The 62,710-nt window shown below is 40.2% G+C and overlaps 5 protein-coding genes across 8 annotated transcripts in view; 2 read left to right on the top strand and 3 right to left on the bottom strand.

Annotated features, from left to right (window-relative positions):
• Positions 1–4,222, bottom strand: part of tmem276a (transmembrane protein 276a) — an 11,550-nt gene extending 7,328 nt beyond the window's left edge. The window contains exons 1-4 of the mRNA XM_057835711.1: positions 3,436–4,222; positions 1,883–2,480; positions 1,516–1,629; positions 1,286–1,423 (exon numbers count right to left, since the gene is read on the bottom strand). Of these exons, the coding sequence (XP_057691694.1) occupies positions 1,286–1,423; positions 1,516–1,629; positions 1,883–2,276 (646 nt within the window). The 5' untranslated portion in view covers positions 2,277–2,480; positions 3,436–4,222. The remainder of the gene's footprint in view (positions 1–1,285; positions 1,424–1,515; positions 1,630–1,882; positions 2,481–3,435) is intronic.
• A 7,632-nt stretch (positions 4,223–11,854) lies between these two features.
• On the top strand, positions 11,855–18,617 carry spi1a (Spi-1 proto-oncogene a). The gene is made up of 5 exons (XM_057835712.1): positions 11,855–11,945; positions 12,093–12,186; positions 12,246–12,415; positions 17,716–17,881; positions 17,953–18,617. The coding sequence occupies exons 1-5, from the start codon at positions 11,922–11,924 to the stop codon at positions 18,261–18,263; spliced, it is 765 nt and encodes a 254-aa protein (XP_057691695.1). The 5' UTR covers positions 11,855–11,921; the 3' UTR covers positions 18,264–18,617.
• A 1,904-nt stretch (positions 18,618–20,521) lies between these two features.
• Positions 20,522–33,155, top strand: LOC130916702 (protein regulator of cytokinesis 1-like). Of its 2 annotated transcripts, none has more exons than XM_057837604.1 (14): positions 20,522–20,692; positions 20,918–21,050; positions 21,121–21,243; positions 25,905–26,138; positions 27,282–27,452; positions 27,522–27,671; positions 27,748–27,895; positions 28,948–29,084; positions 29,178–29,273; positions 29,819–29,965; positions 30,034–30,144; positions 30,544–30,627; positions 32,393–32,493; positions 32,860–33,155. In XM_057837604.1, the coding sequence occupies exons 1-14, from the start codon at positions 20,682–20,684 to the stop codon at positions 32,894–32,896; spliced, it is 1,683 nt and encodes a 560-aa protein (XP_057693587.1). In that variant the 5' UTR covers positions 20,522–20,681; the 3' UTR covers positions 32,897–33,155. The 2 variants fall into 2 exon arrangements, with proteins under 2 accessions (XP_057693587.1, XP_057693586.1); XM_057837603.1 differs by having other exon boundaries at positions 32,393–32,554.
• On the bottom strand, positions 31,695–45,141 carry LOC130916703 (ubiquitin-associated protein 1-like). 2 transcript variants are annotated; one of them, XM_057837606.1, is made up of 6 exons: positions 44,845–45,141; positions 44,613–44,740; positions 40,683–41,282; positions 35,029–35,187; positions 34,846–34,936; positions 31,695–34,756 (listed from the first exon to the last, which is right to left on the bottom strand). In XM_057837606.1, the coding sequence occupies exons 2-6, from the start codon at positions 44,736–44,738 to the stop codon at positions 34,671–34,673; spliced, it is 1,062 nt and encodes a 353-aa protein (XP_057693589.1). In that variant the 5' UTR covers positions 44,739–44,740; positions 44,845–45,141; the 3' UTR covers positions 31,695–34,670. The 2 variants fall into 2 exon arrangements, with proteins under 2 accessions (XP_057693589.1, XP_057693588.1); XM_057837605.1 differs by having other exon boundaries at positions 31,697–34,756; positions 34,835–34,936.
• Positions 45,142–47,782: 2,641 nt separating this feature from the next.
• clpxb (caseinolytic mitochondrial matrix peptidase chaperone subunit Xb) overlaps positions 47,783–62,710 on the bottom strand; it is a 20,353-nt gene continuing 5,425 nt past the window's right edge. The window contains exons 3-15 of one of the 2 annotated variants that reach the window (XM_057837245.1): positions 62,534–62,691; positions 62,339–62,453; positions 61,843–61,997; positions 61,609–61,768; positions 59,724–59,765; positions 57,067–57,243; positions 55,057–55,221; positions 54,902–54,990; positions 53,928–54,092; positions 53,535–53,834; positions 53,365–53,457; positions 51,932–52,038; positions 47,783–48,870 (exon numbers count right to left, since the gene is read on the bottom strand). In XM_057837245.1, the coding sequence (XP_057693228.1) occupies positions 48,780–48,870; positions 51,932–52,038; positions 53,365–53,457; positions 53,535–53,834; positions 53,928–54,092; positions 54,902–54,990; positions 55,057–55,221; positions 57,067–57,243; positions 59,724–59,765; positions 61,609–61,768; positions 61,843–61,997; positions 62,339–62,453; positions 62,534–62,691 (1,817 nt within the window). In that variant the 3' untranslated portion in view covers positions 47,783–48,779. The remainder of the gene's footprint in view (positions 48,871–51,931; positions 52,039–53,364; positions 53,458–53,534; positions 53,835–53,927; positions 54,093–54,901; positions 54,991–55,056; positions 55,222–57,066; positions 57,244–59,723; positions 59,766–61,608; positions 61,769–61,842; positions 61,998–62,338; positions 62,454–62,533; positions 62,692–62,710) is intronic. The other variant, XM_057837246.1, reaches the window with a different exon arrangement.

The raw sequence follows: 62,710 nt of genomic DNA, 5'->3' as shown, positions 1-62,710 counted from the left end.
AATTGTACAACAGAGCCACCACTGGTGTCTTGCCAATGTACTGTATGTTACCGTATTGGCCCAAATAGACGGCCCTGATTATACGACGACCCCCTCTTTTTCAAGACTCAAGTTTGAAAAAAGACTTTTTGAACACCAAATACATTTTTATACAGAAAATAATTACAGTACATCCGAAACAAATGATTATACCAATATATCTGAGAGAAAAAGCATGTTATTTTGCCTCATTCAAATCTTAATATCTGAACATTTAAATATGTAAACTAAAGTGCAATCACATTCGTAAATGAATGGCTTCTGGTTTTCGAAATGTAAATAAACCAATCGATTGTGATAAAACAACAAAATTGCAATAACTGCATTAACCATCAAGGTGAAGTTGAACTGTAACTGTAGACTTGAAACAAATCTGAATAAGGAAAAACATTGCAATACAATAATGCAAACTGGTTCAACTATAAAGAGTAGCTGAGATCTGTCATGACAGAACATCGCTTCAATGATATCTGGCGCCATCTAGCGTCGTGAATGGGTATAATGTCTAGACCGCGAATATAAGATTACCCCTTGTTTTTCAGTGTTATTTCAATGCAAAAAAACATTGTCTTATATTCGGGCCAATACGGTATATTATACGACAGAAAAAAAAAAGATGTTTTTTTTTGATGGATGGGCCATGTTTTAAAACCTTGTCGATAACTACATCACCAAAACACGGAATTCAAGCAAATCAGTGCAGCTCGGTGGCTCCGCCTAGAGGATGCAATTTTTGACGGGGGTAACTACATTGGCACGACACCGGCGAGCATACCATATTCAATGGATGATGATCTTGGCAAAAAGTATAACTGTCCTAAGCAGCCTGATTTAGAATTCCCCTAAAGAATAATGGGGGTGGGGGGATGGTCATTTTCAACTTATTATTATAAATATTCTTGCAAGTTAAGTTTATTGCTGACAGTGCGTTTCAGGGTTATCAACATGTTGTGCCCCCCCTGCCCCAAAAGTCACACTCCGCCTATGGTCAATTGTAGCCAATAAGTTAAAGAATTAGAAGAGGTGACACTGCTCAGATTTTCCTTTAGGGTCTCATAAAGGTTTGGGGATACCATATAAACTTTTTCTGACATTTTGTTTACTGGTGGGCAGTCAAGTTTTTCTATTGTAAAAATACCCTATGTGCTTTGGGGTATAGAAAATAGATGGATGTGACTGTTTGCTGAGTAACCCTTTGAGAATGCTCATACTCCCCCCATGTGGTGATTCGGAGCACTGCGCTTACCTCCCATGAGGAAGAGCAGTCCAGCAACATACTGCATGAGGTCATGTGCCTTCAAACAGCCCAGCACGCCGATGGTCCAGCCAAACAGGATGATGGAGATGGCCATACCAATAAAACTCACCGTCATCCTCTGGAGATCTGCAAAAAGAACAAATGAGTTTGTTGTTGCTGTCTGTTGGTTTCCCCCAATTAAAAAAAACTATATTCCCGCGCCAAAACAAAAGCCTCACGTAGTGCGTGCCACTCATCCTGCCGGATCGTCTTGGTCAGGTTGATGGGCACATTCCTGGGTAGTGCCGATGAAGAGTAGTAGTATTTTATTGGGGTGCAACGTGCAACCAATCCTGTGGAAGCAGACGGGACAAAGAGTGCTGTCACATGAAGCCTGATACCAAAAAAAAAAAAAAAAAAACAAGAGGATCCCCCCCAACCCACCAAAACATTTCATCACCCACCCAGTGCATCCACACGAAGATGGAAAGCGTATTGTTATTTATTGTAATGTGGACTTGAATTTTTTTTTTTTCTGTAAAATGGCGCAATATGTTTATTCGACACACGCACGCATGCACGCTCACCCAGAGGATGATGGCAAACCTTTAAAGATTAAATCCTCGGTCTCCAAATCAAATCCTATCCGATGACACCTCCTCCACAGTCCGGTGACGGTGGAGTTGAAATGCCGATTACATAGCGACTCCATGGCAGATGCTTGTGGCGCCAGGTGCCGCCGAGACCGCAGCCCGGCCAGCCTCGCCTCCGAATCCGAACCCGCGGCCCCCTTGGGCAGCATGCGCAGCGGGAGGTTGTTGTTAGAAGTGTAAATGTAGCCCGGGTCGGTCCTCTTGTTCGAGTAGTTCTTGCAGCGCTCTCGGTGCCGCCTGGCGTCCGTCTCGTACCAGTTGTCTGTGCCGATGGCCACCGCGATCAGGCCGAGGGCGCACAAGGCTAGGACGAGACCCGCCGCGGTTAAAGTCCTCATCGCGGCCATGCTCCTTCCATGCGTGTGCGGTAGCGATCAAGCCCCTCCGCGAGACAGACAAGGGGACACCCCCCGCCCCTCTCAGGAAGTCATCGCTGGTTGTGGAGCGAGCATCGACGGATGCGGAGAGGCCTGGATTGCAGGATGGATGCGATGTTTTGGTTGTCTCCTTCTGCCAGTCAGCTCTATCTTGCCCGGATGCTGAATCGGTCCCTATGAAAACACATTCGGCCGCTAGATGGCGACAAACCAAGAAGCTCTTCTGATCCAGCAACAAACATGACACAAGCGTCAGCGTTTCCTTTTTGAGGTTACACATTTTTTTTTGCAAGTTGATCGTTTATATTGACTCATTGCCAGGGGCGGTACTGGGAAAACCCATTGGCAGTGTATCAAATACTTGTTCTCCCAACTGTATGTATATTATATATATATAAAACGACGTCAAACGATTAAAATCTTTAATCGAGTTAATTACAGCTTAAAAATTAAACATTTATTAATCGTAATTAATCGCAAGTCAAACCATCTGTAAAATATGCCATATTTTTCTGTAAATTATTGTTGGAATGGAAAGATAAGACACAAGATGGATATATACATTCAACATACGGTACATAAGGACTATTTGTTTATTATAACAATAAATCAACAAGATGGCATTAACATTATTAACATTCTGTTAAAGCGATCCATGGATAGAAAGACTTGTAGTTCTTAAAAGAAAAATTTTAATTTTATCTTAAAACCCCTCTTAATGTTTTCGTTTCAATACAATTTGTAAAATTTTCAATCAAAAAATAAACTAGTAGCCCGCCATTGTTGATGTCAATAATTACTTACACAATGCTCATGGATGCTGAAGCCTATAAAATCAGTCGCACCCAAGCGCCAGCAGAGGGCGGCAAAACTCCATAAAACACAACAAGTGAGCGTTTCACTGTGTACTGTCATTTAAATCTCTCTGAGCGGGGCATCAGCGTTAATTGCGTCATATATTTTAACGTGATTAATTTTAAAAAATTAATTAACGCCCGTTAACGCGATAATTTTGACAGCCCTAATATATATATATATATATATATATATATATATGCTGTATATATACAGTATAACTTCAACATTAACACAAACGTGCGGCTCTCGGCAGGCCGTGTCTCTAACTCACTCTGTCAGGAATGAACGGGCAGGCAGGCAGGTTGTTATGGACCCAAATGCAGGGAAAACGAAAAAGGCAGCGAGGCAGGTGGCAGAGAACTCAAAAGGGCTTTAATGATAACTAACAAAAGGCACAAAGTACAAAACAAAGGCTGTGGTGATCAAAAAACTATCAACAAATAACTTAGGTCACTAACAAAGGCTGAATATCAAAAACTTACTGAGACGAACACGAGGGCTAGGACTGGACTTCAACTTTGACGCAGGCACAGACATTGACATAGACATAGACATAGACATAGACAATGACGCAGCAAGGAGTGAACAGAAAATGGGAGCATATATACACAAGCAGACAAGGGATAACGAGACAAGGAACAGCTGGGTAACACAGGTGGATGCAGATTGCCGAATACACTGGGAAAACACACACAGGTGAGAGTAATGGGTAATCACAGGACAAGTCACACAAGGAGAAACCAAACACAAAACCTAACAGTACCCCCCCCTCAAGGGACGGATCCCAGACGTCCCGAGGAAACAAAAAGTCAGAAGGTTGCTCGGAGGAGGGAGCAACACCAGCCCGTCACGGCCAGTCAGGCGGGCGTCCAGGACGCCAGACGTGGGCCGATCGCACGGGCAGATCAGGCGGGCGTCCCCGACGAGGTAGTGCTCGGTTGTCCATACCGCCACGTTTTGGCAGGAAACGGGGAGCAGCATCATCGGGGCGAGGGTCCGGAACAGAGTCGGAGTCGTCGTGCGGACCAGGAACAGAGTCGGAGTCGGAGTCGTCGTGCGGACCAGGAACAGAGTCTGAGTCTGAGTCTGAGTCTGAGTCTGAGTCTGAGTCTGAGTCTGAGTCTGAGTCGGAGTCGGAGTCGGAGTCGGTGTCGTCGTCGGTGTCGTCGTCGGTGTCGTCGTCGGTGTCGTCTGCTGGCGGGACAGCAGCGGTGTCGTCTGCTGGCGGGACAGCAGCGGTGTCGTCTGCTGGCGGGACAGCAGCGGTGTCGTCTGCTGGCGGGACAGCAGCGGTGTCGTCTGCTGGCGGGACAGCAGCGGTGTCGTCTGCTGGCGGGACAGCAGCGGAGTCGTCTGCTGGCGGGACAGCAGCGGAGTCGTCTGCTGGCGGGACAGCAGCGGAGTCGCAGGAGACTGCTGGCGGGACAGCAGCGGAGTCGCAGGAGACTGCTGGCGGAGCAGCAGCGGCGTCGCAGGAGGCTGCTGGCGGAGCAGCAGCGGCGTCGCAGGAGGCTGCTGGCGGAACAGCAGCGGCGTCGCAGGAGGCTGCTGGCGGAACAGCAGCGGCGTCGCAGGAGGCTGCTGGCGGAACAGCAGCGGAGTCGCAGGAGTCTGCTGGCGGAACAGCAGCGGAGTCGCAGGAGTCTGCTGGCGGAACAGCAGCGGAGTCGCAGGAGTCTGCTGGCGGAACAGCAGCGGAGTCGTCGGGCACTGGAACGAAGGTCAGACGGCGAGGCGCCGGGACAGGGACTAGGCGACGAGGCGCCGGGACGGGCACCTCGGGCAGCTTGGACTTTGGCGCGGGCACTGGACTGCGTGGAATCAGCGCAGGCACTGGAACGGAGGCCAGACGGCGAGGTGCCGGGACAAGGACTAGGCGACGAGGCGCCGGGACGGGCACCTCGGGCAGCTTGGGCGCCGGGACGGGCACTGGACTGCGGGGAGCCGGCGCGGGAGGAGCTGGACTGCGGGGAGCCGGCGCGGGAGGAGCTGGACTGCGGGGAGCCGGCGCGGGAGGAACTTGACTGCGGGGAGCCGGCGCGGGAGGAACTTGACTGCGGGGAGCCGGCGCGGGAGGAACTTGACTGCGGGGAGCCGGCGCGGGAGGAACTTGACTGCGGGGAGCCGGCGCGGGAGGAACTTGACTGCGGGGAGCCGGCGCGGGAGGAACTTGACTGCGGGGAGCCGGCGCGGGAGGAACTTGACTGCGTGGAGCCGGCGCGGGAGGAACTTGACTGCGTGGAGCCGGCGCGGGAGGAACTTGACTGCGTGGAGCCGGCGTTGGCGGAACTTGACTGCGGGGAGCCGGCGTTGGCGGAACTTGACTGCGGGGAGCCGGCGTTGGCGGAACTTGACTGCGGGGAGCCGGCGTTGGCGGAACTTGACTGCGGGGAGCCGGCGTTGGCGGAACTTGACTGCGGGGAGCCGGCGTTGGCGGAACTTGACTGCGGGGAGCCGGCGTTGGCGGAACTTGACTGCGGGGAGCCGGCGTTGGCGGAACTTGACTGCGGGGAGCCGGCGCGGGAGCTTCGGGAACCCACGACGTCAGCACCGCCGCCCGCCGTCGGCGTTGACGGCCAAGCCGAGGCTTTTGCTGAGGGCCTTCAGGTGGCAGGGGCGGCAGAATAGCCCCATTAGGCCGCAGTGAGCCTGGGCGTCCCCGCAGACCACCCCGGGGGGGTCCCCGATAGATGGCCCACCGGGATCCCAGGTAGGAGTCTTTGGCCAAGATTTCAGAACGGGATATAAAGTGCGACGGGTGGAAAGAAAAATTACCAGGGGAAACGGAGGGCGTGAAATCAAAATCCAGGTCGGAGTCGGAATCAGAATGGAAATCATATGAATCGTGATCTTCAAAATCAGAAAAATCTGAATCTAAAAAAACGTGGCGAGGCAGAATATAATCAGGGGAACATGCGGATGGTCGTCGGCGTGTACGCCGGTGCTGGATTTTTCCCGCTGGGTCCACTAGTGGCTGCATCATTCTGTCAGGAATGAACGGGCAGGCAGGCAGGTTGTTATGGACCCAAATGCAGGGAAAACGAAAAAGGCAGCGAGGCAGGTGGCAGAGAACTCAAAAGGGCTTTAATGATAACTAACAAAAGGCACAAAGTACAAAACAAAGGCTGTGGTGATCAAAAAACTATCAACAAATAACTTAGGTCACTAACAAAGGCTGAATATCAAAAACTTACTGAGACGAACACGAGGGCTAGGACTGGACTTCAACTTTGACGCAGGCACAGACATTGACATAGACATAGACATAGACAATGACGCAGCAAGGAGTGAACAGAAAATGGGAGCATATATACACAAGCAGACAAGGGATAACGAGACAAGGAACAGCTGGGTAACACAGGTGGATGCAGATTGCCGAATACACTGGGAAAACACACACAGGTGAGAGTAATGGGTAATCACAGGACAAGTCACACAAGGAGAAACCAAACACAAAACCTAACACACTCCCGCATCATGTGAGCAAAACAATATTGGCGCCGTGTGCACTTTAGGGTACCTCGTATAATTTTGTATCAGAATATTACAGCGCGTATTTCTTATGACTCCACGCTGTTTGTCCCTGCTCATTCAATTAGACAATGCTTTCCAAAGCTTGCTAACGTTTCTGTTTTTGCTACACCTGAATGCTAGCCTCGTTCCCATCCCCCACTGTCAGCCAACAAGAATGCTGCTTCCATCTTGAGGATGGCAGACGCTTCGAGGGTGACGGAAGGAGTAGGGGGACGAGGCTACCTGAATGCACCACCTGGATAGATGCGATGGAAGTGATTGTGAGTGGCTGAGGGTTAGAGTCATGTGTCAATGTAAGCCAATCGGAGCCAGTGTTTTCACACACAAACCAGAACAGCGCTTGCGGCAAACACACACACGCAAAACAGATGCAGAGGGGTATGATGGCAGAGCATTCAGAGGAAAATTTGTCCTTTACAAGGTGGAGATATAAACACTATTTCAAGTCAAAATACTTGAAGTACAGTAGGCTATGTCTACTTGACCAGTTGTCTCAGGTTGTAAGAGTTAGATTTAATTGATTAAACTCACTTTATATTGTTTACTGCTGATTGTTATTTTATTATATTTTTTACTGTTTATTTTTTTTGTTGCATTTCAAGTGTAGGATAAATCTGTTGCTGGTGAGGTACAATAAATATTACAAGGTTCTATAACACAACTACCTGTCTGTTCTTCTCTATTCAACTGACTCGAATACTGCTCAGAAAATTTCAAATTCTTTGACATACAACAACTTCTTTTTAAAGTAACGGAAATAATTACTTTCCCTGGTAACTAGTTACTTTTACTATAGAGTAATTCAGTTACTAACTCAGTTACTTTTTGGAAGAATAAGTGAGTAACTATAACTAATTACTTTTTTAAAGTAACGTGCCCAACACTGATCATCACACACTGAAAGTAACTCATGGCATTAGCATAGCATTTGCATTAGTATCAGGCCTCTTAAACTCTTGGACAGCTTTTTTTAACATACATTTCTTGGTGTCAAATCATTGAAAATATTGTACTGTTTTCCTGCTAAGTTGCAGTGTCCTTGTCAACGCTACAAAATGTGCTCATCAGTCAATGTTCATTCAAAATAGCTGGAAACCATTATTTATTTATTTATGGAGTTAATTTTTTTAATTGTACAGTTGAAAACATTTTTAGTAAACGTTGAATAAAACTAGATGAAATTAGTCAACAAAAACTAGATGAAGACAAACACATTTTGAGATGACTAAAACAAAGACTAACAAGTGTAATCGTCATAAAGACTAAGACGAGGACGAAAATTGTAAGGGCTGCCAAAAACAACACTGGTGGTCAAGATAACCTAAGAATGAATAAACAGATTATTATCTGATTTTTAGGATGTTTGCAATATGAAACGGAACAGATGATTAAATGTTGATGTAATGAGGACATAAGTCACACAGGTCAGAAATATTGTGCTGAAGATAACTCAAGAACGAATAAAGGGATTATTACCAACAAATTAGAGACTTAGGAGGTCACAGAAGTCAGAAGAGGAAATTCACGATAACTTGATAATTAATTAGAGTGATTACATTTTAGGGCATGAGGAAAAAGGAATGCTATGCGATCAAATATGATGACGCTTTGAATTAATCTGTTTAATCAGAGCTCTGCTATCAAAGGGTCCTGCTCTAGTTTTTTTTTTTATTGTATTGTTTTTTCGCATATTAACACTTTGGCTGCCATTGTGATGGATGTCATTAGCAGCGAAAAGTGAAATAACTAAAATCAAAATAATGCTATCATTTGAAGTCCGTAGAACATATGAAGACTAAAATATCCAAGTTAAAAAGGGAAATGTGAAAAAGTTGGCAAGTAGCCATTTTTTTCTATGACTGCCTCAATTACCCTTTTTCCCTTCAAATCATTTTTTTTTTCATGTTATTGTGTATAATTCACCAAAATGTTGAATGTTTCGCTAAAATTGTTCATCTATCGGATATCCACCTACAACTCATAAATAACTTGTATTATTTTATATTAAATTACTTTGCAAGAGAAAAAAATCCAATGAATTTACTCATTCAAATATCTTTGCAGTTTTGAAATCTTGTCAAAGGTGCAATTAAGACAGTCAAACATCAGTTTTCAATTTCTGATCCATGTGTCTGGTTTCGGTGCAATAACACATTCTAAAATTTAAAACAAACAGTACTCTCATGAAAATAACAGTGGAGGAAGGTTAGAATGACAGTTATAGTGCATAGTATAGTATACATGTTTTCCAGTTTGGAGGGGAGCAACACTGGATACATTTTAGACAGGAATGGCTGACTCAAAAAAAAAAAAAGTGCACCAGTTTAGCACTGACAAGTTTGGACTGTTGGTTTCATCAACTGTGTCACTTCCTCTAAATGTGCCATGTGTACAAAACTAGTTTTGTGGAAAAGTACAGAGTCAAATTGATATAATTGTGGGAATGCTTTGACTTTGTCAAAACATTTTCTTGTATGTAATTGCTCCTTTTCATGTTGCAAACATTTAGGCACTTACAGTATATTCACATGATTTACATATTCCAACTCCAAGATGATCCAAAAATTAATTCAACACAATATTGTTTTTCATCAGCCCAAATTTTCAGAGTTCCTCCCAAAACTCACATTTTCCACCCCCCCCCCCCAAAAAAAAATCCCCATTCATTAAAAATGACAAATTCAACCTAACACATTGACATTGCTTATTCAATTCACAGTTACTGATTAATGCCCCCACCCCACCCCAAAAACCCTCCATTCATTCCTATTGACTTTTTACTTGGACCCACAAAAAATCTGCACTGGCAAAACCACCAAAAGTATCTCCATTGGCTCCTACTAACATTCCACCAGGACCCACAAAAAACATTCTATGGCCGATAAGCAACTGGTCCAAATTCAAATAGTTTTGCTCACGCCTCTTGAAATAAATATTGGAAAATTCCCTCCAAAAATCATGCATTAAACCCAAGAGTGAAAGTGGCTTGAATTTCTTGCCGGAACTCCCCGACGTGAAGGTCGCCACGGAGCCAGAAATTTTGTTTATTTATTTTCATTTTGAAGGGGGGGTTGAACCTCCTAAAACTACTGAAGTGCAAAGAAAGCTGTTTTGGCACAGTTATTTCTATAACATACAAAAACTGTTTTTCATTTAAAATTGTACTTTTCAATGATTTGCAAAATAAAAGTCAACAAACACAGCAATAACCCCAACCTTCATCTCTTAATCTTTATTTTCCCTCATTTAAGAACTACTTAAGAACATAGGATGTATATTACAATTTAAGTTAATGTAAACATTTACTTTTGCTTTCTGTCTTATTTTTTTTATAATAAAGACATAAGTAACATACAATCAGAAAAATAAGTACAAATGACTTATATTATGCAGAGTGAAATGGAATATATTTTGAAGATTGCACAAACATGGACTTTTTTCAGTCATAAGGAAATGAATAAGTAGCCTAACATAAATGAACAGATATATGTCGAAAGTGCACATTGACAGTTGAGATGTTCTGAACCTCGCAATCAGAGCAAATAAAACTAAATATGATAAATAAGCCTCCTCAACTCTTTCCTTGCTCTTAAGATTTGATCCATTTTTTGTTGCATTGCCCTTTTTTTGTCGCATCAATTTAACAACCTTTTTTTAATGCTGTTCCAGAAAACATGCACTTTTGAACCAATCAGAGCTAACTATCTCTGCTGATCACATGTCAGTATGTCAGCCAATCGAACAGATAAATGAGTCCAGGCGTTTTGCTTTGCTGCGTGCATTCGCACATTGACGTAACTCATCATCGTCAGACTCAGATAACTGCAGCAGCTGGGGAAACCTCCATGCCGTCCGTGGAATTAAATAAATAATAAATATCGGTGGAAACAGATTACGCGACACAAGCACTTTATTATGCTTCTTGTTAACACTTGTGTATCTAAATCTGATGTTGGTAGATTGTTTTCATCTTGGAGATGAAATGCATGTGTGGCAGCTTAGCATTTTTTTTTTTTTAACATAGCTTTTTGACAGTTGCCGTCATATTTTTGGAATCAAAGCACCGTGTACCGGAACAGCATTCCGGCCCTGACTCTTATACCGGAATTGCGTTCCGGCCCTGAATCTTATACCGGAACTGCGTTCCTGACCGTTCTGGCCCACTTTCACCCCTGATTAAACCAATTGGAGTTGTTTGACTCCATGGTTAATGTTCTTGGACCATAAAACCCAAAACATCCCTCTGGTTCCCATTGTTGTTAAACTCGGAACCACAAAGATCTCCTTTGGCGCCCATTGACACTTCCCAACAAAACCACCCGAAAACCTCCATTGGCAGACCCACTAAAAATCTCTATTGGCTATTGTTAATGTTTATCTAGGACCCCCCCCCCCCCCCCCCCCGCCCAAAAAAAAGAGTGTTTTTTTGACCAATTTAAGGCAAGGCAAGGCACATTTATTTGTATAGCACAATTCATCACAAGGCAATTTTAATCGCTTTACATCACATGAGGATCCACAGAGAAAATGATACATAAAAATCCCTTTAGATCAACAAGAAAGTTAAAAACAAAGACAATTGAAATAGGAAATAGAAATAAATCTAGACAATTAATATTTAAAAAAACAATTTTTAAATTCGTTGCAACTTTAAAGTCACCATCAGCATGAAGAATGAAATATTTCTCCAGAAATTGCATTTTTCTAGTTCAATATGGCTACTGACATTTCCATAAAAATGAAAATTTTAACCTACAGTGATTGTGCCAATACAATAGAGCATCTAACACAAAGCTTTTGACTGAGTTTCATTCTCATGTTGAAAACTTCCTCAACTAAAAGCATCATTCCAAACTAAAAGAGGAACAAATCTTATTCCAAACTTTGCTTTTAGTTTCAGTGTCTGCCAATACAGAAATAAATGCCCACATTCTATCTTTGTTGTTACTATTAGGAAAGATGAGTTGTACATTTTCAAATGAAGAGTAATTATTCATTCTAGTAAATTGGATGCCATTTAAGGAGATCTAAGATTGTTGATTTAAAAAAAAAAAAGTAATGAGCTATGAGGGAAGTGGACATTTGTATTCGACAATTGGCTGTTGAGACTGTGGCCATGTGAGGTCATTCTCAGTTCCTGTTTGTCACTGTGCGTTTGTCACATTGTCACCGAAGCAAAAGAGGAGAAATTTATGATCCGCTTCAATATTCAGATATTACACAATGGAAGGCTTTGTCATACCACCTGTAAGTGATTGTTCTTTTATCATTTTCTGTTAGACTGTACTGACTCTTAGGTCATCATAGCATTGTGCCCATTTTTAATACAATGCCGATTTTTGCCAGGTTTTTTGTTGTTGTTGTTTTTCTAACACTCACTTCCTCTCACACAAGGCCTCTGAGGAAATTATTGAAAGTGAACCGGAGAGTTATCGGGCCTCGGCCGAGTTGTATTCTTACCTTGCGAACATGGGCAACGTTTACGAAGGTAAAACTTGACCATATGATGGGAGCTGAACTACAAGCCAAACGTTTGCCGACTCTCAGACTACAGGTGGAGCTTTCACTCAGAGCATGTCCAGCCTGCAGATTTGGACCATTTACCGTCCAGTCATTTAACGGAACTTCAATGCGTGGCTCCTCAGCCAATTCATCCTTACCGCTATGGGGTTGATGATCATCTTCACCTGGATTCCCCTCTCACCGTGTTGCCACAAGTGAGGCCATAATGTTTCCGTTTTTGTTTTTTTTTTGTTTTTTGTTTAGCTGAAATGTGTCAAACTTAAGGTCAGGGGGCTAGATCCAGTCTGCAATGTCATTTTGTGTGGCCCGCAAAAGTAAGTCACGTGCACTGATTTCATGTTTTTTCGCGATAAGGAAATTCAAATGAAATTTCTGAATCCCCCATGTAAGATACAGGACTGTAGAGCTTTTTGTTACTTTCCCCTTTCTTAAAAAAAGTAAATAAACAAATACATATGTTAGAAATAATAATGTAAGCATTTACTTTTCTCTTTTTAATGAAACATTTTTTGAAAAAGAGAATACTTACTGTTTTCTCCTTTTTTAAATAAAAAACAAATTGGTTTTCTAATATTTCTTTATTTACTGTAGTTTACTTTTTCAAATTAAAAATTTAAAAAGAGGCAAATATCTTTTTAAATATAATACAGTATTTTCTATAAACCCCATTCCCTGCCATTGACATCAAATCCATTTTAACTGGGATTGTTGGCATTGAATGATAATGTTTCAGATCGTTTGATCACTGCCAACGCTTTCAGTCAAAATTAATTGAATGTCTATTGCCTTCAATGCCAGCCAGTGAGTTAAGAGCAATGTTCCCTCTAATTTTTCATGTGTCTGAGCAGACACACTAGCTCCCTGAGCACACTGCGGACCACGTTTAGCAACTTCAGATGTGTACACGGTGACTACACACCTGTATCAAGCCTGTTCAAAACCTTGGAACCTACAAAATGATATGGCTTATTAAAAGAATGACATTACAGCAGCAATTTTCATTAGTTTACTTTTAATAAAACTGATGTGGCCCACTTAAAACTAAAAAGACCAAAATATCGTTGTTCATGACATGTGTACTGTGTTACAGTATATGTAAGAATCTTTAACCATAGGAAGAGTCCTGCTTTAGCCTGGGCAAGGTCCAGTTGTGACATGGGTTAGTTAATAAATAAAACATTATGAACAACCAAATTGGGAGCACAGTATATTAAACTCCCACATTAAAACTGTCTAGGCAATAAGGACACTCAAGATTCATATTTTTCCATGTCTGAGCAGCTACACTTCAAAAACACACCTCCTTGAAACAAGTTAAATTCCCTTGTTGTCATTGTAAATCCATTAGAAATAAGTGAAATTATCTGCCAGTGCTTCAAGTCAATTTCACCCACTCAGATTTCTTCAAATAAGAAGAAGAGGTAGCTGAAAATAAGCTTAAAAGACTTATTTTAAGCAATAAATTACGTATATTTAATCTTTAAAAAGCTTTGAAAGGTCAGAAATGTTCTTAATTCAAGAATAGCACTTCTAATTCATTGAGTTACGTTGAAAAATGTCCTCAAGTTACAAACATTTTAAAACAAACGGAACAGGAACTACACCAAAATAAAAGTGTAACAGGAAGTAATGGCAAATTACAAAATAAAAGATGTTCGGTGGACAGAAGAATTAGGTTTTGGTTATTTACACTCTCACCAAAATTATGCGTACTAGTAACATCAAACCAGAGGTTGCGCTAGACATTTTCGTTGTCTGTCATTTTGACTGACAGGGTCATAAAAATCCGGTCATAATCTATTTTTACCCGTCACTTAAATTTTTAAAATGATAATGATGACATATTCAATAGTATTTAGTTTTCATTCATTTTTAATTAATATTGTAACGCTTGCTTGGCGGCGAAAAATTAGACACGGAAGTTGTGGTATTTTTCTCCCTCTTTTTACTCTGCTTACCGCCAACAACACCAAACAAACAACAACTCCGCCCCCAAAGAAAAAGAGGCAACTATATAGACCCCAATCACCAACGTCACACAATGATCTTAATTGTGGTTGTCAGCCCAAAATCTTCTAAATAAATATTAAATGCATCTTACCAGATATAAAATGACTACTACATAGTCTGTGGTGATCGTTTGGTACCCAGATTTCTTGTCGAATTACAGCAGTCCATCTCGCTCTCCTCTTCGGGTCTCTCAGAATACGGTAGAACTTCAAGTCTCTCCGTCTATCTTCTCTGTTACTGCAACCAACCGCCACACACGCCTTCACCATTTTGATTATTAATGTTAACGAGCAGAAAAACACGCCGTAATAGGAGGCATGTACGTAGCGGCAATGTGTAAACACGACGAGCTGACACACAGTATGGCGGCTCCAGTTAGGGGGGCGGAGTTGTGACGTCATGTGATTGGGGTCTATACACAGGCGGCAATCTAGTCCACCAATGGCGTACCGCAAGCAACACGTCACTTCCGCTCATTATTATTCATTACATTAGCTACTGTTGCTAACCAAGGACAAGCCATCGTTTGTCCCTAATAGGAAATGAATGGAAATCGTGTACGAAGAAGACGTTTACAGCGCTAAACCTACCAATTCTCTCCGAAAATGATGTGCCTGGTGCCAAATTGACTGGCATAGACGTGGAAGAACATAAAAATATTCAGTTAAAGAGATGGCTTTAGTGTCGAAGGCTGAAAAAGACGAAAAAAACGAGCCGACCTAAGCATAGCTTTAGCTTTTTTTTATCGACGCGACTTTCAATGACATTCTCCGGTTTCAACAAGCTATCCTTTACCATCAGCCCTGTCTTTCTTATATATCCTCTGGTTGTCCTACGTCTCTTACCGTTCTTTGGGGTAATTTAGTTAGCTTTGTGTAGCGATCGCAAATGCTACTCGGTGACAGCCAACGAACACTTTAAATTTTTTCATTTATAACACATCTTAATCCTATAATTTATTTACACTTCCCCCTTACTAAAGTTGTTTTTTTATATATATAACAGAAACGGTAACAGTGGCAGTCAGATACCATTGGAATTTTTTTCAGGTCATTCATTGTCAGACAGAAGCAGTACGGCACAACGTTACGCAAAAAAAATAAAGTAAAAATATAAAAATGGCTTACCTCTTTGTCCTCTGAAAGACCATGCCAACCCAACATAATGTTTACTGCATATGAAACGTGAATGGATTCGCCGAGCTGCTGTTAAAGTCAGCGCAAGTTGATTCGGTCTTCACATTTTTTCCTCCCGAGTTTTTGGTTTCCGGGAACGTATGAAGAAAACATCCTTCATGGTCGTAATGTCTAGAGTCGTTTCTACAAGTTCCAAAAAAGCAATGCGCGATCGGCATGTTTGTTTTTGAAAGATTACCGGCGAAAAGTAGTACTTTTTACGTTGGGTCTATGTGAGGGCGGGTCTATAATGTCCCACTTCGGCTTTACTTCCGCTTTACGATGCGACGTCACGGTCTAAAAATAGCCTGCGTGCGGTACGCCATTGGATGACGCGCTGGCACACCGGGTGCACCAATAAGAACCTCGCGTTGATGTGTCAATCACGGTGCCGCCGCCAGACCCCGGTGACGCTACAATATTCTGACAGAATAGCCAACGACGTCATGCATCAAGAGAGACAATAGCTAATTAATATGCTCACTCGCCACCCTGTGGTCTGGGGTGTGAATTGCAACCTGTCAAAATGACGGACGGACTTCCATTTTTTTCCATCACTGTTTTAAAAAACCGGTCAACGACGGAAAATATTCGGTTAACGCGACCCCTGCATCAAACAAATGAATAATTTTCAACAATGAAATAACCGCAATTCAGTTAGCCAACAGATTATATCAGAAAATTAGATTAAAATTAATTTTGTCGCGCTTGCAAAGATTGGCAGCGGAATGTTGCTTCAGTAAATCACGGGAGTCAAACTTCCTTTCTTCCACCAATAGGAGCGTCGCGTTGCTGTATCGAACGGACCAATAGGAGTGTCGTGCTGACACATCACTGCGCCGCTAACAGACAGTAGCCCTATCGACGGTACAATGCGTTTCTGTTGAATTTGATTTTATGCGCTGCATTAATTTTCTTGTGTGCTGAGTACGTGCAAGCAGTGTGCGATTGTTTAGAGGGAACATTGGTTAAGAGGCTAAAAAAAATAAGATAACGTCAATTTTGAGTTTAACAATGTCTCCAAAAAATAATGTACTTTCAAAGTAGTTTTGGATTCTTTTGATCACCAATTTGTAGTCGATTAGTCGATTCATCGTGGTAGCCCTAGTTGGTTGGAAACCATATATATACAGTCTATCACAAAAGTGAGTACATCCTTCGCATTTCTTCAGAAATTTAAGTATATCTTTTCATGGGACAACACTGACATAATGACACTTTGAAACAATGAAAAGTGTCGGTGTGCAGCTTATATAAAAGAGTTAATTCATTTTTTCCCCTCAAAATAACTCAAAATATAGCCATTAATATCTAAACCCCTGACAACAAAAGTGAGTACACCCCTTAGAAACTACTTACATCCCTAAATGTCCAAATTGAGTACTGCTTGTCATTTACCAAAATGTCATGTGACTCGTGACAGGAGTGCTGTCAGCATTGCTGCAGAGATTGAAGAGGTGGGGGGGGAGGGGTCAGCCTGTTGGTGCTCAGACCATACGCCACACTCTACATCAAATTGGTGTGCATGGCTGTCACCTCAGGAGGAAGCCTCTTATGAAGACGGTACACAAGAAAGCCCCCAAACAGTTTGCTGAAGACATGTCAACAAAGCACGTGGATTACTGGAACTATGTCCTCTGGTCTGATGAGACGGACGGGCTTTCTTGTGTACCGTCTTCAGAAGGCTTCCCCCCGGGGTGACAGCCATGTTCACCAATTTGATGTAGAGTGTGACGTATGGTCTGAGCACTAACAGGCTGACCCCCCACTTCTTCAATCTCTGCAGCAAGACTGGCAGCACTCCTGTAACGAGTCCCATGACATTTTGGAGGGAAAATGACAAGCAGTACTCAATTTGGACATGTAGAGATGTACGTAGTTTCTAAGGGGTGTACTCACTTTTGTTGCCAGGGATTTAGATGTTATTGGCTATATTTTGAGTTATTTTGAGGGGAAAATAAAATAACTATTATTTAAGCTGCACACATACTACTTTTCATTGTGTCAAAGTGTCATTTTGTCAGTGTTGTCCCATGAAAAGATATACTTAAATATATGCAGAAAATTAAATGCGATGGGTGTTCTCACTTTTGTGATACACTGTATATGTGCGAGCAACAAAAAATGACTTTGACACCCCTTAGGTCATTCAATCTGAAATTGCTGATTAAAAGAACTTTTTTCCAATTGGTGCTAATGTCATAGACAAAATAAGAACTCACTTACATCCTCTTTTCGCATGACTAAACAAACCCGACAATGAATATATGCATGTGAATCTGCACTATGTCTACATTTTTGTCTCAAAGATCCCAAACTACACCTCGCCGTTGTACTACCAGTACCAAAGTTCAGTCACGCCCGCCCACTACTATTCAGAAGGGGAACAAAGAGGTGTCAGCCCCCCACTTGAGGTATCAGAAGGCGAGGATGCATCAGAATACCACAACCTGCCCTCACTCAAGAAAGACACAAGTGAGTATCACCATTTTCACACATGTTAAAAAGGTCATCATCCCTCAAAGTGTGTCAATCTTCCAATTTAGACACCAGAAGGAAAATCCGCTTGTACCAGTTTCTCTTGGACTTGCTAAAAAATGGCAACATGAGCGATTCTATCTGGTGGGTGGACCAAGAAAAGGGCATTTTTCAGTTCTCCACCAAACACAAAGAAGCCCTGGCCAGTCAGTGGGGTGTCCAGAAAGGAAATCGCAAAATGATGACCTACCAAAAAATGGCTCGCGCGCTGAGGAACTACGGGAAAACTGGCGAGATTCAAAAGGTGAAAAAGAAGTTGACCTACCAGTTCAGTGAGGAGGTTTTAAGGAGCTTCTACTCTCAACAGTATGTTCACTGATCAGGACACTGGTTTTTCTGTCTTTTTCATCCTATTACACTATCAATATGTCGTTGTCTTCTTGCAATTCTGTTTCTATTTATTTGCTTCCTGTGAAATATTTCTCTCATTTTTAGTATCCATCTTTTGAAGTCAATTGTAAATACATATTTTTTTTTGTTCTTACCAATCAATAAAGTTGATAATAAAGTCATGCAATAAAGTGGCATGTGGTGGCTATACTCTCCTGTATATAGAAGTTCGTTACAATTAGGAGTGTAAATCACCAATTTCATGACAATACGATATCAATGGACACCGATGTATTATTTGCTCATTCAAGTTATTTGCTCATTATGTGCTCCAATAAATTTATTTATATATTATGTCATATTGCTGTTTAGACGTTGGTCACCTAAAGTAATTTTAGAAATGCACAAAAGTTTTAGATAGTTTTTGCCAAAGCCAAAATTTTACTAAAAATCACTTACAATGGTAAAAAAACATGTCAACAAAAAGTGATATTAAAAAAAAGCCCCGAAGTCTAGAGGCAGTGACCAAAAATTAATAGGAAGTGGCCTAAAATAAACAGCAAGTGACCTGGAAGCACCCTAAAATTAACAAGGAAGTTGGACCCAAAATTAACTCATTGTTTTGCATTGATGATAGACATCCAATTCATTTAATTAGACTGGGACCCAAAAATGCCCCAAAATAAATTGACAGAAAATGTACGGGAAGTGACCCATGGGAGGGCAAATCGCCCCCATGCAATGTCTCCAGAAATTGCATCTTCTAGCTATACAATTTTAAAATCTCATTATTCCATTCCAGTATCTCAGACTACGGAAGCGTATTGCATTCACATGAAAAAATAAAAAAAGGGGGGCCGTTTTTTGAATTAATTTTTTCCCAACCCTCCGTTTTTCTGAGTAATTTTGGAGGTCTTTTTTTGGATTAATTTTTTCCCCCAACATCGTTTTTTTGAATAATTTATTTTTGGATTTGTTTTTTGAATTAATTTTTTTTCCAACTTTGTTTTTCAAAATAATTTATTTTTGGGGTTGTTTTTTGAATTCATTTGTTTTTTTCCAATCTTGTTTTTCAAAATAATTTATTTTCAGGTTTGTTTTTTGAAATATTTTTTTTCAACTTTCTTTTCAAAATAATTTATTTTTTGGTTTGTCTTTTTTTTAATTATGTCTTTTCCAACTTTGTTTTTCAAAATGATTTATTTTGGGTTTGTTTTTTGAATTATTCTTTTTCCTGATCTTGACTACCAAGGAAAAAATATTTATTCAAAATTCAAGCACTTAAAAGTCTCGCGCAAAATGCATCCTAGAAGTTTAATGCTGGAAGACACCTCTCGCGACACCTTCAAACGGCCGTTTTTCAAATAAATATTTTTTTACTGAGCCCGGCTAATGCTAATGGCTACCAAGAAAAAAAAAAAAAATTCAAAAAAACAAACCCAAAAATAAATTACTCAGAAAAAGATGTTGGGAAAAACAAATTAATTTTAAAAAAATTACCTCCAAAATAAATTACTCAGAAAAATGGAGGGTTGAAAAAAGCTCAGGAAAAAGAATAATTCAAAAAACAAACCCAAAAATAAATTATTTTGAAAAACAAAGTTGGAAAAAAATTAATTAAAAAATAATAATAATAAATAAATAAATTATTTTGAAAAACAAAGTTGGAAAAAATTAATTAAAAAATAAATAAATAAATACATTATTTTGAAAACAATGTTGGGGAAAAAAATTATTTCAAAAACAAACCCGAAAACAAGTTATTTTGAAAAACAAGGTTGGAAAAAAACAAATGAATTCAAAAAAGCAACCCCAAAAATAAATTATTTTGAAAAACAAAGTTGGAAAAAAAATTAATTCAAAAAACAAATCCAAAAATAAATTATTTAGAAAAACAATGTTGGGGGGAAAAAAATTATCATAATTTAAAAAAAAGACCTCCAAAATAAATTACTCAGAAAAACGGAGGGTTGAAAAAAATTGAATTCAAAAAACAGACCCAAAAATAAATTACATCAGAAAAATGGAGAGTTGAAAAAAAATTAATTCAAAAAAACAACCCCCCATTTTTTTATTTTTCAAGTGAATGCAATACGCTTGCGTATCAGACAAACACAATTCATGTTCTTACTCCTTACCAGTAAGTGGCGGAAAATGCCTATTTTATCGTTTGCTACACCATATAAACAAAGGAAGAGGAAGTATCAACTTGTTTGTATATGACGTCACGGCAGTGAGCCAATCAGAGTCCAGGCGTCCTTCGGTTGCAAATTTAAACCCTGTTTCTTTCGAGCAGTCAAACGAGCTGATCACCGAAAGGAGACGGTTACCAAGTTTTCAAGGAGTGTTTGACTTCGACCTGGAGTTACGCCATTTTTTTACAAATATAACGGTCTGCGCCGGCAACATGAGAGTTAGGTAAGGATGCCTTCTGTATTGACTGAAACTGCCGTACTAATTTTGCGAAAGCGAACGTGTCGGCGACCCTTAGCAAAAACTAGCTTGGTTTATTTGACAAACGCTGATTTATTACTTCAAAGGCTACTTCTTGCTACGTGCGCATGAAGTACAATGTTTTTTAACCTTAATTGAGCCAAAAATACACAATATCTAATGACAAAATTTCTCAATTTTGGCTTTCAGTGAAGTCCATGCCGCGGAGTCTGTTGCTTACCTCAACAGAGCTTTGGCCCAGTTGCGGGATATATGGGAAGAAATTGGAGTTCCTGAGGATCAACGCCTCCAGAGAACTCGAGCGGTTCACGAACACGTCAAAGTGAGCACCCCATGAAGTGCTTAACACTTTAATCGCCTTCTGTCTGACTGATATGCTGCTATATTTAAAGGGTATTCTGGACTTGATGATAGCCGAAGAAGAACAACTCAAAATTCGAGTCATGAAAGACGCCGAATCTTACCGCAAAGAACTTGCTGTTCTGTGCACCGAACTTCAGCTACCTCAGTTTGAGGTACGTTCCTTTGGCAATGTGTGCATGTACTCTTGCCATCTTCGCCGCCATTGACGGCTGTAGACGTCCTATTGTACAGGGAGAGGCTTGCAGCGAATGATCGCTGTCAACCAGAGCTGGGTAGAGAAGCTATAAGTAGGGCTGTCAAACGATTAAAAGTTTTAATCGAGTTAATCACAGCTTAAAAATTAATCATAATTAATCGCAATTCAAACCATCTCTAAAATATGCCATATTTTTCTGTAAATTATTGTTGGAATGGAAGGAAAAGACAAGACGGATATACACATTCAACATACTGCACATAAGTACTGTATTTGTTGATTATAACAAATCCACACGATGGCATTAACATTATCAACATTCTTTCTGTGAAAGGGATGCACGGATACAAAGACTTGTAATTCTTAAAAGATAATGTGAGTTTGTATATTGTGACTAAATATTGCCATCTAGTGTTTTTGTTGAGCTAAACGAAATGTTTGAATAGAGTTTGCCCAAATGCATGATGGGAAGTTGGGCAACCATGGCTGTCAGTGGTGGCTGCAAATGGTATATCTTGTCTGCGTTGTGTTCAATACAGGGTGTTAAGAATAAGATCATCTCCTGTCATTCCTCCCCACGTCGTTCGCCACAATAGATATTATTGTTGTGGAAGAGATGCCAAAGCTTTCACCAATAAAACGCACGGCACCGATGAATTCCTGTGTCCACTCCACTCGCTTGTCTCTGCCTCTTCGCTCTCAATATACGTAACACGGCGCCATTGTAGTCTGTTTGCGGCAATGCGTGGGTGGGTTGTTCCAATGCGTTAAATATTTAATTAATTACCGCCTGTTAACGTGATAAATTTGACAGCCCTGGCTATAAGTTTTACTCAAGTAAGAGTAGTGTTTCTTCAAAATAATATTACTCAAGTAAAAGTAGTCATCCAAAAAATGTACTCAAGTACAAATTTAAAAAAGTATCCAGTGAAAAGAAAACTCAATGAGTAACATTTGTGAGTAACTGCTTTTTTTTTTCCTCTCTTAACTGCTTTTTTTCTCTCAGCATTGAATTCCGGTCCGGGGGGGGGGGCCGAAATGAAGCATTATTTGTCCAAAGAGTATGAGTGCCCTCTAGTGGAAAAAAATAGTTCCAGTTTGGATAGTGAATACTGTAGTAGTTCCTTCGTATTTACTATTATGAAATGAAAAGGATGATATCGCCGGTTTTCCGTGGTCAATCGGTGCCAAATAAAAACTGGGAGAGGGAGGTTCAAATCTACGCTTTCGAGTCATGTTGAGGGCTGCGCTCTGTCAAATACTTCATTTTTTACAGTGCTTTAAAGACTCCACGTGATTAAACAGGCTAGCGTGATCATAGAACGGCAAGCTTGCGTCTGATTTGTGTAATGGAGTCATGTGATTATTTTTGCGACGTCTCATTGGTGAAATTAGTAGCGCTACTCTTGGCATTGCTGGCAAAAAAAATGGTTCAATAAGTTAAGCTAATTATTACAAATTTTAACCCGTAAATTGTGCAAAGTCTACAGAAAGTGACCTGTAAATGCATCCAAACCAGCAACAAAGTAACCCAAAATCGGCAATGAAGTGACCCGCAGGAGTTTCTCTGCCAGCAGAGCAAAGCTGGTCACCGTTTTTCCTGAAATAATAATAATAATAATAATGAACCCCTTCATGCCCAAATTTTATAAATTAGAATTGAAAATCTGTAACTTATTTTTGCTTTCAAGCAGAGGCTAAATCAAATTGAGGAAGTTAATTAAAATAGACAATAAATCAATAATGAGGTTTTGTTTTTGTTTTTTTTTTAATAAAGAAATAATAAAATACTGTATCATTTAATGTATGATGAAAATTAGCGACAAAATGCACCCATGATAAAACAAGCATTGAGGCGGCTTTGATCTGGAACGTGACTATTTGGCAGCAAAAAACATGGGGTTAAATCAGTTTTTGTTTTGTTTTAATTACCAAAAAATGTCACTTGCCCTGTAAACGGTTAAATAAATTTCACATGCACTGGTGTGCTGATTTTAGAACATTACTTTTGTGGTCTTTGGAGGCTAACTCATGCCTGCAAGCACCATGTTGGGTGTTCTGCTCTACAGAGGGGGGAAAAAATCTCTTTACAAATATAACTTATTAATTCAGCTTTGAAGTGGAGAGAAAAATTGTTTAGCCTTTAACATAATAAAACATATTATTAGTGTAAAATGCAACACAAGAAAATTTTGATTGTTTCCATAAGGGGAAAAAACGGCATCCACTTGACTTGTCTTTAGTTACTGTAAGAGTTCCGTTACCCCCTTCTGGAGTTGTGCATCTACTCGTTTACTTCAAATACACTAGCACATCGCTTGTTGGCTCGGTGTTAGCCTTTCAACTAGAGATGCAACAATGAATCGATTAGCAAATTAATCGACAACTATTTTGATAACCAATTAATTGTTTAGAACCCTTTTTCACCTCACCGTAAATTTGTCTAAATTCTAGAAATTATAAAATACAGATAAAGTGGGGCAAATAAGTATTTAGTCAACCACCAATTGTGCAAGTTCTCCTACTTGAAAAGATTAGAGAGGCCTGTGATTGTAATAGGACGGGGGGAAAAAAACTGAAAATCACATTGTTTGATTTTCAAAGAATGTACGTATTTCCAAATTAGAGTGGAAAATAAGTATTTGGTCACCTACAAACATGCAAGATTGCTTGAGCTCCACTCGTTACCTGTATTAATGGCACCTGTTTTAACTCATTATCGATATAAAAGACACCTGTCCACAACTCAGTCACACTCCAAACTCAACTATGGCCAAGACCAAAGAGCTGTCGAAGGACACCAGAGACAAAATTGAAGGACTGCACCAGGCTGGGAAGATTGAATCTGCAATACGTAAAACGCTTGGTGTAAAGAAATCAACTGTGGGAGCAATTATTAGAAACTGGAAGACATACAAGACCACTGATAATCTCCCTCGATCTGGGGCTCCATGCAAGATCTCACCTCATGGCGTCAAAATGATGACAAGAACAGTGAGCAAAACTCCCAGAACCACACGGGGGGACCTAGTGAATCTCCTACAGAGAGCTGGGACCACATTAACAAAGGCTACTATCAGTAACACAATGCGCCGCCAGGGACTCAAATCCTGCACTGCCAGACGTGTCCCCCCGCTGAAGAAAGTACACATCCAGGCCCGTCTGCGGTCCGCTACAGAGCATTTGGATAATCCAGAGGAGGACTGGGAAAATGTATTATGGTCAGATGAAACCAAAATAGAACTTTTTGGTAAAAACACAGGTTCTCGTGTTTGGAGGAGAAAAAATACTGAATTGCATCCGAAGAACACCATACCCACTGTGAAGCATGGGGGTGGAAACGTCATGCTTTGGGGCTGTTTTTCGGCAAAGGGACCTGGACGACTGATCTGTGTAAAGGAAAGAATGGATGGGGCCATGTATCGAGAAATTTTGAGTGAAAATCTCCTTCCATCAGGAAGGGCATTGAAGATCAGACGTGGCTGGGTCTTTCAGCATGACAATGATCCCAAACACACAGCCAGGGCAACAAAGGAGTGGACTCGTAAGAAGCATTTCAAGGTCCTGGAGTGGCCTAGCCAGTCTCCAGATCTCAACCCCATAGAAAATCTGTGGAGGGAGTTGAAAGTCATTGTTGCCCAACGACAGCCCCAAAACATCACTGCTCTAGAGGAGATCTGCATGGAGGGATGGGCCAAAATACCAGCAACAGTGTGTGAAAAGCTTGTGAAGAAAACGTTTGGCGTCCGTTATTGCCGACAAAGGGTAGATAACAAAGTATTGAGATGAACTTTTGGTATTGACCAAATACTTATTTTCCACCATGATTTGCAAATAAAATCTTTAAAAATCAATGTGATTTTCTGTTTTTTTTTTTTTTTTTTTTTCATATTCTGTCTCTCATGGTTGAGGTTTTCCCATGTTGACAATTACAGGCCTCTCTAATATATTCAAGTGGGAGAACTTGCACAATTAGTGGTTGACTAAATACTTATTTGCCCCAATGTAACTTCTCAGTTGTAAATATCAGTTTCTTCATTATATTTTCGTTAAGTCAAGGGAGGACATAAACAAAAATGCTTTGACTTTGGAAAACAACAATTCACATTTCTGCCAATTTTCGGATATTGTACTGTCTAAACTAGCTTCTTAATAAGGCTGCAACAGCTAATTGATTAAATCGATGAATAAATTAGTTGCAAACAAATTTGATAATCGATACAGTTGTAGACTACAGATAAGTCAGGAAGCTATAATAAAATATAATTTTTTTGAGAAAATTAGTCATCCATTTTGTCTTTGTTACTTACAACATGTCTAAAACAACTTCAAAAGAAATTGTGAAGGTAATTGGGGAAAAAGTGACATTTATTTGATTAATGGACTGTGAAAATAATCGTTAGTTGCAGCCCTACTTCCAACCCATTTTGGCTGGGAGGGTTAGCAGTGAATTATCGCCAGTCAAATGGATTGGACGTCTAGTGCCATCACAGTGGGTGTTTTAATATATATTTCCTTTTTGTTTTGCTAACCACCACAACATATACTTTTGTAGTAGGAATACAGTGAATGAGTTTGCGATCGCATTAGTTGTACTCATGTTCTGTTTGTGTGAAGGAGGAAGTAGGCTGCACCATCTTGCAGCTGGAGAAGTACAACCGCACTCGTCTGGAGCAGCTGAAGGAACAGAAGCGACAGAGAATGGAGGATCTCCGGGATATTGTCGCCCAAGACCGTGAGTTGTGCGACATCATGTGCACCCCTGCTTTGAGCGTTGACCTGGAGTCTGTTCCGTCACTGAAACAACTGGAGGACTACCATACCCATGTGGTAGAGCTCACGAAGGAAAAGGTAGCAATCAAAAAATATGTTGATGGATATATATACGTATATGGCGGAAAACACAGACAAGGCTGAAAAAGCAGTTTCTGCTCTTGCACCCCTCTTTAAAATAAACTGCTGTATTTTAAGCCAAAAGAACCAATGTGTTTGATAGAACAATATGTCTATATGCTGCCATAGCAGATTCATGGCGTGTTTAGTCCCCGAACTATTTTTAATTTGTCCTTTTACCCTGGAAACCCCCCGTTTACAGACGTCGCGCAACCGCTATTGTTTCAACCTAGCCATAAAAAGAAGGTAAGTAATCGTATTTATTATTCGTGATGTCTGTCATTTTTAGCTTGGAATCATTCATTGATGTCTAAATATTTAGTTTTTAAAAAAAAAAAAAAAACTTTAAAAAATTATTCACTCGCATATTTTAAACTTTTAAACAAATTACGTCACAATAAAAAAATTAGCCTCTGTAAATAACTGATTATCTACCTCAAAACTATCGCGTAATTGTATTTTTTTCATTACTGTTGCATTTTCCCCAATATTTTAGATGATAAACGATGCAAACAAAGAAAAATTGGGGGGGGGGGGCGTTTAAAAGGGTAAATATATGAAAATTAAAATCGCAATCGCTACTTGATGTCTGGGATTTCTGCATCGCGACCCTTGTTATATTACCATGTTTCACCCATAAAATCCCCCAAAAATCTGGCTTTGGCCATTCACAGCTGTGTCTTGAAACTCGGTGATACATGCCACATGAAGTTTTTGGATCGAAAAGAGGTAAGTACGCGATAAAATCTTGTTAAAATCATGGCGTCTGTAATTATGCTCTCGCGTGCTCTTACCTCCAGTTAGGGTTTTGCTGTTTAAAAAAATGTTTGTTTGGTTTTTTTTTTTTTTTTTTTGTTTTTTTTTTGTTGTTGTTGTTGTTGTTGTTGAAAAATGCCCTCCTGTTCAAAAATTTTTCTTCCCCCAGAAAATTGAGATTTTAAGCTTTCCAATGGTGTATCACTCATGCATATAGGACAATATTGAAATTTGGCCAAATTGGGGGTCTCAGAGCGGAACCTCAAGTCACCTGAGTATTTTCCGCCATATATATATATATATATTTCTTTTTTTTTTTTTTTTTTAACCAGTTTTTGTTTTCAGGAGCGCCGTCAGGAGGAATTTATTAGCTTAAAACAGGGGATAATCGCATGTATTAACGATCTGGAACGTCAAGCTGAGACCAGTTTTGAAAAGGATGTCATGTGCGAAGACGACGAGGCATTCTGTCTCTCCAAGGACAACATTGAGAAGCTCAAAAAACTCCTCGGCCAGGTAAAGAAGGCATTTTACATTAGACGTTGATAACACGCTATCACGTTTGACACCTGTGACCTGTACTAGTTGCAAGCGTGCAAGGCGAAGAATGAGCAGCTTTGTGCGGAGCTGCGCACCAAGCTACGGGAACTCTGGGACAGGCTGAAGATCCCCCTGCTGGAGCAGGAGAACTTTTCCGAGCATATGATGAATTCCAAGAAGAGCAACATTGAGGCCGTAAGGCATTTTAAAAGTGGGGAAAAGTTATGTACAATGCTACATTTGCATGACAGCATTTATTCTTTGGTTCCAGCTTCAGGCGGAGGTCCAGCGTCTTCAGCTGCTGAGACTTCACAGCATTAAAAGTGTAATCGAGGCAGTACGAGCCGAGATCTCTGATTACTGGGACTCGTGCTTCTTCAGCCAAGAACAGCGGGAGGCTTTTCGTCATCATCATGATGGTGACTAGATTTGTGCAAATCATATTTTGTGATGGTGCCTAAAGGTTCATAATTTCTAAATCATCACAAACCATGCCAAGATCGTCAAATGTCAAAATGTAATGGACATCTAGCGCTGTCAGTGGCAGCCATATAGTTAAATGAGTGCCTTGTAAAGTGGTAAAAGCCACAGTAGCTTTTGCAGTTATCAGATGTTAAAAAAAAAGAAGCTCAATATTCTAGTCGCAGTCTTCTAAATGTATTATTTTTAAAGTTGATTTTTTTAAAGAAAAAAAAAAAAGATTTTAAAAAAAAAAATCAGTTTTCGGAGAAATGTCGAGTCTCCAAATATGACAATAGCTATTGTTTACATACATATTCATATTTGACAGCATGCATCACTTGTTAATTTATGGGAACATTTTTGTAGCTTCCCAGTCATAGCTTATATTTTGATGGTTTTTAAATATAGCTGCTGCTGTATATTGGGAATTTTGCACAAAAACTTGATTTGTGGTGGTGGGGGGGGGTGATCTGACGAATAGGTATCCCTTGTCAAAGTAGTAACCCCGCTGTTGATAGCAGCTTAATGTTGAAAAAATCTACTTTACTTTTTGACACGTCTATTTAGATATATTATACTAAATATTAAGATACTCCCGCTATAATGTCAATAGCCTTTCTGGAACAACACTATTAAAACCCAAGCGAGTCGACCCACATGTTTACAGCTTATCAGACAACGTTAACGTCCTAATGCCATTATCTCCCAATATCGTCAATATTCTATTGTAATCATTCGTGCATGTACGTACTGGTAATTGCTTACAGAGTTAAGTGGTCAAAAGGCACTATAAAATGGAGGGGCGTGGTTGTCGTCCGCATGCTCAGTAGCGCTTTGGATATCAATTCGACCGGGTTACCCATTCGTCAGAACAGGTGGACTATGAATCAAAAATATTAATCAGAAAAAGAAAATGCAACTAGCCCCACCCATCCTAAAATCGTTCAGTCCTACTTTGTGAGCACATACTTAGTATGTAGAACATTTGTTAGCATCTGTTTTTACACAGACAACTTCACTGAGGAACTCCTCAACCTGCACGAAGCAGAAATCCAACGTCTGAAGGCGTACTTTGAGGAGCATAAAGAGCTGTTTGAAGGCGTCACAAAATGGCAGGAGAATTGGACCACATATCTGGAGCTTGATGTGAGTCAGTCCTGTATTTCGGAGTCAGTCCTATATTTTGGAAATCCCGTAAACCTCTTTTTACGCTTCATATGACGTCGTTTCTCATCTCAGAGGAAGGCTAATGATCCCATGAGGTTCAACAACAGAGGCGGGAATCTTCTGAGGGAAGAGAAACAGCGAAGTGACCTGCAGAAAAGTTTGCCCAAGGTATTTGATAAGGGTGGGAAAAAATTGAGGGGGAAAGGTGTTGATTGTCACTTATTGACCACTAGAGGGCAGTGTTGCGCAATATCAGTAATAACATTTTCAGAATCGAGCCAATAAAAATGTACATTTTCTTTACTGTAGACCAGGGGCGCTCATTGTTTTTTGCTCCAAGATCTACTTTTCAAGGAGACAACCTCCCGCAATTTACCTTAACGTGGGGGGGTTGTTGCATAACTGCATATGTTGCTAACACAACATAATTATGTACATTTAATTTTTGATGCCACGGTCTACCCACAGTAGCGTTGTGATGGACGCAATGAGCACCCTCTGCTGTAGACCAAGGGTCTCGGAACTGGTCCTGGGGGGGTGGCAGGGAAGTGTTGAGAACCAGATGAGAAGGCCCACTTTTGGCAGCTAGCAAGTCCTCGAATCGAATTATGGCGGACGTAATAACGGCAAATAGCATAGTGTGGTCCGAAGAATCGTATGGCTATGAAATTGGTAATATACACACCTACTGATGTCATGTTTTCTGTCTCTAGCTTGAAAAGACTCTGAAGGTCCAAATAGATTGTTGGGAGCAAGAGCAAGGCAAACAGTTTTTGGTCAACGGCCAGAAGTTTCTTGATTACGTGCAGCAGCAGTGGGAGCAGCACCACGTCCAGAAGGAGAAAGAGAAAATGGAAAGAGTACGGAAAGATGAAGGTAAATTTAAAATGTTTTATCTATGGTTGACTTTGGTGCTTGTTTCAAACAGCAACTTAAGAAGAGCAAACAGACTCAGGAGGACATGCTGTGGGGAACCAAAATCCAGACGCCATCCAAAAGAAAGATGGCCGGAACCCCGACACCCACCAAAATGAGAAAGGTAATTTTAGTTAACTCATTGACTGCCATTGACAGTGATGGACTGAACAAACTTCCATTTGCTGTAACCCTCCCACATTAAACGGATTGGACGTCTACGATTCAGGGGTCGTGGCTTTTGAAGTTCACTGGCCCCACTATCAAAACCACTGACGATGCATTATTTTTACTGGCCCCACCGGGCCAGTGGTTGGAGCATTCTAGTGGACCTGACGATTTTAAAAGTATGTCCGGGCCATTTATATTCTCGACGCCTGCTATTGATAAAGTCATAGACGCATGATTGGAGGACTGTCATCTTCAACAGCAGTGAAAGAGATTGAATGTGTCTCGATTGTGTTCTTCTAGTGGACTTGAACTCTAATTTGTACTGACCTTGTACTCCCCCACCCAACCACAGATGGGAATCTCCACCCTCTGTTCAGACTTCGGGGGAACGTTGTGCCAATCGTCAATGCAGAAGACCCCTCTTCCAGCCAGTAAGGTAGGCTGACAAAACCAATGAGGCATTTCTGAATTATTGGAGCATTTGGGGGGGGGGGGTGAAATAAAGGTTAACAGAGATATCGGTCGGCCGGTAAATTGGCTTTTTTTTTTTCTCCCAGATGAGCAGGCAGCCGATATATAGTCGATAGAATAATCATGTTCACTGTTTGGATGATAGGTCGACCGATATATCCGTCCAATATATGGACTTTTTTCAACATTTGCCATCGGACGATATATGTACGAATTATAAGATAACTTATGTTCATTGTTTGCTTAATGACCTTTGATAATTATTTTGCACCACCAAGTCGCCAGTGTTACAAAAAGAAAAAATCCACTTATACTGTATAAAGAGTGTTACAATTGTCTTTCGTAACTTGCTTAAATTTTTTTTTTTTTTTTAAACGGCTTTGGACATCGGCAATTGGCTGAACAAAAAAAACAAAAAAACTTGTACCCCTTTCCCACTGGCCAAAAAACCCATGTCAACCCAATAACAATCGGCTTTTGGTGGCAGTGGGAAAAGTACAGCGACCCGCATCGACCCATGTCAATCAACCCGCCAGGCGACCCGCGTTAAAATCACCACGGCTCTGATCGTCATGCAGTGTGAAAGCAAAACCCCTGGTCGACAATCAACGCCCTAATCTACGTGGTGATGTAGACTCTTACGTGATGCATCGTAACAACGTGCCATTCGCCTCCTATTTAACACACCCCACAACCGTAGTTACGTCGATGCTCACAACAAAGCTAGTAGAAGAAGAAGGAGCCAGTAGCGCACCACATTGAACAAGATGTCCCAGCATTGGAAAGATGATGAGACCTGCCAGCTCCTTTCCATCCGTGGAGAAAGGTGTCTTCCATGTTGCTCTGTATTGTTTACTTCCTTCAACTGAATGAATTCGGTCGCACTTGTCGACGTGCATCTTAGCGTGGTGACGTCCCGTAACCTTACGCATGGCTGAGGAGGGGTGGGGGGTTAGACGAGTGGGGGGGGGGGGGGAGACACGGCTTTTTTTTTTTTTGTCAATGGGAAAGGTGCCAAATGCCAATTGCTAGTGGGTTGCATCGGCTTGGAAAAAATGCGCGTTGACATTGGTCAGCCTTTAAAAATCAACCTCTAGTTTAAAGGAATTATAATCTTTTTTTGTTTCAGCCATACAAATTCGAGTACTGTATTACAGATCGTCAGTCTGCATCGCCTGTGACATCAGACACACCGAAAGTTCCCTAAGCTTTTGCAAAGTTGTTTACTTGCAAATTGTGACTGATTGTGCTCGAACAAAAACGATAGAGGGAAATATTTTTGACTTACCCTGGTTCGTCTATCTTGCCATATTTTGATTTGATGTGGCGATCTGCTGCTTTGCATCTGTGCTACAACTCAGCCATGTTTGTTTCATACGTGGATTTTACCCAAAAAAATAACAAAAGGAGAAAGCTGCCAAAGTGTTCAACTTTTGGCTGTACTGGCAGGATGGAGGATAAATACAATATTCGGAGCAAAAAAAGGCAACGAGCGAGAGGAAAAGGACCTAAGGAACTTCATACGCCATTTTAATTTGCAGCGCAACACCGTAGAACTTGGGCGTACATAACTTGGCATTTGTCCTATAATTTCGGCGTGTCATTTTCTATTATTGGTGTTCTAAGGAACGTGACTGTGATTTGCATGTTTAGATTATTTGAGCAACTATTTTTCACATGAAAAGTCATCGATACTAAAAGATGAAACTTGTTTTCAATCTAACTTGTAGGGTCTGAGCCTACGCACCCCTGGGCAAGCTAAGACTCCCCATGCACTTGAGCAGACCAAAGAAAACCTTCCAAACAGGGGCACTGCATACAGCGCACTCAGGTCTCAGGATAACCCAGATTGCACCTTTAACAGTATTGCTGGCTCCTATTCGGAATTTGCGGTAAATGACGTTTTAACACAGACATCCAGTCCATTTGAATTGGGAAGGGGTGGCAGTGAATGATTGATTTATGACTGTCCGTTTCTACTCGGAAGACTGGCAGCCATTATTCGCTGCGACCCTTACAGTTTAAATGAACTGGACATCTATCACCGTCAATAGTAGCAAATTAGTACATTAAATACAGTAAACAATGCTCACATTTAACCTATTTTCACCAAATTATTCTGAATAGGATGTCATGGTGTAACACAAAAAGAATGAAAGGGTCATCTGTGAATGAACTTTTTGCTCTTTTTTGGCAGAGGGACTTGTCAGAGGCCTCTAAATCGACGAATATGAAACCCGTGCTGCTTAACTCCACCATCCTTAAAAAGTGATCGTCTTGGCGCAAACAAAAAAATGTAAATGCTTTACAAATATTTACTCAGGCTTGTTTCTTTTGCACTGCTGAGGTGGTGTCCTGTGTTTAATTGAAAGTTGGTGTTTGTACATATTTGGCCTTTTTTTATCCTCTCAGCATTCTTTTTGAAACATTTATTGTCACTGCCTTGATTTTTTTTTTTCCAATAAATGTGATTTGGATTTGTAAATAAATGTTTGACAAAAACATTCATGAAATCTGCACTTGTTTTATTAACACTAGTATTTGTAAAAAGTTTTTTTTTTTTTTTTTTTTTTAGAAGAGACTATGGTTTGTCAAATACAGAAAAATCAAAGGATCTAAGGGACAACTTAATCTTCCTACTTTAGGTGAAAAATTACCAACTTGTAGTTGTATGGCCTTAATAGGAACAAATACTGTAGTAATATTAAAGTAAGTGGAAGAATCTGATGCATTACGGTAATCTGTTAACCAGCCTTTAACAGAACAAGATGGAGAAAATTATTCGACTAGATTTAAGAAAAATTATCAGATTAAGACGTTATAAATTTGCAGTGTGGAAGTTAAATAAATTTGTATTGATTTATTTTGCATTAATAATTTAACCTATCAATTAATTTGGGTCACATTGTTGAGAAGTGAAGCCCTGCCCACCGTTCACCCAATCTGAGTCTTATCAATGTCCCGTCTCAAGCAAAAAGTGTACATGGAGGTTATGCTGTTATATCGTCCCTACTAATATTGAGACCAAACCTACGCCCTTGGCTGCGAGCCATTTGCTGTCGTGTTGTGGCAACTGGGGTTCGTGCTTTTGCCAATTTGCAATCGCGCTTGAGGAATTGGGGGTTGTGTTGTGGCAGTTTGCATTCATGCATTTTTTCTTTTGCAAAGAATTTGCAATTGGGGCTTGTGCTTTTTTCTATTTGCATTTCGCCTGACACCTCTCGGCCACCATACCCTTTTCATTTGACTTTTTTTAAATCATAAGGAAATTAATAAGTAGCCTAAAGTGCACATTGACAGCCAAGATCTTCTGAACCTCCCCTTCAGAGCAAATAAAACTAAATATGGTAAAAAAGCCTCCTCGACTCTTTCGTTGCTCCTAAAGATTTGATCCATTTTATGTTGCATTGCATGTTTTTTCTGTTCCAGAAAACATGCACATTTGAACCAATCAAAGCTAACTATCTCTGCTGATCACATGTCAGTATGTCAGCCAATTGAACGGATAAATGAGACCAAGCGTTTTGCTTTGCTGCGTGTATTCGCACATTCACGTGACTCATCATCGTCAGACTCTGATAACTGCAGCAGCTGGGGAAACCTCCATGCCGTCCGTGGAATAAAATAAATAATATTGGTGGAAACGCTGCTACACATGCTACACAAGCACTTTATTATGCTTGTTGTTAACACTTGTGTATGTAAATCTGATGTTGGTAGATTGTTTTCTTCTTGGAGATGAAATGCATGTGTGGCAACTTAGCATTTTTTTCCTTCTTTTTAATATAGCGTTTTGACAGTTGCCGTCTTATTTTTTTAATCAATGCACCGTGTACCGGAACTGCGTTCTGGCCCTGAATGTTATACCGGAACTGCGTTCCTGACTGTTCTGGTCCACTTTCACACCTGGTTATAACAAACTAAATGTATCTGTGTGTCATTTACATATCACTATGGGCCTAAGTCGTGCGAGTCATCAGTTCTTCGAGAGCTCTTTCCCGATGATTTTCATGAACAAGCAGTACTTCTTTGATGGCACTTTGCTGGAAGCCCATCTCGTTGAACTGAGTGAGGAGGCGCAAAAACTCTGCGGCCTGAAATGAGAATTGTAAACCTGTTTTTAAAAGCTGCCACAGTTGACTGAAACTGGATTTTAAAAAACTGTATGAAACCTTGCTCTCACAGCTCTGGAACATCTCCAAAGCTTCTTCTACTTGAGCTTCATCGTAGCCCAACTCGCACAGGTGATTGCAGGCTGCCAAGTACTTTAAGAGCTAACAAAATACCTTGTTTTTAATTCTAGGCTGCAGTGGAGCAGTTTTGAAAACACAACATAAGGTATTATCTGCTAGAGTAAGGACGGTACCTTATCTGGGCTGTTGTATCCAGTCTTCTGCAAAGCCAAGATGGCAGAACGCAAAGGGTATCCCCTGTCTGTGACGGCTTCCAGCAGCTCCCTCTCTTCTTGGCTGAGTGCAGACAGCAACTCTGTTGCCGAGTCAAGGAAGCCTCCAGTCCTGAAAGCCTGAGGAGAATCCACATTAACATGAATAGGAGACCACTTCATGAACTAAAAAAATGCAATTTTTTGAGAAATTGTGTGGAAATGCTTTGCTCTCCTGGTCGGTAACTTTCAATTCCAATTGATATCATCATCTGGGGAATTGATGGATTTAGCCATCTTTGGAATTGATGGATATTTTCAAGGTCTTTGCAAGCTTGAGGTGAAAATCATTGGGAGTGAAGAGAAGAAAAATATGCAGGTGTTGAATAGGAAATGAATGGGAAAGTTTTTGTCTAATTTCGTCAAAACTAGAAGTGCAACAATTGATCAATCGACATCTAATCAATTAGCAAATTAATCGACAACTATTTTGAGAACCGATTAACCGTTTAGGACCTTCTCCACCTTAAACCTGTCTAAATTCTTGAAATTATAGCTCACATTTAACTTCTCAGTTGTAAATATCAGATTTCTTCATTATATTTTTGTTAAGTCAAAGTAGGATATGAACAAAAATCTGCTTTTACTTTGGAAAACAACAATTCACATTTTTGCCCATTTCCAGGCATCTCACTGTCTAAACTAGCTTCTAACAGTTTTTCTCAATTGCTTTGGTATGTTTCTCAGTTCAGACTTGAAATTCTCAAAACTACTTAATCAATCCTCACAACATTGCATCACTAGTGCACATCAAAAAAGCAGTTTCTCATTCCTTTGAGCAAGTTGTAGATGTTTTTGTGCATCCATGCAAATGATTTTGTACCATTATTTGCTGTTTCCTACATTATCAGTTGTATCTGCCACGATAGTCAAAATGGATGATCATGGGTCTCTATTGAGTTGTCTCACCACCAGGGGTGAAAGTGGGCCAGAACGGTTAGGAACGCAGTTCCGGTATAAGATTCAGGGCCAGAACGCAGTTCTGGTATAAGATTCAGGGCCGGAATGCTGTTCCGGTATACGCCGCTTTGATGTCGAAAATGTGACGGCAACTGTCAAAACGCTATGTTAAAAAAAATAATAAATGCTAAGCTGCCACACACGCATTTCATCTCCAAGAAGACAACAATCTACCAACATCAAATTTACATTCACAAGTGTTAACAACAAGCATTATAAAGTGCTTGCATAGCGTAATCCGTTTCCACCAATATTTATAATTTATTTTATTCCACAGAGGGCACGGAGGTTTTCCCAGCTGCTGCAGTTATCTGAGTCTGTTGATGATGATTCACGTCAATGTGTCAATGCACGTAGCAAGGTAAAACGCCTGGACTCATTTATCCGTTCAACTGGTTGACATACTGACATGTGATCAGCAGAGATAGTTAGCTCTGATTGGTTCAAATGTGCATGTTTTCTGGAACTGCAAAAAAAAAAAAAAAGGTTGTTGAATTGATGCGACAAAAAAAGGGCAATGCAACCTAAAATGGATCAAATCTTTAAGAGCAAGGAAAGGGTTGAAGAGGCTTATTCATCATATTTAGTTTTATTTGCCCTGATGGGGATTTTCAGAACATCTTAGCTATCATTGTGCACTTTGGACTTATATTTGTTCAATTATGTAAGGCTACTTTTCATTTCCTTATGATTTAAAAAAGTCAATGTTTGCGCGATCTTTAAAATATATTCAATTTCACTCTGCATAATAGTCATTTGTACTTATTTTTCTGAATGTATGTTACTTACATATTTATTACTAAAGAAAAACTAAAATGTTTACATTAAAGTGCATGTACCACGAAAAAGCATGTTTATTTCATAATACACGCGGTATTTGATGCTCCTGAATGATATGGACCGCTTGGATGTGTGTGGAAGCGATCGCTATATTTATTTAGTTTTTTGAATCCCGCGCCATGAAAATGAGTGACTTCTTGCTCCGGTCTTGCATTGAGGAGGAGGGCGCTGTGACGTGTACGGGTGAAGGCGTCCTCTTCACTAAACAGCCGTACTGTTGTGTATGAGGACTAAGGATTCAACTGATTTTGCGGATAAATACGTTTATTTTTCGCATCACGCCAGCCAAACGGCTGCAGAAAAATCTTGCTTTATGAGGGAGAGGCGTGTGCGCCTTTTTGGAGTTTCAAAAGGTTCCCATTCACCGTGGATATTGGCCAAAACAAGCCCTACTACTGTGGGACCAATGGACTCACGAGGAAGTGAGTAAACATCTTGTTTTGTATTATGTCAAATATTAATACAGAGATTACAAAGTAAACACTACAAACTTTCTTTAAATAAAGGACTATTTACATTTGATCCTTGATAGGCTTGTAAGAAGCTCTCCTCGTGCACGTTAGCTGCACAACAACTGCAGCCGCCCTCCTCCGGGGAACGAACTGTAAATTGCTCTCCACCGGGCGGTTTGCCGATCCGCAAAGACAACCAACAACCCAGTCGTCATGTCAAATAATCCGGGCTAGTTATGTGTGATTTTCCACTTCGAAGACTTTGAAACATCACTCGGTTCGGGTTAGCATGTCGGCTAGCTGTCACGCCTCTTGGTTTGTTTACATTCTCCGAAGCCGGGGAAGGGAAATGACGTATGTCCGATTTAGGTGTCATAAAATATCGTTCGGGAGGTGCGATTATTTTGCAAATTGTTGAAAAATACTATTTTAAATGAAAATCAGTTTTTGTATGTGTTATAGAAATAACTGTGCTAAAACTGTTTTCTTTGCATTTCATTACTTTAAGAGATTTGACACCCCCCCCCAAAATGAAACAATAAATAAATAAATACAATTTCTGGCTATGTGGCGACCTTCACGTCGGAGAGTTCCGGCAAGAAATTCTAGCCACTTTCACCCCTGCTCACCACCCACAACATTTAGTCATTACTTCATTGCATAAGTCTATACATGCTATATGCATGAACATTTTGTCAGAATACGTCAATACCTGTGTGCTTATTTCTAGAAATTTTCATAACTTACATGTTTTAACCTGCCAAATTTAGTGATAGTTTCGGACAATGTGGGTTTCCACCACTCCAACATAATCGAGGATTCCACCACTCCAACATAATTGGGGAATGGTTTGCGACCCACAACAGAATGGTAATTGAGTTCCTCCCACCATACTCCCCATTCCTCAATCCCATAGAACAGGTGTCAGGAACCTATGGCTCGCGAGCCATATCTGGCTCTTTTGGCGGCTGCATCTGGCTCGCAGACAAATCTTTATTATTTTTTTTTTTAAAAGTTTGGTTATACTCCTTTGGACATTGCGCTAAACTGCGTCGGTCACCGGTCATACGCTGGTGTTGTGCAGTAATGAGCAGGTGTCACTTTTGCGGTACATGTTAACTTTTTTTATTGCCCCGACAACACTTGTGTACTTCGCACTAGCTATCATCAAATAGCAACCTAGATGTGCTACGTTAGAGTCCCAGGCCATTGGCTGCGTGAGCCCGGGGTGATCATTGGATGGGGGTGATCATATACTACAACTGACGACTAGAAAGCCAGTTTGCAGTAATGATAGTGGGAAAGTGGCAAACATACATGTCGTTGTGTCTATCTATTTATTTATCAATCGCATAGGTAACGCAGATGAGGCAGAGACACTGTTCAAGTGGGGTTGCTGTATTCTGCTGTCGAGAATAGCAGCTGATGTGCGCATATGCATGAGATCAGGCAGTAAACTTTCCTCGTTTTCAGTTTCGTTTTCGGTGTTGTTAGAAACGCTTTTGAGAAGATGGCAAAAAGAAAAAAAGACAAGGACTGACAACACACTGGCTGTGTGTTTGGCATCATTGTACCGCTGAAAGACCCAGCCACGTCTCATCTTCAATGCCCTTGCTGATGGAAGGAGATTTTCACTCAAAATCTCTCAATACATGGCCCCTTTCATTCTTTCCTTTATACAGATCAGTCGTTCTGGTCCCTTTGCAGAAAAACAGCCCCAAAGCATGATGTTCCCCCCCCCCAATGCTTCACAGTGGGTATGGTGTTCTTCAGATTCAATTCAGTATTCTTTCTCCTCCAAACACGAGAACCTGTGTTTCTACCAAAAAGTTCTATTTTGGTTTCATCTGACCATAACACATTCTCCCAGTCCTCTTCTGGATCATCCAAATGCTCTCTAGCGAACCGCAGACAGGCCTGGACGTGTACTTTGTTCAGCAGGGGGACACATCTGGCAGTGCAGGATTTGAGTCCCTGGCGGCGCATTGTGTTATTGATAGTAGCCTTTGTTACTGTGGTCCCAGCTCTCTGTAGGCCCCGTGGTCATTCACTAGGTCCCCCCGTGTGGTTTTGGGATTTATGCTCACCGTTCTTGTTATCATTTTGACGCCACGGGTGTGATCTTGCATGGAGCCCCAGATCGAGGGAGATTATCAGTGGTCTTGTATGTCTTCCATTGTCTAATAATTGCTCCCATAGTTGATTTCTTAACACCAAGCGTTTTACCTATTGCAGATTCAGTCTTCCTAGCCTGGTGCAGGTCTACAATTTTGTCTCTTGTGTCCTTTGACAGCTCTTTGGTCTTGGCCATAGTGGAGTTTGGAATGTGACTGACTGAGGTTGTGGACAGGTGTCTTTTATACTGATAATGAGTTAAAACAGGTGCCATTAATACAGGTAATGAGTGGAGCCTCGTTAGAACTCGTTAGACCTCTTTGACAGCCAGAAATCTTGCTTGTTTGTAGGTGACCAAATACTTATTTCATTCATTCATTCATTTTCCATGCCGCTTATCCTCATGAGGGTCGCGGAGGTGCTGGAGCCCATCCCAGCTAACTACGGGCAAAAGGCAGGGGACACCCTGAACTGGTTGCCAGCCAATCACAGGGCACAAGGAGACATACAACCATTCACGCACACACTCATACCTACGAACAATTTAGAGTGTTCAATCCGCCTACCATGCATGTTTTTGGGATGTGGGAGGAAACCCACGCAGGCACGGGGAGAACATGCAAACTCCACACAGGAAGGCCGAAGCCCGGGATTGAACCCTTGATCTCAGAACTGTGAGGCAGATGTGCTAACCACTCAGCCACCGTGCCGCCCAAATACTTATTTTCCACTCTAATTTGGAAGTAAATCCTTTAAAAATCAAACAATGTGATTTTCATTTTCATTTTTTTTCCTCCACATTCTGTCTCTCATGGTTGAGGTTTACCCATGTTGACAATTACAGGCCTCTCTAATCTTTTCAAGTAGGAGAACTTGCACAATTGGTGGTTGACTAAATACTTATTTGCCCCACCGTACTTCTACTACAAGTACTTTTACTTTTATTCCTACTTCGATCACAAGTATTTTTACATTTTTACAAATACTTGCTCGTGTACTTTTGTTACAAGTGCTTGTAACTATTTATAGCCAGCCCTAATCCCAGACCTAACTCCAACTCTCAAACTTTGCATTGCAAAGCATCACCACATTAATAAAGGTGAGTTTTTTTTTTTTTTTATCTTTGCTTTGCATACCCACAATTAAGACAAGTATCCTTAGTTACTTCTAATTTCAGGAGACTTCAGGAGGAGGGAAAAAGACACTCACATTTTGCCTGCAGTTTTTAATGACAGGGCCCGCAGAGGAAGGTCGTTGTTGTTGCAGCCTGCCTCGGGTAGAGCCGGCTCCTGGAGTATTTTGAGGATGTAATCTGCCCGTGGCACTCTGTGCACGATGCCGCTTCTTGGTGCTCTTCTGTTCCGGCCGGAGAGGACTGGACTCGGGAGATGTCGAGGTGCCTCTGTGACTCTTGGCTGCCATTTCCGGCCAGCGACACTGAGAAGGAAAACCCACATGCCCGTCCTTGACCCTGGAGATGGCAGCGCTGCGGGGGCGCTCTCGACCCTTGGCAGAATCAAAAAGACCATCTTCAGGGGATGAGCCTTCGTTGTCCTCGCAGTAGCCGTCTTCTTCATCCGAGTCGGATCTGCGGAAACCGAGGCCTCGGCGGTGCGGCCGGCGGGCGTCCGCCGAGTTCAGGCTGGAACTACGGCGCCGAAGTTTTGAGCCCCGAGGGTCGCTGGTCTCGTGTGCCGTCCGCCAGGACTCGTTAGGGCTGCTGAACATTAGCCAGTAGGGGGGACAGGATGGAGACTGGTAGGCAGGTTGCTGACCAGTTAAGATCAGTTTCTCCAGACTGAAGGCATACTGTCCAAAAAAAATAAAAGTTGAACCCTTTCACGCACAAATTATTCTTTCCCACTCATGTAACTCATTGCTTGCCATTGACAGTGCTGGATGTCCAATGCATTTTAACTGGGAGGAATGGCACCAAAAAATGAGATTTCATATCCGGTCTTCCCGGTTTGATTTAATTGGTTGTCAAGCTCCATCAATCTCATGCAATGAGTTAAATACTATTAAAAATAATAATAATAATAATACATTTTAGAGTGTCACTTGGGGCCCTAATCAGTGTGAATGTGTTTTTATTCATTTCAATTTCACTAATCTAGTTTTGACATTGTACTGTATATATATTTATAAATGTATAATTATAAAAAAAAATATGTATGGCAGAAAACACTCAGGTGACTTGAAGTTCCGCTCTGAGACCCCCAGTTTGGCCAAATTTCAAAATTGTCCTATATGCATGTGTGATACATCTTTGGAAAGCTTAAAATCTCAATTTTCTGGTGAAAGAAAAATTTTGAACAGGAGGGAATTTAAAAATAAATAAATAAATAAACAGCAAAACCCTAACTGGAGGCGAGAGCACGCGAGAGCAGAATTAAAGACGCCATGATTTTAATGAGATATTATCGAGTACTTACATTGTTTCGATCCAAAAACTCCATGTAGCATGTATCATCGAGTGTCGAGACAGATGTGAATGGCCACAGCCGGATTTTTGGGAGATTTTATGGGTGAAACATGGTAATATAACAAGGGTCGTGATGCAGAAATCGCAGACATCAAAGAGTGGTCGAGATGTTCTTTTTCATTTATTTACCCTTTTAAACTTTTTTTTTCTTCAATTTTTCTTTGTTTGGATCAATTTTTTATCATCTAACATATTGGGGAAAATGCGACAGTAACAAAAAAATACAATTAATCAATAGTTATGAGGTAGATATCCGTGACTTTTTTACAGACGCCATTTTTTCCATTGTGACGTCATTTGTTTAAAAGTTTAAAATATGCGAGTGAATAATTTCTTAAAGTCTTCAATTAATGATTCTAAGATAAAAATGACAGACATTTTGATTAATAGATATAATTACTTACCTTCTTTTTATGGCTGGGTTGAAACAAAAGCTGTTGCGCGACGTCTGTAAACGGGGGTTTACAGGGTAAAACGGACAAATTAAAAATAGTTCGGGGGCTTAATGCGCCATGAATCTGCTATGGCAGCATATAGACATATTGTTCTATCAAACATTTCAGTTCTTTGGGCTTAAAATAAAGCAGTTTATTTTAAAGAGGAGTGCAAGAGCAGAAACTGCTTTTTCATTCTTGTATGTGATTTCCGCCATCTATATATATATATTAGGGCTGTCAAAATGATTGCGTTAACGGGCGTTAATTAATTTTTTTGATTAATCACGTTAAAATATTTGACGCAATTAACGCACATGCCCCGCTCAAACAGATTAAAATCACAGCAGTGTCATGTCCACTTGTAACTTTGGTGCGACTGATTTTATGGGTTGACATCAACAATGGCGAGCTACTAGTTTAGTTTTTTTATCTAAAATTTTACAAGTTTTATTAAAATGAAAACATTAAGAGGGGTTTTAATATAAAATTTCTATAACTTGACTTATGTACAGTTTGTTGAATGTATATATCTGTCTTGTGTCTTATCTTTCCATTCCAACAATAAGTTACAGAAAAATATGGCATATTTTATAGATGGCTTGAATTGCGATTAATTACGATTAATTAATTTTTAAGCTGTGATTAACTCGATTAAAATTTTATTTGTTTAACAGCCCTATATATAAATCATATAATAATGATGTCAAATAATAATTGCTAGTTGTTGATACATATGTACATTTATTTATTTTTATTTTTAATCAAAAATAGTCACTTGCCCTATAAAGGGTTAACGGTTTTAATTTTCTTTTGAGTAGCTGTCCTCTGTCCTTGAAAGTTTTTTTTTTTTTTTTTTTTTTTTAACAACTAAAGGGGGGTTAGAGATGGGTTATTTTAATTAATTACCTTCTGTTGCGTCAAAAATATGAAAGATAACTCACGTATACATTAAAAGACATTTTAAAATGATGTATTTATACTTATGGGGAAATCTGAATTTTCTGTTAATTTCAATGACTAGATGAGCCAAATTTCTAGCAGACATATTCAGTGATAAAGGAGTCCAACGAAACAACAAATGGAGAAAATATAGATCAGCGGCAGAGGTGGGTAGTAGCGTGTTACTTTTGCTCCATTACATTTACTTGAGTAACTTTTTGAGAGAAAAATTACTCCTTCGAGGTAGTTTACCACACAATACTTTTTACTTTTAATCAGGGGTGAAAGTGGGCCAGAACGGTCAGTAACGCAGTTCCGGTATAAGATTCAGGGCCGAACGCAGTTCTGGTATAAGATTCTGGGCTGGAATGCTGTTCTGGTATAAGATTCAGGCTAGAATGCTGTTCCGGTACACGGTTATTTGATTCCGAAAATATGATGGCAACTGTCGAAACGCTATGTAAAAGAAAAAAATGCTAAGCTGCCGAACATGCATTTTATCTCCAAAAAGAAAACAATCTACCAACATCAGATTTACATACACAAGTGTTAACAACAAACATAATAAAGTGCTTGTGTAGCGTATTCCGTTTCCGATAATATTTATTATTTATCAATTTTATCCCACGTACGTTATGGAGGTTCTTCATATTGACTTTATTTTTGCCAGAGATGCCGACAGTGGCTGTCTCAGTTTCACCAATGAGACGTCAGAACAATAACCACATGACACATTTATACCAATCAGAGGTAAAAATGTTTTTCCACTAGCAGGCACTCATGCTCTTTGGACGGGTGATGTTTGATAGTGTTGTTCTGGTCTGAATTTGATGATTCTTGTGGCGTCTTTTTGGCCTAATATGGTCATGTACAGTATAATAATAACAGTTCATATAGAGGAAGTTGTGCTGAGAAAAAAATATACCATTTTTTAAAAAAGGAGACATAGTAAGCAGTTACTCACAAAGTTACTCATGACTTGAGTATTCTTTTGAACGAATACTTTTTTACTTGTACTTTAGGAAATTTCTGGATGACTACTTTTATAGAAGTAATATTATTTAGAAGTAACGCTCCTCTTACTTGAGTAAAATTTTTGGCTACTCCACCTACCTCTGATCAGCGAACTTTGAACTGACAACGGAATAGCCGGCCTACCACAACAACACAGTACAAACTCACCCTCACTGGCCAGTTTTACAATCTAGAATATGTTATGTTATACAGGGTGTTTGTTTAATTCAATAAAATAAGATTTTAAAAAATGAATTTGCTCACTTGAGTTTCCCGCATAATCTGAGGACAGTCTGGCACCGAAATGTCCGGCGGTGTCATCAAGTATATGTCCTGTCCCAGTGACCCCAGCGGTGTCCCAAATGGGACGTCTTCAAGAGTGTTCATCATCTCTATGTCTATTTAAAAAAAAAAAAAAAAAAGCACCGTTGTTGGTCGAAAACTATGAAGATTCTGGTTCCGAGCACAGAATTTTGTTGTCATGGTCAGAACTTACCTCTGTTAGTTGTTTGTCCTCAGGTGAGAAGGGAATGAATGGACGCATGTTTGAATGGAGTGAATGACGAACACAAGTGTGGCCACGTGGTTTAAAGCTTATTAAGCCGCATTAACTCAGACCTTGTTTACCAATAATACCACACAATTGTAACCCCAACCAGGAAGTTCAAAAATATTTATACCTTAATTACACTAGGGAATAATGTAAGGGGGGAAAAAATCCCCTTTTGACAAATTTCTGTGCGGCATCCTAATGTTTTTCTCCACAGCTACAGTGGGGAAAATAAGTATTTAGTCAACCACCAATTGTGCAAGTTCTCCTACTTGAAAAGATTAGAGAAGCCTGTAATTGTCAACATGGGTAAACCTCAACCATGAGAGACAGAATATGGAAAAAAACCCCACAAAATTACATTGTTTTATTTTTAAAGATTTTCTTTCCAAATTACAGTGGAAAATAAATATTTAGTCACCTACAAACAAGCAAGATTTCTGGCTGTCAAAGAGGTCTAACTTCTTCTAAACGAGGTCTAACGAGGCTCCACTCGTTACCTGTATTAATGGCACCTGTTTTAACTCATTATCGGTATAAAAGGCACCTGCCCACAACCTCAGTCAGTCACACTCCAAACTCCACTATGGCCAAGACTAAAGAGGTGTCGACGGACACTAGAGACAAAATTGTAGACCTGCACCAGGCTGGGAAGACTGAATATTCAATAGGTAAAACACTTGGTGTAAAGAATTCAACTGTGGGAGCAATTATTAGAAAATGGAAGACATACAAGACCACTGATAATCTCCCTCAATCTGGGGCTCCATGCATGATAATAATGGTGAGTAAAAATCCCGGAACAGCACAGGGGGACCTAGTGAATCACCTACAGAGAGCTGGGACCACAGTAACAAAGGCTACTATCAGTAACACAATGCGCCGCCAGGGACTCAAATCCTGCACTGCCAGACGTGTCCCCCTGCTGAAGCCAGTACACGTCCAGGCCCGTCTGTGTTTCGCTAGAGAGCATTTGGATGATCCAGAAGAGGACTGGGAGAATGTGTTATGGTCAGATGAAACCAAAATAGAACTTTTTGGTAGAAACACAGGTTCTTGTGTTTGGAGGAGAAAGAATACTGAATTGCATCCCAAGAACACCATACCCACTGTGAAGCATGGGGATGGAAACATCATGCTTTGAGGCTTTTTTTCTGCAAAGGGACCAGGACGACTGATCTGTGTCAAGAAAATAAATGAGGCCATGTATCGAGAGATTTTGAGTGAAAATCTCCTTCCATCAGCAAGGGCATTGAAGATGAGACGTGGCTGGGTCTTTCAGCATGACAATGATCCCAAACACACAGCCATGGCAACAAAGGAGTGGCTTCGTAAGAAGCATTTCAAGGTCCTGGAGTGGCCTAGCCAATCTCCAGAACTCAACCCCATAGAAAATCTGTGGAGGGAGTTGAAAGTCCGTGTTGCCCAACGACAGCCCCAAAACATCACTGCTCTAGAGGAGATCTGCATGGAGGAATGGGTCGAAATACCAGCGCCAGTGTGTGAAAAGTTACAGAAAACGTTTGGCCTCCGTTATTGCCAACAAAGGGTACAGAACAAAGTAATGAAATGAACTTTTGGTACTGACCAAATACTTATTTTCCACCATGATTTGCAAATAAATTCTTTAAAATCAAACAATGTGGTTTTGTTTTTGCTTTTGTTTTTTCCACATTCTCTCATGGTTGAGGTTTACCAATGTTGACAATTACAGGCCTCTCTAATATTTTCAAGTGGGAGAACTTGCACAATTAGTGGTTGACTAAATACTTATTTGCCCCACTGTATATATACACAAATATACATATTTACACGTAGCGCAGTTGATTGGTGGGTTTGGGTTAGTACGTGAAATGATAAATGTGTGCTAATGTAAAGGGCTTTGGGCATTTTAACAATGTAGATAAATGCGCGATATAAGTATTCTCCATTTACCATTTTATACCACTTGATTGTTTTGTTGCTTGTAGCCCCTTCACTCATTCACTGCCATTTACAATTGTAGACATCAAATCTATTTCAACTGCGAAGGCTGGCTTTGAGTGATGTTTCGCTACCGTTGATGGCAATTGACTTCGAATCCATTTTGGCTCCCAGTCAAAATGGATTGGACGCCTATCGCCATCAATGTCAGCCAATGAGATAACACTTAAAAACATTTTATTACCAGATTCCTATCCTCAACAAATTAAAGTCGATGGACTTCAAGTTAGCCCTCGCACCCTTTGAAAGCAGCCCACGGAGGAATGAAAAAAGTTCAGACACCCCTGCTATTGTTCAAATATGTAGTTAGAGGAAAAAGTCAGATCAAGTTTGGATTTGACACCCCAAATTTAATTAAAAACTGTGACAGAGCTGTAATTACAGGAATTGTATTTTAGTTCAAAATCATTTTAAAGTAGGACTTTTCTCATTTTAATGCTGACGTGGAGACGGATTAGACGAGAAAAGATGAGGCCATCACTTTCCAAAGATTAGCAGATTACATAAAGGTGCAGACACAAGTGGAGCACAATCTTATTATGTCTGCGGCACTCGTCTTTGTACCATTGGCAGAACCACAGGCTTACGTGTTCACCTCGACAATTTGTACCTTTAAGTCATTTATTGCCATTGACGGGGAGAGGGTCTGGCGGCGATCATACGCGACCAGCCTCTCAGTTTAAATGGATGGGACGTCTATTCCCGTCAATGGAAGCCGATGCATTATGAATAAACTCTCACCTCGGAAATTATCTTCACATCAATTACTGTCAACCCTTCCAAATTAAAATGGATTTGGAGTCAGCCAATGCATGATGAATGCACTCTCACCTCAGAAACTTTCACTTCAGTCAAAACATGTCCAATTAGCCTCAATGTGCTGCCAAGTAAATACAACTGGTTAAAGCCTATACAGATATACATTTTATTTATAATTTCAAAAATTACATTGTATGTGAAGGTGGGTTCACAACGGTTCTTTGTAACAGACAGATGTCTTAAAAGGAAAAAGGAATCTTAAAAACAAGGGAGATCAGTTCTAGTTTAATCAGTCGAACATATTCCAGGAGTACAAGCAGTTCAGTCGGAGAGCACTCGATAGTAACAGAATATGACGTCACTAAAAGGTAGGTGAGAGAAAGTGTTTTTTGAGATTATGTGATGGACAATCCAGATGATAAGAGTGATAAACACAAAACTTTAAATGATGATTTTCATTTACTTAAACCCTGTTGGCTGAACAACCCTCTGGGTGATGAACACATGTACACGTATGTATATACAGTATAATTCCTTAAAAGCGGTCCGAAAACCAAACATGGATAACCATTGATGCCCCCGATCATTTGTTGAACTGCTCATGCTTTACTACTTGTTGTCCTTGTTAAATTGGTCAAATTTACAGCCCAACAGTACTACGTGGACACCATTAGTACAATGGTGGTAAAGAGGAAACATCAAAATATTGATGCGCTCATATAATATTATGCCCTCCTGGTATAAGGCATTACTTGACATGCCCCCTCGCCATGCTTCTTATTGCTTCTCTTGGTCGTGGCCAGAGAAGAAAACAAATGTCAACTTGCTAGAAATGCTCTCACGAATAAAAAAAATGTATTATCTTATTATAGATAAAATGTTAACAATCACCAGAGATTGAAATAATTGTATATAGGTCCGACCTACGAGTGTGCTGCTAGACACACTAACGCATACGGACACACGCGCACACACACACACAACCCGAGGTTGTGACACTACTTGTTCATGATGACAACATGGTCGCTCACAACCTTCATTAACCCTATTAAAATGTTCATAGATCGTTTCTGGGGTTTCTGTCAAACAAACCCTCGGAGTTGGTATCGAACAGTCATTATGTGAAATGATGACACGTTTCAGATGTTTGCAGCATCCGCCTGGCGAGGCCAGTTTTCCTCCTCCATGCCGGAATCGTAGTCGTCGTCTGTCTGTTCTTTGGCCGGAGCCCTGCAACATATGGAGACACCGTTTAGGTTGACATCACCGCCGTCAATAAAAGCAAATGACTGATATGTATAGCTCGCAAAGTAGAAATATTGTAGGAATGCTTTTACGTTTGTTAGTGTAATGCAAGCACGTAGAATGATGTCAAATGAAGGGATATGAAGCAAATTCTAAGTCATGTTCAGTTGATTTTGGGGCTTTTTCAAGTCACTTCCTGTTAAGCCTAGAGCTGGGAATCTTTGGGCACCTAAAAATTCGATAACGAATCAGAGGCTCCGATTCGATTATAAAAGGATTATTGATGCACCCCCCTCCTCCCCCCCCTTTTTTTTTTTTTTTTTTTTTTTTTTAATGTTTTGTGCATTAGTTCCAAAATTGTTCAAAAATACTCAGGCTAAACCAAACTACTATTTCAGTATCAAGTTAACATTTGCAGTAAAAAAATATACAAAAATAACAGTAAATAAAAAACTCCAGTCCCCATTCTATATCAGCAGCTTTAAACTACATTCAATTAATTTAATGTTGTGAATCAACCGTTAAAGTTGTTAAAATTGCTCCCGTTATTCCATAATTCCCTTTTGTCTACTTTCGACATGTGAAAGTTTTAAAACTATTTTAAAGATAGATTCAAGTCAATATTTTACCGATTTAGGAGTATTTTAAATAAAAAGTTAATTAGGTTTGCTTGGAAGGTTCGCTACAACAGCCTTGCAAGGAAGTGTACTGCTTTAAGATGGCGGCCGTTTACTACGCCCGCATCTAGCTTTTTGTAGATGTGCTGCTAACGCTACCGACTCTAAATTGCATCTAGTCCTATATAAATTATATCTACCGTAACATTATGTGGATGTACTTTGTAGCAGCTTTTCGGCAGCAGTCAGGTATGTTGTGTTTTTTTTTTATCTCGTGGCATGAGTTGAGCTAGAGCCGTGAGTTGAGCATTGGCATTACCCGAGGGGCCGGGTAATGAGAAGCATGATGTTTAGCTACTCTCGCTCCGTTCCTCATTGTCCCGAAGACCGTGCGGCACGCTGAGTGTGTTGTACTTCCGCTTTACTTGGCATATTTCAATAATCGGAATTTGGATGATTATGAATCGTTCTCGAATCTTCCACGGCCAAATCGCGAGTAATCTAAGAATCGGAAATTTTGCACACCTCTAGTTAAGCCTGAACGATATATCGTTTAAACATCACCATCGCGATATGCGCATGCGCGATAGTCCCATCGCAAGGACGTGCGATAGTTTTTTGTTTTTTTTTCCCCCAATCCACAAACCTTTGTTCTGCTTCATTCGCTCGCACAGCCTCTCTCACCCCCTTTCCCAGCTCTCAGTCACTGTGGCACTTGCTTATTAAAGTTAACGATGGCATTGATCTAGCCAAAGAAGCCGGGCAGCAATCTGTCAATCATCGTTTAACTTGTTGAACCAGGGGTCCCCAAACTACAGCCCGCCTCCACATTTGGTCCGGCCCCCTGAACAATACCAGAGAGCATTTTGATTTATCCTCCCCCCCAATAGTGTTATTTATTTCCTGGCTTTTTTTCTGTGAAGAACCCAGAGAGGGTTATTTGGTTATTATCTATTTAATTAATAGTGTTATTGTAGGAAAGCCCCATTGCTTGTTTGTGCTTTGGTTTAATTGATACTACACTGGCCCTTTAAGAAAAGTGACGCGCGCATGAGTTACTGTCTCTCCTCCCTTCACTGCCGGTGTACACCAGTCACTTTTTCCTCCTTTCACTGTGTGTGTGTGTGTGTATATATATATATATATTCGCAGCCTATGCACATTTTAACCTCCCCCCCAAAAAAACAAAAGCAAAACCATTCTAAATTTCCTTTATATGAAGCAAGCATTTTGAAAAATGACTTTCTCCCAATGAAAATAATTTTAACTTTTATCATTTTTATGCAATAACCAGCTATTTTTCTGAAATGTACCCAATCGGTTTGGTCTTATCCCCAGAAAAAAGTCTACATGCAGGTTATGCTATAATAGCATCCCTACCAATGTTGAGAACAAACCTACGCCCATGCTTTCTGTTGATTTTAGGCATATACGGACCACGCTCTGTTGATTTTGTGGAAACTACAGGTCACATCCCATTGGTCCGGTAGCATTTCCAGGTTATTTCCTACAGAGTCTTTGGTTAAAAAAAAAATAATAATAATGACCACCAAAAGATATTTTTGTGGGAGCGAGATGAAAATCAATTGGGAGTCCATGGAATCGTTTATGTGGCAATGGCAATGGCGATGTTAAATGAAAGAGCAATGTCACCGTGTTCGGTCGAGCGTGCCATTGGAAAAGACTGAGGTTGATTTTGTCAAACAACTTCAAAATGAACTACGACCACCTAAATGTATCATCAGCCCAGAGACACGAGAAGCACACCCGGAGAGCGTGCATTCCCTCTAATCGGAACCTACAGGCAACAATAAGGCCACAATGAATTAAGCAAGTTATTAAACTCTGAAAAATTTAAATTAAAATCAGGCTAGGAGGATTGATGGTGAGTATATATCCCTACCACATTTCAATCTGATTTGTCCACAAAAAACAGAGGAGTCACAATTTTAGTTTGTGTCCTAAACAATGAGAACAAGCAGAAGAACAACAAAGCGAGGGAGGCCTTCAACCTCCAAACAGCGAGATCTAGGTAAAGTTTTTTGGCTAGTGAGAATACAAGCCTGTGCCAGGTGCATTTTTGGTCAATTTTGAGTTTGAAGGGTGTGATCTCAATATAAAAAATGTGGGAGATGGTCGCCAAACACACAAAGCAACAAAGAATTAAAGAAGCAAAAACATTATCAGCCAGCAATGTGGCTACATTTTGTTGCATTTCAACTCACTACCTGCCATTGATGGCGATAGATGTCCAAACCTTTTTGACTAGGAGTAGTGATCATTCGCTGCCAACCTCTCCCAGTCAAAATGGATTGAATATCTATGACAGGTAATGAGTTAATAAAAATCCCTCACAGAAGAAACATTAACTTCTGCTGAAACATGAATAACGTATAGAAAGTGACGATGGCAAGAAAAGAGGCTCTGACCTGATGTATCTGGGTTGCACCTTCCCCTGGACGACCTCTTTGTTCAACTCGACAGCCATAATGTCAGAGTGAGGCACCTCAAACATTGGCTCCAAAAGAAGCTTTTCCTAATGTGGACAATGAAATTCAAGTAAGCAGCTAAAAACTGATTTTGCATTATAAAACAAAATACACGCTTGAGATGTAGGTACTATTGGTATCCACTTGGAGTCACCATCTTCCCACTCCGCTTTACATCTGTGATATGTGTATATTCTTTGTTTTTAACCTAATATCAAAGGTTGCTCACTTATATTGTTTTTTTGCCAAGTGATAAAACAAGCCCTTATTTTTCCTGCAATGATTTCCTATCACTTTAATTTTGAATGGCTATATTTGTTGAAACCCTTTTTATTTCCAAATGGGGCAAACTTGATTGTTTGAAAAATGTTATGAGGAAGGGCTGAACTCACTTCATTGATATTTTGTCGGTACTGTAAAGCCTTTAGACTGCCAGGACTTTTAAAATAATTCCACAACTCCGGGACAGCCATTTTTCATAAAATTTATCAAAACACTTGTATACACTAAACGGAGCAGATTTATCTATCTCAAAACAAGTCAAGCATCCACAATCTTTCTTTCAATATTTTTGTGTGATCTACAGCCTATATAATCCTCAAATGATAAAGGACAAGCACATTTTTAAATATGTTATTGTCCGTAGTCTGGCACTGGACATGCTGAAATGTTTTTTTATTTTCATAACGTCATTTACAGTCATTCATCCTCTCTAGACGCTAGAATGATCTCATTTATTATTCAATCGGGTGGTGACGTAAAACAAGTTATGCGACCAAAGTAATACTCACTACGTTAGCAGAGTGTGGACAGAGTAGTGTATCCAAAAACCATCATTACTTTCTGTGTGATGGAATTTATTATACAGTCAGAGGGTGAGACAAAAAGGCTACAAAAGTACTACTCGCTACATTAGCAACATATTACAGATTCCTACACCTACTAGTGCTTATATATAGCTTACGACTAGTGGAAAACGTGGTTGTTTGTAAAACCTGCCGCCGGAGAACGGTCTTGAGTAATATCAATATTGAAATGATTAGAATTATCCAATAACAATTCTAAATCGTCTATAACGTTGAGTGTCACATCAGTATGAGGTAAGAGGCAATTAATTTCCAAATTTCAAGGGCTTCACTTTTAATGGGATTTTTCACAATAGGTTACAAAATGGTTTAATGGTAACGTCAATGAATTATTAATTTACGTTCCCTAACCATTAAGATCATTGAAAAGAACATATTTAATTTTGATTTGTCCAAAAAAATCATAGTATATAAACCTTAACTCTTTGTTTTTCTCTATTTTGAAAAATCGCACTGACAAGAAAATGTAAGACAAAATCTAACAGAAAAATTGCAAAAATGACACACCATGATTGATCTGAGCCCACGAGCTCCAGTTTTTCTTTCCAGAGCCATGCGGGCGATGGCCTTCAAGGCATCTTGAGTCACGTTGAGTTCACACTGCAAGATCCAAATCATGTCAAAGCTGTTTATTTGACTGCAAAATAGCTTTGAAACCAGCAGAGGGCAACACTTACTTTATCCATGCTGAACAGAGCCTGGTACTGTGGCACCACGGCATTGCGTGGCTCTGTCAAGATACGGACGAGTGTTTCTTCATCCAGACTGTGGAGAGGAACCACAACAGGAAGACGGCCCACGAACTCCGGGATCATTCCAAATTCGATCAGGTCTCGTGCCTCCACGTGCTTCAGCAGCCTGTCCTTCTCTTCAATCTCGGCCACAGTGTCGGTTTCGCCGCTGGTGTTGGCAAGGTCGGCCGCAGCTGCCGCACGGCGCCCTTTTCCCAAATTGGACGGAGTTCCGAAGCCTAGATACTACAGGGAATGACAAGAATGTAAGCGGAAGCGCAAAAAAGAAGACCGGAAAAAAAAAACTTTAAATTGTAAACAGTGAAAAAATAAAAGTACCTTCTCATTCTTTCTTCTGCTAATGATTCTGTCAAGTCCATTGAATGCACCCGAGGCCACAAACAGGATGTTTGTTGTGTCGACTTGAACCGTCTCTCCTCTCAACTTCCTGGAGTTTTTCTCCGGAACGTTGACAATTGTGCCCTCTAAAAGTTTGAGTAACCCCTAATGGAAAGACGAGAACAGGTCATCAAAAACTTGCTGGCAGTTAATAAATGGCAGTTAATGATCTTGTTTCATCATATGTTTCTGAGGTGAGTTTAATCATAATCATGTTTCAACTAGTGATTGACAGATACGTTTTTTTTCAGGACTGATACGGATTACTCGTAGTTGGAGGGGCCGATAACAGATTTTTGAAGCCGATATTCATTTGCGGTAAAGGTGATAAAAATTGGCGTGAGAAAATCAAATAATGCAAACACTGAATTGCATTGAAATACCTAAAGCATGTTTATTGAATGGTTCGGTGGCAGAGTAGACGTTCCTGAACCCAAAGATGTTGCTCCTGGTGCTGCGTCACAAGTAGGTAGATGAGGATATAGTGTGAAGCGCTTTGAGGGCCTTAAAAAGGTGGAAAGGCTCAATACACGTGCAACTCCATTTACCATTTAACAAATCAAAGGACGGGGTGAATAATAGTGCAGGAGAGGGAGGACTGGCTGCATCTGAGCCGAACTAACCCAGTTTAAAAAAAAACAAAAAAACAAGGCAGATACTGATATACGTCAAATTTCCAAATATCAGCGGCAATAATCGGCCCGGCCAGTAATCAGTCAATCTCTAGTTTCAACAGAAATGAAATTTTATGAGGTGAGACTTTATTCATAACTCATTGGTTGGTATTGATAGTGATGGACATCCAATCCATTTTGACTGGACCGAGTAATCGCTGCCAGGCAATCAAAATGGATTGGACGTCTATCACCCTCAACGCCAAACAATGAGTTAACAAATCGTCCTTAAATTCTGACCTGCTGAACTCCTTCTCCTCCCACATCCCTTAGTTGATGGATGCCAGGCACGCTGCCAATCTTGTCCACCTCATCCAGAAACACAATACCTGCAATTAAAGACAGCCATTCAATCCATTTTATTTCCTGTCACACATTTTTCCCAGCCCGAGTACCTTGCTGTGCTTTTTCGACTGAGTAGTTAGCGTCCTGCAGCAGTTTCGCAATGACCGACTCTATGTCTTCTCCAACATAACCGGCCTGAGTTAGTGTGGTGCAGTCGCAAATTGCGAAAGGAACATCCAAACAGCGAGCCAGCGTCTGTGCCAACAAAGTTTTTCCTGTGAGAGTATATGAATACAACAGAATTGTTAGTTTTTGGGTCAATCCAGTGTTGGAGATTTTGAGTCACACTCTCTAAATACTAAATAATCTACATAAAAAATAGTCAAACATGTAGTTTGAGTTAATTGAAGTCAATCAACTTGTCCTGAGAAGAAAACTTTCAAAAACAGAAAAGTACGTTTGAAAATATTTTGTAAATAGTCTTGATAACTCCCTAAAATGCAATTTGTCTACTATCCCACCTCCCTACCGAGTCAAGTCTCAAATCTGTATTGTTTCATTGCCCTCTCCTATTACAGTGAGAACATTACTTTCAAAAATATATAAAATACGAGTGGTGGAAAACATTTCTCATAACTTGCATGCAATACTGTTAGTGTATTTTTGTTTTTTATCGTGGTAGCAGAAAGCAACGAATGACATGATACGCTGATCTTTTGAAATCATGCAGTTTTCCAAACGAATGGGTCAAACAATTTTTGTACTTGCTTACAGTGGGGCAAATAAGTATTTAGTCAACCAATTGTGTAAGTTCTCCTACTTGAAAATATTAGAGAGGCCTGTAAATGTCAACATGGGTAAACCTCAACCATGAGACAGAATGTGAAAAAAAAAAAAAAAAAAACAGAAAATCACATTGTTTGATTTTTAAAGAATTTATTTGCAAATCATGGTGGAAAATAAGTATTTGGTCAATACCAAAAGTTCATCTCAATACTTTGTTATGTACCCTTTGTTGCCAATAACGGAGGCCAAACGTTTTCTGTAACTTTTCACAAGCTTTTCACACACTGTTGCTGGTATTTTGGCCCATTCCTCCATGCAGATCTCCTCTAGAGCAGTGATGTTTTGGGGCTGTCTTTGGGCAACACGGACTTTCAACTCCCGCCACAGATTTTCTATGGTGTTGAGATCTGGAGACTGGCTAGGCCACTCCAGGACCTTGAAATGCTTCTTACGTAGCCACTCCTTTGTTGCCCTGGCTGTGTGTTTGGGATCATTGTCATGCTGAAAGACCCAGCCACGTCTCATCTTCAATGCCCTTGCTGATGGAAGAAGATTTTCAATCAAAATCTCTTGAGATCATCAGTGGTCTTGTACGTCTTTCATTTATTAATAATTGCTCCCACAGTTGATTTCTTTACACCAAGCGTTTTACCTATTGCAGATTCAGTCTTCCCAGCCTGGTGCAGGTCTACAATTTTGTCTCTGGTGTCCTTTGACAGCTCTTTGGCCTTGGCCATAGTGGAGTTTGGAGTGTGACTGAATGAGATTGTGGACAGGTGTCTTTTATACCGATAATGAGGTTACCATTAATACAGGTAACGAGTATAGCCTCGTTAGACCTCGTTAGAAGAAGCTAGACCTCTTTGACAGCCAGAAATCTGTTTGTAGGTGACCAAATACTTATTTTCCACTCTAATTTGGAAATAAATTCTTTAAAAATCAAACAGTAAGATTTTGTTATTTTTTTTCCACATTCTGTCTCTCGTGGTTGAGGTTTACCCATGTTGACAATTACAGGCCTATCTAATCTTTTCAAGTAAAAGAACTTGCAGAATTGGTGGTTGACTAAATTCTTATTTGCCCCACTGTATATTTTTCATATTTTTATAACATTTTTAGACTCGATTGTTTCGTTTAAACCCATGCAACGTTGTTATGCATCTGAAGATAATGTAGCAGAAAGAAAAATAAAGGTTTTTTTTTTTTTTTTTTTTGCAAATTTTGAAGCTAAAATGTCATCCAATGACCTTCTATAGAAGAGGCTCGTCCGCTTTGCGGTCATAAATCTGTGAAATGCGACGAGGCGGAAAGTCACAGTGGAGAGCGTACCCTACCTGAGCCAGTTGGACCAAGAAGTATGATGTTACTCTTCTCCAGTTTAATGTCGGCATGTGTGGAGTCTAAGACCTCCCCTCCTCGTCTCTCTTGGGGTGCCTGCTGGCTGGTCTGCTGCTGCATGGAGGCTCCCAGAGCGTTGCCATGGGGGCTGATCCCGGCAATCTGCAGCAACTCTGGCAGCACAAAACAAAACGGGCTCGTTAGATTTAACGACAACACTAACGAGCTTGGAGACTTTCAGTTGGGCTGCGAGGCGTTCTCCAAAATAGTAAGCAGAAATGGGTCATTGCTTCATTCATTCAATGTGAGTGGTGACAGCTTTGGCCGAATAGCTAAAAATACACGCCGCAGAGTCAGTGCCAACGTGGATGTGGAAAGTGAACAGCAAAGCACAGATATGAATGTAGGTCAGTGGGATACACTATCTTATTGTCGGGCGAGTAACTGGCACAGTTTGGAAATTTTATCAGAGGTAGGTCAAGCCACAGAGTGCAAAGCAGCTGTCATATCATTTAACCCCATGTACTCTTACTTTTACGTACAATACAAAGCAATTTTCTCTTTTAGTGGCAATAACTGGTATAATTTCACCTTTTTGATATTGTGTATTCGATTTTGGCTGTAAAAAAAAGGACGAAAATACAACAAATCATTAAAATTACTTAAAGAATTTAAATCAGTAAAGGACTCTACTTAAAAAATGACTTGCGTTTAATAAATTACTGGAACCATTTGCAAAATAAATTAAAACTCCCATTTCCTGAAACAAAGGCTGACTTGCATTTTTTTTCGTCTCCAAGAGACCACTAACCTCTACAAAAGTTAAGAATAAAATGTGTTGCTCAAAACACATACAGTATGGATACTGTAGGCTGACAGCTATAGATGTCAAATCAATTTGGACTGGGACTCACAGTCAAAACTGATTGGATGTCTTTTGCCGTCAATGGGTGTTTTCAATAAAAGTGTTCTCTGGTAACCATCACGCCACAAGAGATGTCCCGAGCCGATCTTGTGATCGGAAATTGGGCCAATCGCGCCATTTTTCAGAGGATTGGAATCGGTGAAAAGGATCAGGTTTTTAATTTTAAAAATATATTTGTCTTTCTGCTTCATGCTTCAAGGCCTCTCACTCTCCCTCCTGCTGCTTTTCTTGGTTACCAGTGCAGCTGGAGTTTGCTGCTTAAAGTTAAAGATGATTGACAGGTTTGTAACTGCTATCTGGCGAGTGAATGCTCAGTAGCTCTACGATTAAAGGCACAAATGTGTTAATCATCGCATAGACTTCATAATGTATTGGCGTGACACATTCCTCATTCACTGCGTCATGCCTTCCCGAAGGGGGCTGTCCCACATTCCGCTTCATTTATTAGCAGACCGGTCACATGCAGCGATCTAACGCCGGATTTATGTTAAAAAAATTTGAAAGCTGTTACTGCATACAAAAGAAGGATTGTCACAGGAGTGATTTGTTGAAGGCTTCAAGGTAATTATTATATTTTCGTACCATGCATGCATTTTGAAACGTGAAAAAAATCAATGGGAGAAATCAGCCGCTACAGCATTGGCATTATGCTTCGCAATATTTACGTAAAATAACTGCTAACTGCCCGTTTTTTGTTTTTTCTTTTTTGCTTTTAACCAAGAATCGAGACTGTTTTACATCCTTATCTATAAAGAATTTAGGGATTTAAGCATTTATTCACAAGAATTTTCTACGCAAAAAGCGCTTTGTTGGACTTAGGGGGGCCGCCACAGAGACTTAAAGACTAGCAGCACATTCGACATTTTTACATAAAATAAATGCTAACTGTCTGTTTTTTATTTTTATTTTTTTTTTTTGCTTTTAACCAAGAATAGAGACCATTTTACGTCCATATCTAATAGAGGTGTGCGAAATTTCTGATTCTTAGATTATTCGCGATTCGGCCGTGGAAAATTCAACAACGATTCACAAACATCCAAATTCCAATTGTGGAATTATACCAGGTAAAGCGGAACTAAACCACATTCAGCGCGGTCTTCAGGACGCAATGAGGAACGGACTAAGAGTAAATATAAAATGTAACAAATTAATCCAGAAATACAATGGCATTGCCAAAAGATTTTAAAAATATATACGTTTTATACTAAGCGAAAGAGGAAGTACTGTAAAAAGTACAGTACATATTTGAAATTTTTGTTCAAATATAGCAAAAAACACTTTTTAGGTATCGGATAATGACTATTGGCAAATTCTCAAAATCGGGTGACTCGGACTCGGGTGCAAAAATATGCGATCGGGACACACAACAGTTAATGTGTGAAAACTGCACATATCTGGGCTAGCAGTGAATGGGTATTAAAAAAAAAAAAAAAAAGCTTTTGCATGTACAAAAATGAACATACAGATACAGAATCAAAGTCATACAAAAAGTAAATATGTATACTGGAAAAATACATCCCGTCCATGATTTTTTAAAAAATAAAAATAAAAATAAATAAAGGGGGGGAAAAAATGCTTTTAAGATTGCAAGTTCATTCGTTTCCAACTCCATTACTGGACAGACATGCTTACGAAGGTGTGTATATTTTGGCATTTGTACAATAAATGGCAATCAAAGCGTGAATTAAAAAAAGCCAAAGAAATGGTGACGGCGGCCCGACCACTTACTTGTGAATCTGTATTCATCCTCTCGTCTTCTCATCTCTAGCTCTACAGGAAGAGGATCAAATTGCTCAAATCAATGTTATCATTACCATGTTAACAACAGCCATTTCAATGCAGTTCACACTGTGACATCATTATTGAACAAATGCCAAATTATACAGCAAGTTACAGGACCACTGTTATAATTTCTGATTTTACAACTACTTGAGTAATTCACTTCGAAAGTGAATGATTTAGTGATGTTTTAGTGCCATTGAAAGCGATAGCCGTCCATTTGGGGCTGGCCGATTTGCCTTCCCCCAAATAGGTAGATAAGAAATTTAAGAATATTCGCATATCAATAATAGCATTAAAATTAGCAGCACTGGATGCACTGAGTCTTGCAAAAAATACTTAATAGCTATCACTTGTTTTTTGCAGTGTAGGTTGTTAAAATTTGTTTTTGGCAGTGTTCAAAGACCATATGCTGTAAGCGTTGCCTCATTTTTTTGTCTTTGAATTTTACCGAGGCCATTCATTGTATGTGAATATCCATTGCAAAGCCATGCTAACTTTCATGAGCGAGTGAATGGCATCTTCTATTGGATATTAACATTAAGCTACATAAAAAGTATTTTTAGTGCACAATGTGAAATTTCCTTTGTTCCATGTGTTTAGCTTTGTAGTTTACCTCACTGGGAGAAATAGTTTGAAAACCATCAATACTGGACTGTTCAAAATCTGTCAAATTAGTCTGTTTGCCTCTGCATATACATATGGTTGACTTGACTATGTCATGTTTTCAATATTCCATCTAAAAAAAACGCTCAGCTGTACGTACAGTCAGTGTTTTCGTCAACAATGACAACGAAAATATTTCGTCGACGAAGTTTTTTTTCATGACGATGATATGACGATGAGCTAAAAACGTAGCTTAGGAGACTTGAACTTAACGAGACGAATGCCACTTTTCGTCTGACGACACAACAACGAAGACCAAAAAGCGTCATCATTTCTGTCATACGTTCACAATGCGTGACATTTTCATATTGTACGTAGAGTACGTCAGCTTGCATAGTAGCGGTGTTTCGGTCATGACACTCACGTGAGATGTGCTGTGCCTCTCCCTCATCGGAGTTTAGGATGTATCTCAAGCCAGGCTGCGCTTCATCTCGCTTATTTGGAAACACGTTAAGATTTGTATTCTTATCTTGGCAAGGGAGAGAATACGCAATGTTGCTTTAGCTTTTAAAGCTCTAAGCGGAGTGATCATCAGACGCTAAATGTTATCAGATGCTTAATGTAACTCCTAGAGTTAGCGTAGCATTCGCGTTAGCAGTAGCTTCAGAATGGCGAACGTCCTCTTAAAACACTGATCAGTAAACCAGAGCCACTTGGCTTTTCTGGTCAGTAAGTCTAGAAAATGGTAAACACTGGGACATTTTTTTTTCTTATATACAGTTCGTGGTTACTAGGTAGATTTAATTGAAAATAATGTACTGCTTTTCTGCTGAGTGTGTATTGTCACAAAGTTGGCGTTGTCCTTGTAGGCACTACAATATGTACTCATCTTTCTATGATCATTCGAAATTGTTGGAAACCTCTATTTTTGGATTAAAACTTTTTAATTTTACAGACAAAAACATTTTGAGTAACTGCCGACTAAAACCAGACATAGCTCGAATTCAAATTTGTCAACAAAAATTAGAAGACGAAAACATTTTGAAATGACTAAAATATGACTAAGATTAAAAAGTATTTTCGTCCGACAGACTAAGACAAAAATTAAAAGGGCTGCCAAAAACAACACTGCGTACAATACATTGGAGGTCCTTCACCGTCAATGGCAGCAAAGATGTTCAACAAGAAGCTGGCAAAGGAAAAATAACGGCAAAAATGCAGTACCGACCCCGAGGTGTCAGAGTGGGTTGTTTTTCCACCTCCACCTGCTGGCGACTGCCTGCAGGGATGTTGTTGTAGATGCGCTTGTAGTGATTGTACACGGCTACGGCCAACACCTTCTTGGCATATGACTGTCCCACCACGTACTTGTCAAGGTAAGCGTAAATCTGGGGAATCACCAATTTTCATGAATGTATGACACAAGAATCTGGATCGAAGATCCATTTGGTTTGTTTCTTACCTTCTTGGGAGGAGGGGGAGGTTTCTGTGCAAAAGCAAGTTTTACTGCCTCGGCAGCTGACTCTGCCTCTTTGTTTAGTCCCTTCTTGGAGTCCGTCTCAGACAAAACCACAAAAAAGTGGTGGCATTTTTCACATTTGACAAATCGTGTCGATGCTTTAAGAAAGCGACAACCAGATAAAAAGCATATTAGACATAAAACTAAAAGCAAACACTTTGAAATAACAAGTCTTAAAAGGAAAATGGGGCACTCGGGTAACATTTATTATAGTTTAACAATATGTGTATAGTTTCTAGTTTACCCCTAAATGAACATTTAATTCTACATTTCATGCTTGAAGTTACTGCTGTTTGTTTACTACTTCCAAGAAGTCTGGAATGCAGCAATAAGTCACGGCCACATATCGGCGTTTGAGTCACTTGCAATAAAGTTACACAATCGCAGCACTGCAGAAATAATGCATGCTCACAATCACATTTTTCAAGTGTTTACTCACAAACAAAGGTTTCCACATGTGTGCAGGGGTCTCCACATTTGGGGCATCGGAGCTGACTGCCACCCTTGCCGGAACCCCCGGAACCCGAGGCCCTCTTTCCCTCACTGACACTTTTCTTTGTCAACAACAGATCACGTTACATTACTACCATGTCCCATTACCAGTAAGTGAAAAGCAAAGGCCCATAACAATTACCTTTCCACCATCGCTCCCAGTGTCCTTTGTGGGGCCGTCTTTGGAGGCAAAGCAGATGGTGGTCTCGGAAAACGATCTCACCCGCAAACGAGGTAGATGAGCATCTCTAGAGCCATGGCGACTCAGAGAATAAAACTGCAACCGTGAGCAAGAAAATCCTACAATAGAAAAAGCAAT

Source organism: Corythoichthys intestinalis, chromosome 5, assembly GCF_030265065.1.
Source record: "Corythoichthys intestinalis isolate RoL2023-P3 chromosome 5, ASM3026506v1, whole genome shotgun sequence".
NCBI lineage: Eukaryota > Metazoa > Chordata > Actinopteri > Syngnathiformes > Syngnathidae > Corythoichthys > Corythoichthys intestinalis.
Note: the sequence above shows the minus strand (reverse complement) of the source record. Positions and strands in the feature narration are given on the sequence as shown.

Excerpts from the sequence above, each read along its gene's own strand:
- spi1a (XM_057835712.1), top strand. The coding sequence starts at position 11,922 with ATGGAAGGCTTTGTCATACCACCT. Across the intron at positions 11,946-12,092 it reads AAGGCTTTGTCATACCACCT|GCCTCTGAGGAAATTATTGA; the intron begins GTAAGTGATTGT and ends CTCTCACACAAG. Across the intron at positions 17,882-17,952 it reads CTCACTCAAGAAAGACACAA|ACACCAGAAGGAAAATCCGC; the intron begins GTGAGTATCACC and ends CTTCCAATTTAG.
- LOC130916702 (XM_057837603.1), top strand. Across the intron at positions 27,672-27,747 it reads AGAAGAGCAACATTGAGGCC|CTTCAGGCGGAGGTCCAGCG; the intron begins GTAAGGCATTTT and ends CTTTGGTTCCAG. Across the intron at positions 27,896-28,947 it reads TTTTCGTCATCATCATGATG|ACAACTTCACTGAGGAACTC; the intron begins GTGACTAGATTT and ends GTTTTTACACAG.
- LOC130916703 (XM_057837605.1), bottom strand. The coding sequence starts at position 44,738 with ATGATGAACACTCTTGAAGACGTCCCATTTGGGACACCGCTGGGGTCA. Across the intron at positions 34,937-35,028 it reads GATACAACAGCCCAGATAAG|CTCTTAAAGTACTTGGCAGC; the intron begins GTACCGTCCTTA and ends GTATTTTGTTAG. Across the intron at positions 34,757-34,834 it reads TCCAGAGCTGTGAGAGCAAG|GCCGCAGAGTTTTTGCGCCT; the intron begins GTTTCATACAGT and ends TTCTCATTTCAG.